At 53.3% G+C, this 60,799-nt stretch overlaps 2 protein-coding genes across 2 annotated transcripts; both read right to left on the bottom strand.

Moving 5' to 3' along the window:
- Positions 1-1,470: 1,470 nt before the first annotated feature.
- NAPA (NSF attachment protein alpha) lies at positions 1,471-23,054 on the bottom strand. The gene is made up of 11 exons (XM_044257010.1): positions 22,841-23,054; positions 14,256-14,335; positions 11,735-11,851; positions 7,067-7,113; positions 6,266-6,343; positions 5,969-6,024; positions 5,798-5,882; positions 4,907-5,011; positions 3,701-3,769; positions 3,163-3,213; positions 1,471-2,234 (listed from the first exon to the last, which is right to left on the bottom strand). The coding sequence occupies exons 1-11, from the start codon at positions 22,936-22,938 to the stop codon at positions 2,133-2,135; spliced, it is 888 nt and encodes a 295-aa protein (XP_044112945.1). The 5' UTR covers positions 22,939-23,054; the 3' UTR covers positions 1,471-2,132.
- A 5,000-nt stretch (positions 23,055-28,054) lies between these two features.
- ZNF541 (zinc finger protein 541) lies at positions 28,055-58,082 on the bottom strand. The gene is made up of 15 exons (XM_044260532.1): positions 57,782-58,082; positions 53,969-54,212; positions 50,612-52,448; positions 48,870-48,928; positions 48,435-48,594; positions 48,037-48,204; positions 46,813-47,137; positions 39,208-39,271; positions 38,434-38,576; positions 37,950-38,053; positions 36,827-36,902; positions 36,187-36,275; positions 28,715-28,855; positions 28,359-28,540; positions 28,055-28,223 (listed from the first exon to the last, which is right to left on the bottom strand). The coding sequence occupies exons 1-15, from the start codon at positions 58,080-58,082 to the stop codon at positions 28,055-28,057; spliced, it is 4,062 nt and encodes a 1,353-aa protein (XP_044116467.1).
- Between the last annotated feature and the right edge of the window lie 2,717 nt (positions 58,083-60,799).

Genomic DNA, 60,799 nt, shown 5'->3' with positions numbered 1-60,799 from the left:
GGAGGGTGGTGAAGGGGAGTTTGTGTCCCTTCTCGACTTTGGGATTTGGTGACCAAATCTTGGAGGGCAGGGTCTGGCTGTGTGGTTTCATGCTGTATTCCCAGGGCCTAGCCCAGGCATGGCATACAGTAGGGGCTTAGTAGATATTCGCTGTGTCAGTTGAACGTGGGGTCTAATTCCGCTTCTTAAGAATGTTTTCTTCAGGCTGCTTCTCCCTCACGTGGTAACCTCTGAACTATGTTCACTTAACATCTGTTAAGTGAATAAATCAAGTTATATGTTGGGAAGGAAAGAAGTGTTCTGCTCAGTGATTTCCACCTTTTGTGGCACATGTGACTCAGCTGTGGAATTTCCAGGAAAAAACCAAAACCCCCCAGAAGGGTGGGGAGCTTCACCCAAATCACAATTTATCACACTGTGACCCAAGCTTGTGTACTTTAAATGATTTTAAGCACAGCCAGGGTCAAGACTCATTACTGAGGTCAGGGTGGCAGAAAAATTCTGACCTACATATTCTTAAACCTGTGCCAGTGGCAGACATTGGTAATCGATCTCAGGTCTCAGGAGTCTTAACTGAGCCCTAGGCAGCCATCATCAATCAATCCATCTGAGCTGTGGGAGGAGCTGAAGGGGACAGGAGCAGGGCCTCCTACAGTAGTCCATAGAGAATGGACTTGACACTGAACCTGAACCTCTTGGACTTCTTCCAGGTTCTGGCCTGGAGCACCTCTTTTGAGGAGCCTGACCTGGTCTCCCAGGCAGCCCCTCCTCTGCATCTGCCCCACTCCCACCCCCCAGTTCACTTCCTGACATCCCAACCCATAGCAACTGTGCCTTTTGGGCAGAGCTTCCTCCAGCTCAGTGACCCCACAGCCCAGGGCCAGGCACAGCCCATGCACATCAGACTGCTCACCTCCACAGAGGCCTCCACTGTGGCATATGGTGGAGGCTGGTGGTTCTTGCCCACCTTCCCTGGGCAGAGGGCTCCTGCCATCTCCTCTTCCACTGCCATGCCCGCTTGGTCTTCATGCACTGCCCACCTAAGCTGTTTCCCCCCTTGTCCTGGGATGCCTGGAACAAATAGCAGTGGGGCTTTCAACCCTCCTTCCAGGCAGACTTGAGCACAAGGGGACTCTCTTTCAGCCTCCTTACCACCACTGTCCTTAACCTCCATTCTCCAGCCAGCTGAGGGCTGGGACTGCCACCCGCCATCCCAGCTGAGGAAACTGAGGCCCACAGAACTCAGAGGCCATAGGATTAAGCTGGGTACTCCTAGACTCCAGAGCCCACCCATCCCTAGGCTCCCTGGGGACCTCTGACCCCAGCCCTGTCTCCTGGTCACACCTGCCCTCTTTCCCACCCAGTGTGTCCAGAGCCCAAGCCGGGGACCAGGAGGGGTAGGGAGACAGGACACCAGCCCTGAAGGGAGAAGGGGGCAGCAGAGGTGAGGAGGAGGAAGGGAGACTCATGCAAAGTATTCTTTTTTATTTTCTTTCTTAGGCCAGCTGCAGCTTCTGACCATAAAACCTCAAAGCACTAGGGAAGGAGCAGACGTAGGGGTGAATGCAGGGATGATCCTGAGCTCCAGGGCCTGCGGTCTATCCTGAGAGGTCAGGGCTGCAGGAGGCTTAGTGGGGGGGTGGTTCCCGGCACTGGAGAGGGAGGGGCCCACCCCCGAGGTGAGAGCAAATCTCAGCAGCTACATGTGCTCAGAGCTCGGCTGGAGGACAAGTGGGAACAGCAGACACCAGCCTCGCGCCTCAGCTGGTCAGGAGATGGGGGACCAGACACTGACCCCCACCCCTGGCAGCACCCACAGCAAAAAGGTCTGTGTCAAAGAGTCTGTGTTTTGGGGCAGAGAAAGGGACCTTTGGGGGGCTTAAATAAATGGGCAGGAGGCAAGGGGTGCAGCGAGAACAGAGGGGGACTGTCCGGCCAGCAGGCCCCGCCTCAGGGGCTCCAAAGCAGGGCTGAACCCACACTCTGGCTTGGGGAGACTCCTCTGCGGGAAGGGAGGGAAGGTCTCACAGCCAAGGTCTCGGCCCCGCCTTTCTCTCTGGGCTTACGCACTGGAGGGGCGCGGGGGAGAGAAGATGGGGCAGGAAGACAGATGCCAGGGGGCAGGGTGGGGCTTAGCGCAGGTCCTCCTCATCCCCCTGGATCGTCTTCTTGATGCGGAGCAGCATGGTGGTGAGCCACTGGTCCAGCCGGGAGATGGCATCGTACTCCTTTACCTGGGACACACAGGGGGCGGGGGGGAGGGTGTCTGAGTGGCCGGTCCCACAGCTGGCCCTGGTCCTGATTCCCTCCTTGTCCCCAGTTCCAGAGTCTCTGGTCCCCAAATTCTCTATGTGTGTCCCAGCCTGCCTCCCAGAGAGGAGCAAAAGGAGGGGGTTCCCTCTAAGGCTGCCTTGGGAAGAGGAAAAGATGTCGCAGCATAAAAATGCTCCAGCTTCCTTGTTTTATGGGTGGGAAACAGGCCTGGAGGTGTGAAGGCCTGTTCACAGGGACGGAAGCCAGAGGGAGAACCAGTGCCCTGTTGCCTAGAGGCAGCCCCACTCCTCCCTTCTCCTCGCTGGAGCTTCCTGAAGTCCTGCCCATCGTCCCAGGCAGGAGGGAACGGAGGGACTTCAGTATCTGTCATCACTGATAGTGTAGGATTCCTGAGGAGCTCCCAGGAGACACCACTGGACAGACGCAGTCTACACAACTGCATTAGGACCGGAACTGGGCCCAACCGAGTCCCAAATTGTTCCAGAGAGTAAGAAAAGGGAGAAACACCTCTGTAGGGTGCTTCTACCAGGGAAGGTGGTGCTGGAAGGGGAGGCCCTTTCATGACTCGTCTCCCTCTCTCCCTGTTCCCACTGCTCATGGGGGGCACTCATTGGTGCAAAGACCTTGGCCCGGGGAACAGAGAGACAGATGTGGGTCTGCCTCCCCACTCTGCCCCCAAGAGGCCGAGGATAAGTCTCCTCACCTCACCCCGGTGTCATCATCTCTGGTATGCGGGGAAAACCTCCTGTACCTCTGGGGCTCCCCGTGAGAATTCTGGGGTGACTGGAGAAAGGAATTCACAGCCAGGGCCGGGCCCGGACCAAGGGTGGGATTCACAGGACAGCGTCTCTGAGAAGGGCGCCCCCTGCCCCTGCCCCAGCCACTCACCGCCTCAGTGTAGCTGTCAATATTCTGCTCCTCATGGGCATCTAATAGTTTCTGTAAGAAGACAGCAGACAGGCAGGGGTCAGGGGTCAAGACTGGCCTGAGGCCTGTCACCAGAGTCCTATCACTGAGGCCTGATAAGACACACACCTACTCCATCTGGGGGTTGTAGGTTGGGTGGGGGGGTGGTGGAGGAAGGAGCTAGTTCTACCTCTGCCTGGTGCATGTGTGCACGTGCGTGTACGTGTACATGTGCATGTGTGTACGTGTTCGTGCAAGAGATCACGCGGCCTCCTGGCTCTGCTCCCACCTCCACCACCACCTGAGCCTTACTTCTCGCATCGAGAAAATGGAGGCCCAGACAGGAGAAGAGGAAAAACAACACACAAACGAAAGATCCTGAAGAACCGCCGACAAACTTCGGTGACAGTGCCAGTAATACCCAGAGTCCCAGCCTCTGGATCCCGCCCCCCAACGGGGTCCTGGCTGAGACCTCCAGGCTCAGAGGCAGGGAGAGGGCGGCGGGGCACCCGGCACTCACTTTCATCAGCGTGCACTCCCGGGAACCAGAGAAGGCAGGGAACAGCTCCTCATACTTCTGGACAGCGAGCTGGACATCGCCAGGGTGGAAAGAAGGAAGGAAGGAAGGGGACAGGCTAATGAAGATGGGACATGGGAGCCACCGGCCTGGCAGCCAAGGGGATCTGAGCCACCTGGCCCCGAGTCAGCGCTCTGTGCCCTTCCGCCAGCCCCCAGTATCACCTGGCTCTGTGTCCCGCAGGCACCTCCGTGGGACTGTGCCCGGCCAAGCCTGGCCGCAGAGACAGCTTGTGGGGAAGAAAGCTGAGGTGGGGGTAGAGGGGAGGGAGAAGGTCTTCCAGGCTGGCGTGCAGGGTAGGGGGCAAATGCCAGGCCGGTGCACAGGGTAGGGCGTAAATGACCGCTGCCTCGTGTGAGTCCTTCCTACGTGCCAGGACTAGTGCTGGGTTCGTCTCACATTTAACCATCACGTGGACCCGGGGAGGGTTGAATGATAGTGACCCCCATTCTGAAAGTGGAAAACGCCCGATAACCTGCTCAGGGCACAGAGTTCATGGGGGCGGGGACGCGAGCTGGCCCGACACCAGAGCCTGGGCTCTTACCCCAGCGGGAGCAGAGAGCAGTGGTGCTCAGACACCCCGTGTGGCAAAAGGCAGGGCGGAGGGCAGGGCGGCTGGAGGCCCCTCGAGACTCCAGCTCCTCCCCCCGCCATTCCCTGCCCCCTCGCCCAGCACTGACCCCTCTATCGCCAAGAAGCCCTGCAGATGGATGACGAGGGCGCGCAAGCTGTGGTTCAGATCATGACACTGGGAGCCAGAAAGATCTGGACTCTGGCCATGAGGCCCTGAATAAGGGTCTCTGGTCTCAGCCTCAGCATCCTCATCTGTAGGACAGGGGACAGTGACGCTGACCTCAAAGGAGGCAGGAAGGACTCAAAATGTGCCCTCAGCTGAAGACAACACCAGGCACTGCGTGAGCCAGGAGCTGGATAAACTCAAAAGCAGCAGAGACTGGGCGGGGGATGCCAGGGGTGGCCACACAGCAGCGACAACACGCAGCTGACTGTTGGGGGGCCAGATGTGAGGGCGGGGCTCACCACCCATTAAGGGGGCAGGCAGCAACCTAGCTCGGTGACAGCCCTGATGCTCTGAGGTGGTCAAGGGGAGGCGGGGGAAGCCCTGGGCAGGCTGATGGGGCCCCTGCTCACCTTGGCATTGAGCATGTCGATGCAGAAGTGGCAGAGGGCTGCCTTGAAGAAGTAGTCCTTGGCGCTGTACTTGAGGAGGGGACTGTCCATGGCGTTGGTTCCCACCTGTGGGCATGTGGAGGTGGTGCCATGAGCTTGCAGCAGGCAGCCAGAGGGTCAGGGTCATGGCCAGGCATGCAGGGGCCAGAGGGGAGCAGCACCTGTATCCTAAGTGAGGCCCTTCTAACCCGCAACCCCAAGGGCAGGGAGGCCAAGGACCAGCCCCAGGGAAGTCAGCCAGTGGTGCACAAGCAGCCAAGGCCCAGGGTTTGACAGGGGCTGGGTGTTGCCACAGGGCTGAAGCCAGGTGTCCATGGGCCCCCCGAGGCGCCCAAGATGCTGGGGAGGAGGCAGCTCTGCTGTCAGGCCCCACGGGAAGCTGGCTGTCGGTGGGCAGAGGGGCGGCAGGCTGAGGGAACATGAGAGGTGGTACCCGCCCCCCTTCTCCTCCGAGGCCAGCTGCCTGCCATTCTCTTGGCCAAACCGAACCCACCAGGACAACCTGGCTCGTCCAGCCCTCCCCACACACCCCAGGGAGCCTGGGCACCCAAAGGACACTCCCTCCCCATCCCTCCCACCTGGCCACCTTCCTGGAGGCCCCTTGGCCACCTCTGGCCAACCCCCCCCGCTCCCCATGCCCCCCGCCCAGGCCTCAGTGATTCTGGCCACTCCCTCCAGGACCCTAGGCCTCCCAGAAAGCTCCCTGTGAGAAGCATACAGGGAGAGGACGATGACACCGTGTGGGTCGTGTGTGGAGAAAGGTTTAGCCAGTGAGCTGATTCAGGGAGATGGAGAGGAAGGCACGGGCACAGGGCCCCAGAGAGCAGGCCTCAGAGCCCCACCAGCCCCCACCTGCTCGTAGATGTCAATGGCCTTCTGATACTGCTCTAGCTGTGCCGCGTAACCAGCCACCTTCAGCAGACACTTGTTGGCTGAGCTGTGTGGGGTGGGCAGGGAAGACAGTGGTCAGTAGTGGCCTAGGGGCTTACTGGGGGCTGGGGAGGGGAGCCCGCTGCCCCATACCTGTTGGATTCCTCCCCTTTGTAGTAGTCTGCAGACTGCTCATAGTGGGCGATGGCCTGGGGAGACATGGGGCAGGCGCAGAGGGAAAGGGGGTAGCAGTGCAGCCCTTGCCCATCACAGGCCGGGCCCTAGGCCCATTACACAAGCTCGGCCCAAACCCCACGCCCTCTTCCAGTACTCAGACATCAGGGGACTCCCCAAGTGCACACAGCAGTGAGACGAGCCCCAGTCCAAGGGGACCGGCCGCCGTGGTCCTCCCCCACCACTGGCCAGGCATGGCCGCTGACCACCCCTCACCTTCTCGATGTCCACCAGCTCCGTCTCATAGATCTCGGCAATGGAAATGTGGTGCTTGGCCGCGATCGTGAATCGGCCCTGGGCAGGACACGGGAAGGAGCTCTCTGTGACGAGTGATAGCCCCAGTGCCTCACCTCAGACCCTCCTCACCCTTCCAGGTCACTAAAGCTGGTAGGTCCCTGCCCCTCAGCCACACCACTGAGCCAGAAGGGCACAAGCCTTCAAGAGGAGGCTTCGCCGAGGCGTGGGTCTGGGTGCTGCCCTGACGGGGGAGCCCTGTGCATGTCCCTCCACATTTAGCCTCCGTGTCCATCCTGTCCACAGGGACACGGGCAGACAAGGCGATGCCAGAGGTAATGGTGGCATGGGTACCCGGTAGAGGGCCTGGCCCGGGGAAGCATTTGACAGACAGCCCACAGAGGTGGAAGGACCAGCTTAGAACTGCCTGGTGAGAGCTCTGGAGAAACCAGGCTGATGGTCTGACCATTCCCACTGTGGACAGAACAGCCCCTCTTGGCCTCCCTGGGCCCCCAGTGTGGCCACGGAGGCCAGTGCCCATCTTCCCCCAAAGACACACATAACATGTCTAGGTCCTGGGTTCTGGGTCCCTGGCGGAGCCGCCTCTGGGCCTCACCTACCATGGGGGTGGCTCCCTGGGGCAGGGGCAGGGGCTGGCCCAGAGGACCACACTCCCCTCACTCCCACTGCCCCTCGAACCTGCTCTTGGTGCTGGGGTTGGGGACAGCAGGCTGGAGCAATAGGGCGGGACAGGAAGGGGACAGGACGGGCAGCGACCCTTACCATGTCTGTGTAGATCTCGATGGCTCTCATCAAACAGTTAATGGCCTCTGGGGAGAGAAGGTAAGTGAGGAGCAAAAATGAGAAAAAGAAGTCATCTAGGCAGAAGCCTGGAGAGGAGCAGGAGGCCAGGCGGGCGCTCAGGGGCCTGTGGAGAACATCGAGCTCATGCAGCTGCCAGGGCTGCATTCCTGTGGCTGGGCCAGGGGGCTGAAGGGATCCCTGAGCGGAATGTGCTCAGAACCATGGACGGTGCAGACCGTGACCTGCTGAGGGCTGTCATCTCGGCAACGCCAGGCACGGAACACAGGCCGGCAGCCAGCCTCCCACAGGGTTTGGGAGCCAGGCCAGTGAGGGCCCCACCTGCCAAGACAAGAGGGGCTGGCAAGGGGGACAAGAGGCAGCCAGGCCTGACATGTGAGGGACCCCTGGGTTCCACCAGGGCCCTGGAACCTTGACACTGCCCCACATCCCTTGCACTTGTCCAGCCTCTGTCAACAACATGAGGGGAGCCAGACGTCAGGACACCCAGGCCCCTGGGGCTGTGACCTCCGTCACTGTCTCATGCACACATGTCCGCATTCAGCAGAGCCCTCCACTCTCGTCCCTCCCCCTGCCATCCGCCCATCCTGAAACCACGCAGCAAACACCAGAAGGCCCACGAGGAGAGAAATTCGGCTACCTTTGTGGTACTACCTCTTCTAAGACCTGAAATTCGGGTATGGTTTTTTTTTGACATGTTATTTGGAGGAGAGTGAGCAGCATGAGTGGGAGGCATTTTCTAGCAGACAGAGATGAGCTCTCAGGGTGGCTTTTTTTTTAAAACGCATCTCCAAGGAAAAGGTGTTGGGGGAGGTGCAGGGGGAAGGACAGAGAGCCTGGACAGACCGAGGACACAGGCTCGAAGATGGGCTGGGGCTAGCGTCCTGACGTCCCAGGCACCCTGCAGGCTCCTGGTCTGCCTCCAGGGCTACCCTACCCCCCCACCCCAAGTCAGCCAGGTCCGCTGGGTGGAGAGGCCACGGAGAAGGGCCGAAGCTGGTGCCTGTTCTCACAAGGCCCAAGGTCTCACTACCTGGGCGGGGCGGGGTGGGGGGTATGTGAAGAGAGGCTCTTTGCCTCAGACCTGTGGCTGGGCCTTCAGGGAGTCCACAAGCCCCCCTAAATTTACATGCAAAAGGCGGGTGTCTGTGAGCACTGCTCTGGGGGAGGGAGGGCCTGTAGGTTTGGTCCCATTCTGAAACTGGATGCCAGAGATCTCCTGAGATGCCAGAAACATTCAGAGAACGAACAGCATTCGGTTGGGGTTCTGAGGCTGACTGTTGGAAGCCCGGGGCACCAGAGAAAAAGAAAATGAGATAAAGAGAAGGCAGAGAGAGAGAACACAGGGCCCAAGTTACCGCCAGAAACGGTCTCGCTTGAACATGCACACACGTTTTGCAACAGCTTTTCTGAGCCAGGTGACCGGCAAGGGGCTGCTTGCAACCCGGTGCTGAGGCCGGGGAGGAGCTGGCTGGTTGGCTACAGGAGAGTGCCTCTCACCGGCTCCCCCTTCTGGAAAAGCGTGGTGGGGGGGAGGCCCACCCCACACCTGTGCCTGCTCCTGCCACAAGGAGCTCGGAGACGGGGAGACAGGGAGAGGCTGCGAGTTCCTACGGAGGACAGGCTCTCTCAGTGGCTGTTCTGGTGCTACAGGGCTGTCAGCAAGGCACGGCCCCTGGAGCAGCAGCGGGGGGCAGAACATCAACCCCCCCACCCCCAGCAGCAACATGGATTCATGGGGTTAAGGCCCCCTCACTCCTGTTCCTGGCTCGGGGACAAGCGGCAAGCTGCCAGTGAACACCCCGGGTAGCGCTGGCACCCGGGACATAACCGGCTTATCTACAGGTACCAGGTCCCTGAGGAGCGGCTAGAGCACCCCTGGATGAGATCCAGCCCAGGGCAGGGGGTGCTGCAGTCCAGAGCAGGGAAGGTGCTTGCTTAGGCTCACCGGGAGTCGTGCAACCCAGGGCCCTCGCCCTACCTGCGGGGCTCCAGCAGCCTCTGGGTCTGGCTACTGGTTTCCACATCAAGCCTGGGACTCAGCCCTCCTGGGTACAATGGGGGCAGATGGCAAAGGCCCCCAGGGAAGTGGCCTGGGTTAAAGCAAGCTGTGGCCATGTCTGGTTCGCAGGAGACACCCAGTAGCGTGCGCACGCAGCCCCGGGCCTGGCTCTTGGGTGGCTGGGGTTAGAGACCTCCCTGGCTGAGTCCCTCCAGCGTAGCGGGCAGAGGCTGGGACTCCCGGGAAGCACCCACAGCCGGGGCATCGCAGCCCCACCCCTGGCCACCCAGGGGGCAGCAGGCAGCCCCGGTCCACCATTCCAGGCAGACTGGCAGACACAGGGTGTGCTGACAGCCGCCAAGTCCGCTCCCTCCATCCCGGCCAGCTCTAGCAGGCCTTCTGTGCGGGCCAGGCGCCAGCGGCCTCTTGCGGGGGCAGCGGGAGTGGGCCTCCAGGACTCCTAGAGGTGCTGACACAGGACAGAAGCCTTCAGGGTGGCCAAGAGGACCAGGAAGGCCCCAGGGAGCTGGCTACCTGCTTGGGGCAGTCCAGTGGGGATCTGAGTGGGCCCTCTGACTCTGTTTTATAAGCCACGTGGCCACAGGGAGGAGGCCGGGGGAGGCCAGGCCTCTGATGGGAGCCAAGGGCCACCCCACACCAGACATCTGTTACACACCAGGTGCTGGGCTGGCTGAGCCTGTGCTTCTCACACGTGGCCTCTGCCTTGCCAGACAAGGAAACGGAGGCCCAAAAGATGAGGTGACTGCCAGCCTGAGGTCACAGGGAAAGGGGCTGGGTCCAGACTGGGGAGCAAGCCGAGCCCCACGTCGCATGAGCCATTACTCAGGCGGGGAGTCAGCGAGGCTGCGGTGCAGGGTCACTACTCCGAGGCCCCTCCCTGCTCAGCACCAAGAACCTGGCGCTCTGGCCAAGGCACCCATTCCAGGCCATGCCCAGATGAGGCTCCCCTCCTCGTCACTGCTCCTCTTGCTGCCTGAAAGGTCCTTCCCACCCCAAACCCACCTCTGCCACACCACCGCACTCAGCTCCCAGGCAGCAAACTGCACTTGCTGATCCCTGGAGAAACCAAGTTGGCCTCTGGGCCTCACGATGGCCACGTCAGCATACCCAACGACTGCTGCCTTCCCACTGTTGTGGCACAGCTCCTGAGGCGGGGCGCCAACCCTGGCCTGAGCCCCAGCACCCAGCCCACCCCTTGCAGAGCCCTGCCTCTGGCTGGAAAAGCTCAGATCAAAAGCCACCTGAGGCCCAAGGACGCAACATCACAGACGCAACATCGCGGAGCCGGGTGGGGGCCTGTCCCAGGGAAGCGCTGGCCTTTGTTTGCACTTGACTCCTGCCCCAGAGACCTGTCCTTCCGGTCACTCTGGAGCAGCAGCTGACCATCACACAGGCCTAGGGTGGCAGCTCTAGGAAGACCAGTTCCTCAGGGAGCAGAGGGAAGGCTGACGGTGATGGCGAGGGGTGGGGCAGGGAATGGGACAGACGTCCCTGGGTGATTCAAGGCTGCCCTGGGTCCTCCTCACATCATCCACACGGCCTGCCGTGGCTCAACCCCGCCACAAGGCCTTCCCTCCAGTCCTTGCTGAGCCTGGGCCCACCGTGTGACCCCTCAGGCCAACCTCTGGGAGACCCCCAGGTACACAGCAGGGACTGATCAAGTCTGGGGACACAGAGACACTACTTGGTCTATCGAGACACCTGATCCCCGCCTGGAAACGACAGGTCCCTCGTGGCCGTAGTGGATCGGCCAGCAAGTCCCCTGCACTGGGGTAGGAACCAGCGCTCACTAAGCCTCGAAGGCACCTCGATGCCCGGCTGCAAACTGTTCTCTCCTGGGAAGGGCTGGTCTTTGTTCCAAGATGAGGCATCTTTTTTTATTTTCTTTCCCTTAAAACATTCACGTATTCCCTATTCTCTTCTGAGAGAACAGTAGCAATAGATGGTCACCCAAAAAAAGCATCTTGGCTCGCTTAAATTAAAAAGTTAGCAACCTGTGTCTGGCACTGAGATGAAAAACAGAAATTAAAATTCCAGCTTCCCAAGACCCAAAATTCTGGTCCCCACTGGGCTGTGCTCCTGCGTCGGGACGAACCCAGTGGGACAAGTGGTTTTCTTGCCGTGAGTCAGTCCCAAAGCGGGCTTCTCTCCCCAGCACGCCCTCATTTTAAGTAACTTGTTCTCTGGCAACTCCCATCTTGGGCTCTGCTCTGATTTCCCCCCCAGGGGGTAGGGAAGCCAGGTTAGGATAATTTCCGCTCCTTTTTCGGCAGCAACTCCTACCTGGCTGGTCTCAGAACCCCCTCCCACCCCCCTTCTGCATGTTAATTCTGACACCAGAACAGATTTTCCTCTCTCCTTGGCATGCGGTGGGTCTGCGGTGTAACTCCCACTCCCAAATGCTCCAGGCTCCAGGAGGGAAGCATCAGCTGCGCGCACAAAGCAGCAGGGGGAGGCGGAGGCTTGGAGCGGGATGCAAATGCCAGCCGGAAGGGAGCCAATCGTGAAGTTCAACCGCAAGTATCTCCCTGCCGGCCCTGGGCCGGACACCTGAAGACTTCTTGGGAGAGGGCTTCGCTGGGCCCCAGGGACCCACAGAGGCTCACCTTGGGGGTCGGCCTTCTTGAATGCGTTGCCGGCATCCACAAAGCAGGTGGCCGCATCGTGTTTGCTCTGGAGCTGCAGGTGCAGCTGGGCTGCCTGGCAGAAAGCATTTCCGGCAGCTGGAACAGGAGAGAGCATGCGCAGCCCGAGTGGGGCTCTGCCCGTCAGAAGCCGCCCTGACGATGCCCCCCACAACCCTGTCCCCCTGGGAGGAGGGGGACTCCAGATTGGCCCCGGGGGAGTGGAGGTGAAGGCCTTGACCTCAGGCTTCCTGACCCTGGCCAGGGCTGAGGCTCCTGAAGGCCCTGACGTGGACAAGGAGGGAGGAGGAAGCGGCCCCCTGGGGGCGGCCCCTGAGCCCTGTGTATAGAGAGAGAGAGCCAGGTGGGGGCCCACTATGATCCCACAGCCTGAATCCCAGCCTCTGGCAGTATTTCCAGGGCCACCTGGTTCTAAAGATCTGAGGAGAAGGCCAATGGGCCTGAGAGCTACGCAGGATACAAAAACTATCCCCAGCTGACCCCAGCAGTGGCCCCGGGGACAGTGGGAAATCAGGTGCAGGGGACAAGTGCTCTGGGGGCAGGGGCGGTGCAGACACCACCGGAGGCCCAGTCTGTCTTGTCCCTGGCTGCATGTGGTCTTCCTGCGCTGCTCCCAAGCCACTGCAGTCACCTGTGACTCCTAAGCTGCCTGGGGGCTTGCCTGAAACAATGGCATCACTTCTCCTATGGGGCTGGAGAGCAGGGGTGGGGGGTGGGAGTGTCCTGACCAGAAGCTCCAATGCCCACTGCTGTCTTCCTCTGGCCACATCGGAATCACAGACTTCCAAGAGGGAAGGGGACCGGAGGGCCTGACCCATCCTGGGACATCAGAGCAGCAAGAAAGACAAATGCAGCCCAGTTCCCATCGTGTAGGATGTATTATCTTTAAAGACTCAAACGTGAGTGCAAAATTTCCAGAAAAGCAGTATCATAGGGAGAAAAATGAAACAGAGCCCAGGATTTTTTTTGACTAGTTAGGGTGGGGAGGAAGCAACACGTTTTAGGGGCAAAGAGACACCTATGCGATTGAGAAGTAAATATTCCTTCTCTGATGGCACCTCTTTAGCTTGGGAACATGAAATTATACAGGGCGTGTGGCTCTGTGCACAATATATCTGGTGAAACCTCAGGAAAAACCCTTCTAGTTTCCAGGAAACCAAAGGTGTGCTCAGGAAATGAGGCGACTCCGTCTCACCCCAGGCCTCCACACTCTGCCTCCAGGGTCCCATGCCAGGCTGTGTCTCTTTCTGGTCAGAAAGTTCCTTCCAAGGTCCCAAACCTGTCTTTGCCCAATTTCTGGGATTCAGTCTTACTGGGGCTGGAGGCCACATCCCAGAACTGGCCCGAAGAGCTCCACGCCACGCCAGATTCTCCAAGCTCTCCTCCAGGCCCTCAGGCGGCTCCTGGCCACCTCTTCTGGTCTCTCCAACCTCTAGGAGCCCCTGCCTGCCTGCCTGCCCACCCCACCTTGGCTCTGGGGAACCCGCCAAGAGCCAGCCCTGCCGGAGCCGGACCACAGCCAAGTCAGAGGAGTCGTAACTCTGGGCTCGTTCTGCCTGCCAACACAGGTCGTGAGCATCCGCAGAGGTGTGGGAGCTGGGACACCCTCCCCCCAAGGATGGAGGCCCTTGCAGCAGTGTGCGACACTGTCACAGTGTGTCCTCCCCCAGTCGGAGTGAGAGCACATGGGAGGCTGTGCTGGGCACCTTGTGGCCACTCCGGAAGTTTGCTAGTCTGCGGACCAGAGTCCTGTGAGCACTTCAGCTTCCACCCCAAGGCGGGGCGGGGGCAGTGCTTGCAGCTGCAACAGATGGTGCCTGGGGTCACACGGCCGGCTCCAGCTGTGCCACAAACCTCAGTCCCTCTGGCTGCGGAGGTCCTGAAGCCGCAAAGAGGCCGGCCGAGCACCGCACTCCAGAATTGGAGCTCTGCCTTCTGAATTCTCGCTCTCAGTCCCTCACTAGGGGCGGCACCTGAGGCCCCGGGGCTGAGTCAAGCCTCGGTTTCCCACCACGGGGATGTTAGAGGCAGCGCCCCTCACAGAGCTGCCCTGCCAGTTCCATTCAACATGCATGCTCGGCACCTAGGGGCGCCCTCAATAAATGGCCGATGGTTAAGGTGACCACTGGACCGCTGGAACGTTCCCTCAGGCCTAGAACTCAGACCTGATGAAAGCACTAGGGAGGAGGTTCCGGGTTAAACTGGACATTCTGGGTTTAAGGAGAAAGCCCTCCAAGAGCTACCCGGATTCAATAATGTATTTATCCCTATAGTCCTCTTGCCAAGGCCCCGTGGCCCAAGTAAAAGAACCTGGGGGCTCAAAGTGACCCGAAGGTAGGCCGATGGGTTTCTGGTGCCACAGATGGCAGAGAGAGATGGGGAGGGGGTGGTGAGGGTTGAGCCCCGGAGCCAGGCCCTCAGGACTGGAAGCTGAGGGAAAGGAGAAGAAAGGAGCATGAAGGGTTCTGCAGAGATCACATACCACTCCAGTTTTTGGCCATTTTGAACATATTCGCTGCTCTGGTGTAGATCTCGCATGCTTCCTCTATTTTGGATGAGCCTCTGGGGAAAGAAGGAAAAGGAGAGGAGATGCACGAGTCAGGCAGTGAGCAGCAGCCCGCATTCTGTCCTGGGGACGGTGGGTACCTGAACTCCCTACCCCCATAAGGCCCCTGTGAAGCCCTCTGCAGCCCAGGCCTCTGCTGACGGCTTAGGGGAGACCGAGCCCGTGGTCCCCACTCCCCCTGCACAAAGGCACACTCACTGCAGGTGCCTGGGCAGCCAGGGGAGCCGAGGTTGTCATCACACGGCAGGGGTAGGCTGGGGAGGGGGAAGACTTCCCAGCCTTCCTATAAGCCCAGCCTCTGATGGCCTCTTCCACTTCTGTTCAGTGAACGCTGGTTCCCAGGCTCTATACAAACTACCCCCCACCCCCACCCCACCAACACATCGCAAAGCATTCTGGGGGAGGAGCCCACTCTGGACACCTTGTCTATCCCCCAATGCCTCAAGCCCATGCCTTGCTCGCTGCAGGTGTTCTGGGAAGACCTCCCAACCCTACGCGTGTGCCATTACTATTTCAGGTAGGAGCAGATAACACACAGAAAACCAGTCACTGCCTTTCCTCTCTTAAGGTGGGGTCTACAAGACTGGGGGGGCCAGGTGCGAGAGACAAGATTTCACACGCTCCTCCTTTGTACTCCTTGAATTTTCTTATCTTCTGCCCATTTTATCTGCTAAAACGTATTTATATAGAACATAGAAAAGATATATATAAATCGTTTTAAATATCAGGATTTACATTTGGTTCTGTGGTCCAGCAATGAGTTACATTTCTAGCACTCTACCCCAAAAAACTAATCAGAGAAGGTGCAAGGATGTTCAGTGCAGAATTAATTAAAATGACAAAACCACCTTCAAAGACCTTCTCGTGCCAGAGCAGGGGTCTGAGAGATATACAGAGGTACATCTGAAAAAAAAATCAAATAAAGAGCACTCCGCTGGGGCAGCTTTACTCCGCCTTCCCAATCTCCAAGCCGTGCACCAGAAGTTTGTCTGGAATTGGGGGCGCCCTTCATGTGTACCCTGTGAGTCCCCGCCATATTTCTGTCCACTCCAAGAATGCAACCCCGCCTCAGCTCATGAGGTCTGTGGTCTCTGCAACTGTCCAAATTCCCATGCCCACATCCACCAGTAGAAAACACCCCACACACCGAGTTCCACCAAACGGATTTCAGATTCTCTCTTCGCTGACATCAATGTTTTGTGTTAAATGAAGAAAAAAGAGAGGTATTTTCTAACAGAAAGCCACACAAATCAGCCTTCCTGTCCTTCCCCCAACACCCGTGTTCACTGGCCCTGGAAACTAGCCAGCCCCCCGCTATGGTTATGGAGACCTCTGGGGTAATTCTGGAAGTTGTGTTCATAGGGCTCCTTCCTTTGGTCCCCTCCTTTGCATCACAGGAGTGGATGGTTACCATGATCACACCAGACCCCCCTAGCCACCTTCTGGGAAGATTTCACTCAGTGGGTCTGGGTGGGGCCTGGAGTCAGGCTTTTTTACACAATGGGCCCAGGGGATTCGGAGAGCTCAGGTGAGTTCGGGAGGAAAAAGCTGATCTATACCCATGGCTCACTCTTCTCTCTGGGAGTCAGGCTGTTTCCGTTGGTAATACGCCCCACCCCCCCTCCAGCGCAGGCTAGCTGGCTGGCGAGGACTGGAATCCTGGCCTCCAGGATCTACATCCCAGAAGGTAAAGTTCTTCTTTGGATGAAGTCTCTACCTTCCAGAGCTATGCTGATGCCGTCTTCCCTAGCCTCTGCTGTTCCACAGGAAGCGGCCCCGCGGGGTAATGCACGCCTGTGCTCACTCTGCTGGGTCTCACGGTCTTCCCAGGCCAGCTTCACCCCAGATGGGCCGACACACTTTGGGCTCGGGGCTCCTGCTTGGAGTGACTTCTGTAGAACCCACTACTGGCCTTGGAGAGAAGAGGAACTTGCACTGGCAGTATGGGACCTTTGGGGCCTGGCTACAAAATTCTCTGGAGGACCTTCTCTAGAACGTTCTCTGACTTAAAGGAGATGGATGCACTCACAGACCAAAATCGGGTCTCCCCATGCCGAGCTCCTCCTTCCCTTCTTTGTGAGAACAATGAAGCCCTATCCAGATTCAGCCAGTCTCTGAAAAAAACTCAGGTTCCATGAGCACAAACAGCTCAACCCACTGAGGGGCCCAAAGAGGGGTGACCAACAATGGATAGGGTCAGCCCCAGCTGGTGTGCTTCAGCTCAGTGGGACAGAGAGAACACAGCACACAAAGGCCGGCAGCTGCCAGGCTGAAATTTCTGTGATCACAGGCCAGCCCTGCACCAGGTCAATGATTCTAACTGCGGAGTGGGAAAACCAGAGGGATTAATGTCTGCTCAGGCCTGCCTCCTCCCTCCTCTCAGGACCTGGGTCCTGGCCATTTCCATGCCACACGATGACAGGGGAATCTCTGGGATTCCATCATCTTCTTTAAGAGATGGAAGTGGAATTCCCAGAGGGGACAAATGACTTGCCTCGGGTCACTGGCAGATCCTGAAACAGAAGCCCTTCCCATAGCCACTGACTCACCTGAGGAACAAATCTGAGCATTCACTATGTGCCAGACACTCGCAGGTATTAGCAGTAAACCAAGGAGAAGGACCTGGCCCTCGGTAAACAGGAAATCAGCAAGACGATTTCAGACTGAGTAAGCCCTGGAGGGACTGGGGGAGGAGGGGGCCTCTATGCAGATCATGGCCACTGCTATAAGGACTGGAAGTTCAAGCTCAGTCCCCATAGATGACTAAGGAGCTACCGAAAGAAAGAGGGAAGACCATTCCAGAGAGCGGTCACAGCATGTGCAAAGGCCCTAGGACAGAAATAGGCGCAGCCAAGTTCCAGGAACAGCAGTGGGCCAGGCTGGCCATGGTGCAGGGAGGGCGGAGAGGCAGGTGGGGAACCCCCATACAGGAGGCCGGGGGGAAGGGGTGAGGCCCTATTTATATAACACGACAGGGAGGTTTCTGGCAGGGAGAGTGACCAGAAGGAAGAAGTCTGCGCAAGCACTCTACCAAGGGGCCGCCCTACAGGATGAAGCTACAGCTGACTACAGGACTTCTCCCCCAGGTCAGGGTAGCTCTTGGAGCACCCATGAAGCGCGGCGAACTCCCTTCTGGGAAGAAACCAGCCCTCCTCCAGTGCCTCCTGCAGGAGATCCAGAAAAGCTAGTTGGGCCTGCCCCTCCTGAAGAGCCCAGTGGCCGCACCAGTGACAGCTGACAGTCCCTCCCCCACAGACCTCCTCCGAGCTGCCTCTGCTTGGCTCTCCCTATCCCGCAGCTCAGGCTCCGAGTCACGCCGGGAATAGAGGGAACTGGTTTGGGCCGGCCTGCTGCAGGGCTGTCTATAATTACCCACTCAGCTCTGCTTTCTGCCCCCTCCCCGGGTGGAGGAAGCAGCCTCAGGGCTCCCAGGCACAGCCACCAACCTCCGGCGACTGCCATATGGAGAGGCGCGTGCGATGCCAGCGATGCACAGACGGTCCGGTGGGCCCCAGGCCTGGTGGAGGGGGGTCTGCAGGGCAGAGCCACAGCCTCCCTCGCTCCTTCCTCCACCCCCTGGGCACTTCCTGGCTCCCAGAAACATGCCACCCGGCCCACCAGCACTCTCCCAAGGGCTGCAAAGGGCAGGCCAGATGGAGTAACTCCCACTGCAGGTCCTCAGGCAGCCCTGGGCCTCCTGTGCGTCCAGAGGGCCACAGCCACCACCCCTCGGTCCTGTCTTGTCCTCAATTGGCTCTGCTTCTCTGGGCAGTGTCCTGGGTGGGCAAGAAGGGACCCCAGGGCCCATCCCACCCTTTTTGTGTCTCACGGTTTATACACCCCTATCACGTGACTAGAACTGCTTGCTAGGAGTGCCGAGTTCCTGACAGCGAAGCCCTGGCTGTCACCTCTGCTCCACCAAGGAGGAAGCTGGGTCTTGGAGGAGTTAGGGGGCCAGCTCACGCTCACACTGCCAGAAAGTGGCAAGACCCAGAACTAGGACCCAGGCCTGGAGATCAAGTCCTGCCTTGCTTCTCACTCAGTGATCTGGAGGCTTCCTTCCCCACGTCCAAGGGTCTTCTGGAAAATGAGAAGGGGACCACGGTCCCCACCTGCTCCAGAGTAAACAGCCAACACTGGGCCAATCTCCCTCACCCGATGGGCAGACGCTGCTCTCTGCTGGAGCCACACAGAGCTGTCTCTAGGCAAGGGAGGGAGGCGGTAACCAGTCCCCCCACATGGGCCCCCATCAGGGCTGCAAGTGGAAGGAACAGCAGAGAACACGAAGGACCACCTGGCACAGCGAGTGGGCAGCCACCAGCCCTGTTCCTCTGCTGATGACACTGAGCTGTCACAGCCGAGCCGCGGAATCCCTGGGCATCTCCTCCCGCCCCGCTTTGTGAGGCTAAGCCCTTCACAGCCACAGCTCCCACCCCCTACTGGGCTCTGCAGTGTGTACCCCCCGCCTACCCCATGGGTATGAGCTCCTGCGGGGCAGGGCCTGGGCCCCCAGAGTGCACACACAGGCACCGGCAACAATGAGAAGATAAAGTTACGTGCTAATTGCTGCACTACGCAACCACCTCAGGTCGCTCTTGTGACACGTCTGTAATGGGCAACAAGCAGAAACAGAATGGACTTGGGGGCCGAGGGACCTGGCTGAGCCCAGTTTCAGGCACTGTGATAGCGGTGTGACCTTGGGTTAGCAACAGCGGAGCCTCAGTTGCTTTATCTGTAGAACAGAGGCAAGGAACCCGATCTGAGAAGCGGCCCTGTGGGGATCAGAGAGAACAGAAGCACCCAGCCTGGCACAAAGGGCAGAGCTAGGGCAGGTGCTCAAACGGCTGCTATTCTGTGAAAGAGGAGAAAAGCGCTCCGAGGGCTGCCAGCCACCTGGCAAGGGGAATTCTAGAGTCACGAGGGGGTGGTAGAAAAAATCGGGGACTGCAGCAAAGCCTGGACTCAAACACAGGACCTTCTGTGACCCTGGTGGGGGGGTGGGGGTGGGAGACACTGTACCTGACGGGGCTGCTGGAGGCTCTTGCAATCTCGCGGGCAGTACCTGGGAGAGTGCCCGCCGCATGGCAGGTGCTCAGCCTGGCTCTTATCGGCGCTGGCAGAGAGGGCACGTTCTAGAAATGTTTACCTATTTCCAATCTCAGCGTGAGCTTAACCTCCTCTGCCCCCCAGGTTGGCAAAGGGGCACCCACCTCTGATTTCCACAGAGCCCCGAGGCCTCCAACCTCCCCACCCCTCCTTCCTACATCCTGCTGACCAAGCTTGTTTCTGGGCCACCGCCTTCCTGACCGTAAGCTCGGTGGCAGGGGTCAAGCCTGTGCATAATGGGATGGGTACTCCTCTAGCTCTGCTACGGATGCCTCTGCACCCCAACAAGGTAACTTCACCATGGCCCAGACTGAATGTATTTCCTTGCCTTAACAGACGTTTCCGAAAGACCTTGGCTTCTCAGCTGTCCCATCCCAAACAGGAGCACTGAAGTTCTGTATAGCCAGGTGGCAAGGTCCCCTCCGTCTTGACAGGCAGAACCCTGGGACCACCGCAAAATGACGGCCGGGGTACCCTAGACACTGCATCCCTTAGGGAAGGACTCCACTCTGAGCCTGGACGAGGGACCCCCAAGTTTTCGGCCGTGGAGCCCAGCAGCTGGCAGGGAGCTCTGTCACCGCAGTGCCCGCTGGACACAGGCAGGCCGGGCTGTGGGCAGGCTCTACAGGCAGAAAGGCTGTCCAAGGCATGGCCAGAAGCTGAGGTTCCTACACCGGGCTGGGCTAAGGGCCCACCCACCTGACCTGGGCACCCACTCTTCCTCTACACAAGCCAGCCTCCAGGGCTCCTGGGGAGTGCTGGTGCCTACAGGCAGTTTAAACAGGAACTGATTGGTCCACACTCTATCTTCAGGAACCTGCTCTCAGTCTGCGCAACCTGCTACCATTCCTATTTCCCTGGCGCCTCCTGCCCAACTTGCAGTAACAGTATTAATAACAGTGAGTACTTAAACACTCACCAGGGCCAGGTGCTGTGTGCTCACCATGTCAGAGCATGTTCCCAGTTACTATTTAGGACCATCCCGTGAAGTAGGTATTACTATGATTTTCCATTCACAGACAGAGAAACTTCCTATCAACATTGGTATCCCAGTGGAAAAGAAGTTTTTGTCTTGGATTTCAGTCGGTTGGAGATGGGGGACGAGTGTGGAGGTGTCAGGGATGAGGACAAGCCCCAGGGAACACAACCACCATTTAGAGCTTGTACCATTCCCGAGGGGGCACAGTGGTGAAGTTTCTGGACCCATCTGAAGCCTCGGGGTGGGAAGGAGGAGAGAGCGTGCTTCTCCTCCCCTTTCCGGTGGTTTCACTGTGCTTTACTCAGGAATTCTCCATCTTTTTGCTTCCAGAGAGCCGTCTGGGTTGCCCCCTCCTCATTCCCCACAGCTCCCTATCCCAGGTGCCCCTCAGGTGCCCGTGCTCTGGCTGGGGGCCTGAGGGAGGAGGGAGCCAGAGGGAAGGGACACAAGGAGCTCCGATCTGCTAACTGGATCTGCTAACTGGCTGGTACCGCCTCCCTCCTCTCTCGCGGGCTGCTGGTGCCCCAAAGCCCTCTAGTGTCCAGGAGCCCAGGAACAGGGAAGAACACAGAAGGCCTTGACATCCAAGGATACGGGGCTGGCCCTGAATCCCGGGTGGATGCTATCCCACTTGGCCCTCTGATGTGACCAGAGGCCTCTCAGTCTGGAATGGTACCGCTGAGGTTTCTGAAAGAGGAGGGAAAAGCACGAGGGACAAGCTGAGCCCCAGTACGCCTCCCGTGGTCCCTGAAGCCACAAGAAAAGGCAGCTGTGAAATGCTGAACACACGAAATCCCAGCTCCAGAGGGAAGGAGGTGCCAAGAGTGGCTGCTGGCCGAGAGGAGTGTCTGGGCTGACCTGTCACTCTCAGACAGGCTCTGGTCAGTCCCTCTGCTCCCGCCTTGCCCACTCCCCTCTCAGCACCATCTCAACCGCTTTTGGAGCTGGAAGGGACTGGGAGGAATACACCGGCTCTCTCGAACGTTTGGAGAAAACTGCCATGTGAGGCAGGGAAGGAGGGAGAGTTACAGGGGTGAGAGCCCCCTCAGACACTGGAAAGTCTGTCAACATCCTCCCTAAGCGTAGGGTCCAGAAATGGGCATAACCCTCGGGGAGAAATGCATGTGGCAGCAAGATAGCTCTGGGATCAGACAGGCCCAGGTCTCCCACTTACTGAGGTCCAAGGCAAGTAAGTCTGTCCACCTCCACAGGGATGTTGTGAGGATGCAATACAAGAACACAGGTGAAGTGCCTGACCCAGGTCTGACTCAGAATCAGAGAACTTAATAAATCTAATCCAGTATTATGACCGTCACGGCCTTCGCTCTCCCCCACACCAGCTGCTGCAGTCCTTTCTAAAAGGCCAATGAGAGCCCTCCCAGAGTGGCCCTGTTCTGGACTGAATGGGTCCTCTCAAGACTCATGTGTCAAGAACCCAACCTCCAAAATGATGGTATTAGGAGATGGGTGCCCTTGGGAAGTGATTAGGTCATGAGACAAAGCCCTCCTGACTGGGATGAACGCCTTTATGGGAGACTCCAGGACGCTAGCTCATCCCTTCCGTCACCCCTTCCACAATGAGAAAGTGCAGTGACAAGTTCCCTGTCTATGAGAAAGCAGGCTCTCATCAGACACGAAATCTGCCAGCACCCAGATCCTGGACTTCCGGCCTCCAGACTGTCAGAAATAAATTTCTGCCAGAGATAAATTACCCCTTCTAGGGTACTTTGTCTTAGAGGCCCAGACAGAGTAAGACGACCCCCATTAAAATCCTCAATGTTCTCCAGCACCTCGAGTCCACGCCCTTTCTCCAGTTCAGGCGGCTTTCTCTCAGGCGCCTCAACACACCTCAGACTTGGGCTCATCGCTCCCAGGATCACCTTAGCCCTGACCCCCCTGACCCCCACCGTCCAGAGTTCACTGAAACCCACTGCGATGCGCCTTGGGAAGGTCAATCCGCCGGCCAGGTGTCAGTCCCGGCCCCACCCCCCGCCCCGTGCCCATCAGGGAGCCTTCAGACAGGTTCTCCTAGAACTCCAAAAGTCTCCTTGACCTGGGGGCTCTCCCAGGCCGGTCCCCTTGAGGGCCTCAGACCGTGTTGGCTCCGCGCAGGTTCTCCTCCCGCCCCTTGGCCCATCTTCAGCCCGGGTCCCCTTACCGCCTCCAGACGGTGTGGCCTCGGTTTGGGTGCCCTCAGCCCGGGGCCCTCCCAACACCGCAGACTGTCTCTCCTCCAACCGTGTTGCCACTGCCGGGGTCAGCTGTCCTTAGCCTGTGTCGCCTCTGTTACTACCTCCTCCCGGAATGCCCTCCGCTCTCTAGGCTCGAGCCGTGCGACTCTACCCCGCCGCTTCAGGCCCTGACTCCTTCGTCCTCTCAGCGCAGGTCCCAGCCGACCCCTCCGCGCGGTTCTCACCCAAAGAGGCCCGAGAAGAAGGACTGCGAGTTCTTCACTTTGCGCTCCGCCTCGGCCAGCAGCGCCATCGCCTCCGCTTCTTTCCCGGAGTTGTCCATGGCGGCCCTAAAGGTACTCAGCAAACGGCCCGACCCGGGCCCACGGGGGACTCAGCCGAGGCCCCGCCGCGGTAGACAAGTCGGGGAAGCTTAGACGGCTGCGTTGACGTCGCACCGGTGCGCGCCGCCCGCAGCTCGAAACCACGTGACGTGCGCCGGCCAACCAGCGGACAGCTAGGGAGGTGCGAGCCCCACCGGCCACGCCCCCGCCCGCAGCCGCACACCTCCCCGTGACTCAAGGCGGCCAATGAGCGACGCGATACTTCAACGCTTGCGCGTACTTCCGCGTAAGACTCTCCACTCTTCCTGGTGCGCTCCACGAAATCCCACGTGACTCGTCTAAGCCAGTCGTAGTCCCCACCGTCCAAGACCCTGTCCGAGGTGCTTTTTTCTAGCTCCTGCTTCACCAATCACCAGCATTCCCCGGGTCGGTCCGTCCCTCCCCGCGGAACTTGCGCCCCCGTCAGCTGACCACTGACCCTCACGTGACAGCTCCCGGCCCCGGCCGGAAGATACGCCCCGCCTTCCTCCGGGTTTGACTGGTGCCCAGCGCGCTGCTCAGTCCCCGCCTTCGCCTCTTTTCTCGCGGGGCTCTTCACTAGGAGAAGAGTCAGCGGTCAGGAAAGAGCTCTGCCTTTTCTTGCGCCCTCTGCTGACGGATACTGGAACTGGTTTGGGAAGGCCAGTAAAGTAACCAGACGGGGAAACAAAACTGAGCGAGGGCTCCCTGCATTCATAAAAAAAAAAAAAAAAAGGGCTGGAGAGAGCGTGTCAAAAATTCAGACACTTCAGACACTCAGAGACCAGATCTTTAATACCATTCCCCAATAAAAGGAACCAGGACTCCTTGATAAGTGGCTGCTTTGAGTCTTGGGCAGGAAATTACACAGGATGAGCCTGGAGCATCTTGTAGTGCCAAAAAGGAAGTATCTGTGTGTGTGAGAGAGACACACACAAGTGGTAGGATATGTCAGAGACACAGGAGCCAACTGGAAGAGCTCCCAATGGCCAAAGCTGGAAGAATTTCAGCAACACATTAAACTAGTCCGGGATTGTCGTCCACTGTATAAAACGTCCCTGAACCCACGCGGTATAAATGAACGAACGAACGAATAGACGGGGAGAATCGACAAACATTTCATGCAGAAGAGCTCTGCCTAGTTCGTGTGGACTCCTACCTCCAGAACGTGGAGCTTGGCTCCTCACTCTTGCTTGTGGAGGTCCAGAGTGTGGTATGGGACAGGGATGGCAGGACTGTTTCCAGTGCAGAAACCCGAGAAACCTGGTCAGCCAGGTGGCTGGGGTTACCATCGACGGTGGTGAATCACACTGATAGAATGTGCTCTCAATACTGTGACATGAGTGGCACATCACTTCGGTGAAGGATGGCTCCTGACACGACCCTCTCCCCATCGAATCACAAACATCAGACAAACCCCAGCTGAGGCACATTCTTTGAAACACTTCACCAGGATGTCTCAACACTGACAAATTATTTAAAAACAAGGAAAGTCAGAGATATTGTCGTCGCTAAGGGGAGTCTATGGAGACGGGTCCACTGTATGTAATCTGGTGTCCTGGGTGGGAACCTGAAACCAAAGATGAATGTTAGATAAAGACTAAGGAAATGTGAATAAAGTATGGGGTTTAGTTATTAAAATCATATTAGTGTTGGTTTGGTAATTGTAACTGACTGGGTGGCTCAGTCAGTTAAGCGTCTGGCTCTTGATTTCAGCTCAGGTCATGATCTCAGGGTTCTGTGATCCAGCCCCAGTTGGGCTCTGCACTCAGCAAGGAGTCTTCATGAAGAGTTTTCTCCCTCTCCCTCTGCCTCTCCCCCTGCTCAAGTTCACTCTCTCTCACATAAATAAATATTTAAAAAAATAATGGGGGGGTCACCTGGGGGACTCCGTCTTTAAGCATCTGCCTTCAGCTCAGGTCACGATCCCTGCGTCCTGGGATAGAGCCCCATATTGGGCTCCCTGCTGGGTGGGGAGCCTGCTTTTTCCTCTCCAGCTCCCCTGTGCTTGTATTTCCTCTCTCGCTCTTTCTGTCATTAAAAAAAAAAAAATAGGGGGACCTGGGTGTGGGGCATATGAGAATTCTCGGTACCATTTTCACAATCTTTCTGAAGAATCTAAAAATGATTCTACTATGAAATCTTTAAAAAAAATTCAAGTTCCAGAGCCCTACCCCCTATCCAGAGCAATTCCAATTGTGAAAGTTGGTGGCAGGATCCAGGAATATGCATTTTCTTACAGGGCTCCCAGATGACTCAGACAACGCTGTTATTTGGGGGGTGAGGGTGGGGTTTAGCTGAGGGGGAGTAGTTCACAAGAAACCTTGGCTCTGACATTCAGAGACTCTCTTGGAACACCTTCTTGCGGTGGCGGCTGTATTCTGACCACAGATCAGGCGGGGGTGGTGGGGGGGGGGTCTGGATTGCCACAGGCATTTTTGGTTCCTTGTCAGTCTGAGCCGGGCTATTATAAAAGCTCCAGTTTGTTTAACACTGTTTTTTTTTTTTTTTAAAGATTTTTTTTTAAAATTTTATTTATTTGAGAGAGAGAGACAGTGAGAGAGAGAATGAGCGAGGAGAAGGTCAGAGAGCGAAGCAGACTCCCCATGGAGCTGGGAGCCTGATGTGGGACTCGATCCCGGGACTCCAGGATCACGCCCTGAGCCGGAGGCAGTCGTTCAACCAACTGCGCCACCCAGGCGTCCCTTGTTTAACACTGTTAATTTCAGGGCGATTTGTTATGTAGCACCAGAGAACTAACAGACCATCACCCACCCGTTAGGTCAGGGTCTTTCATTTCCAGCAGCTGAGCTTGTCCTCCTGGGCAGGATGTAAACAGTGAGAGCAGGAGGGCGCTTTTAACAGCCGCTGCCCAGTTCCCGTGGTGCACCCTGCAGAAAGCATCGTTTACCTCTTTTCATTGAACCAGGACGTGGGGGAAGTACTTTCCATCCCATTGTACAGACTGAGAACACGGAGGCTGAAACAGGGAAAGTGACTTGTCCAAGGTCACAAAAAAAGACAAGTCAGGCTGTAAATTCTGACGCCAAGGAATTCCAGCGCCTGAGCCTGAGCCCTGTCCCTTAACCACAAGGGTCCTCAGTGCTTTAAACTCAACTTGCTCCTCTGCTCCTACTCCTGTCCTGGCTTTAAGATTTATTTAGCCACAATGTGGCCCCCTGGGATGGCTCCTGATACCGCCCTCTGCCCACATCCCCCCAACCCCATCCCTCAGTCCCTCTGAATGCAGAAACCGCTCTGCTCTGACAGACACAATCACACCTCGAGGCAATCAGTCCTCTGAGGAATCCCTGCTCTTCCCTGTCTGACTTAATGACATCCACTCAGGCACCAAACCCCAGAGCTGCCATGTTGGCCCTGACCTCTCCCTTACTACCTCTCCCTGGGAGGGGACCCGCCAGCAAGGTGGAGTCTACCCCCAAGATGCTTCCCTACTCCCCAAATTTCTGTCTCTCTTCAGCCCAGGCCACCATCGCACCTTCTCACCACCGTGTCTACTGTCTATGCTTGCCCTCTTGCCTCCTACAAGTTCCACAAAGCGGCCAGGGGCCCTTAGACCATCCTCCACTCACCCCTGCGCCAGGGCGCTCAGCTGTGCTACAGCCTGGAACCCAGACCATGGCCCCAGCAGCCTCCTCGGTGTAGCCTTCCCTGGCTGGCCACTGTCTGCCACTTCCCAGACACGGCCTAGGACTTGCTCCCCACCTCCCGCTTTATTTTCTTCATGTCACCCTGTGGTAGACACACTGTCTCCCTGCCCAGTAGCCCTCTCTGTGTCCCCTTCTTTTTCTGGCAAACCAAATTCCAGTTTTGACCTGGTGGTAACAAACTTGAGGGATAACACTGGGTTCCGCCGGTTCCTGGAGACACAGCTGGAGTGTTCGGGAAAACCGTGGCTATCTTCCTTCCAGCTGTCAGGGATCCGTGGAGAAAGGGCAGGGGCTACAGTTAGCCAGCAGTACAAAAGGGGCATCCTGCTGGGGGCTGCTACCAGCTCTCCTGGCTCTTCCAAAGGGACAGGAGGAAGGGACGGAGAGGGCCATGTTCTTTTACCCCGCAGCCTCCAGAGGTCTGGGTGTTGGAGTAGAAAGAGGTGATTGCTGTGGCTGTGGCAGGCCCCCTGCGGGTGCTCCTGACCTCACAGCTGAGCCCCAGGGGGGCCACCACCCAACCCTGCACCAGAGCCTGCGCGTCCCTCCACATCCCATATCCCCTTTCCATTCCTTTATCACCGCGACTCTCCCACTCTGACGAAGGAAGCTCTGCGAGGAGAGGGGCTCTGTTTCTCCTGCATCCCTGTAGCCCCACTGCACAGATTGGGCTCCCTGGGGCTTACACTCTATGGTGGGCGCTTGCTAAATGCTGACTGAGCGCATGGGGCCCCTGGCTTCTCTCCTTCGGGATGGGGGTTCCCCTGACTCATCTCTGTGGCTCCAGCGAGTAGCAGGGGCTCAAACGCCTTTGTCGGATCAACAGGCCAGGGAAGCCAGAAGACAGCTGCTCAAGAACCCAATTTAATAAGATTTACAAGTCGACACGTACAAAAAAAACCTAACAATGTACAAGTCATTGCAAGACTAGGGACTGAATCTGGAACGCAGAGAGACTCCCCCAGTGAGGAGGCCCCACATGTTGGAGATCTGAAGGTATCTTCCCACTGATTCTCTACGTCTTGGCCTTATCGAACAAATGTAACCAAACCCCAAAACTGAGGCGAAGATTTAAGAGCTACCCAGATCTACCTCATTCCCTCCCCGAGCCTCCCTGCTCTCCAAGGAGTGGAACTGAAAGAAAGGGAGAGACTAATTAAAACCTAAAGAGAACAGAGCCTCTGGCATCAGCCGACAGTGGTCTGACGACCGGGAGCTCCTCCTGCCGACTTCTAGCCAAATCCCCGCCATGTTTCCGAGCAGGGCTGGCCAGGGAGGGACAGTAAGGATGGGGGGGAGGCAGAGGATGGGGGGGGAGGCAGAGGGGTGCCCCAAACACCCTGGAGAGGCCGAGGGCATAGTTGACGAGGCTGGAGGCCCCCATCCAGACTTGTGGCCTCGCCCTAGCCCCTGCCCCCCGCCCCAATCACCACTGCAGGGGGCCGATGTCAGCCCCTATTTCCTCTTCCTCCTCCTCTTCCTCCTTCAGCTGGAAGGGCTTCACGGGCCACTTCACCCTGACGATGGGCTCCACATGGTCCTGAAGCCGGTGGCGCTTCATGTGGGCATTTCGACTCTTGATTTTGTCGAACACCCTGAGAAGTCACCAGAACGACACAGGTCAGAGCGGGGTTGGGGGGGCAGGTGGCCCAAGGGCAGCTGCCGTTGGGGGGGGGGCGCGGTGGGGAGAAAGGAGGTGGTGTGGGCGCATCCAGGGACAGGAGTAGCACCTCTCACATTCTCTGCAGGGAAAGACACCCTGGCCCTCCACACTCCCCGGCGGCTCTGGGGTCCGCTTGGGGCCGGCATTCGGACTGGAGTTGAGAATGGACTCCCTCCTGTAACTCTTGGTCTTTATCTTGAACTCAGGAGTAGGACGGTGGCTGGGTCTCTCCCGAGGGCTGCAAGTGACCTGCAGAGGGGCAGAAACGACGATGGAAGGGTGCCAACCCTCCACGCTTCTCAGCGCTTGGCCTGGCAGGGAAGCCCTTCTCAGCGGGCACCCTTCCCCCTTCCCTGACTTGGACGGGCAGCGGCATCCCAATCTGGGCCAAACTCCAGCCCCACCTCCCCCCGGACCGTCTACCTTTGCTTCTGTTCTTTCTGCCTCATCTGGCTCTCTCTTGACCCTCTTTTCCAGTCCTGGGGCTCGACCACAATCAAACTTGATCATTTTTTTCCAGATGTAATAATACTCCACACACTGGGCCACAGTCTTTGTCTGGATCTAGCAAGGGAAAACAGAAGGCCACTGTGGACAACACCCCATGAGCAGCCTCGAGTGTTGCCATGATGCCCTGAATACCTTCCCCATGAGGCCACTTTTGGAAAGCTTTCCTGAAATGTCCCTCTGCATGGCCTGGCATGCCCCTTTGGAGCAAGGAGCAGAGAATCACAAGTCCGCGCAGGTGGCAAGCGGCTCAGACTGCAGTCACCGCCGCTAGCACCGGTCAGCATTGCACACACCAGGGGGCAGGTCCATCCCAGGGATCCTCCCCTGTGGGAAGGTGCACTGGAAGGCGTACCACTAGGGTGTTCACAGCGAAATCATACCTAGGAGCCTCGCGTTTGCCAGCTGGGACCAATGACAGCAGAATGCCCTGAGGCAGTGGGGGCCACACAGCCTTTGGGACAGTGATGCAGGGCCGTGGAGTCCAGAGGAAGTGGCCCATGAGAGAAGGAAGGGGCTCTGAAGGCACGGCTGGATCCTGGCCATGCAGACCCCACCATGTGCTCCTCCCTCCACTAAGAAGTGATCCCGTTAACAATACCTTCTGTGAAAACAAAACAGGATGGAAAAGTTTCATTGCCCCAGAGACAACATTTCTCAGGTAAATGCAACTGGCCATTTAGTATCTGGAGCTCACTTCAGAACATTCCTTCTCTGTGTGAGTTTTTTTGAGCTGTGTGGGCCTTTACAAAGTAAGAGTCAAATTTCCTAGGACACCCCCTGTCCATTTCCTAGGACATCCCCTGTCCTAGGAAATGGCACTAAGTTAAAAAAAAAAAAAAAAGCCAAGAAGCTGAACTTGTGCTTCCAAACAAGACAGGGTAACAGGAGGAGCTGGGTCTCCCTCCCAGCTGAAACGAGAAGACACAGGAAACAGTGGTTGGTAAGACACCAGGCATCGGTCCGAAAACAGCTTTCCGAGAGGCAGAAAATACACCACTACCTTGGGATGGTTTCCAGGCCACAGCCAAGGGGGAGGGACCCAGGCAGAGCCCAGCAGACTCCTGAGCTGAAAGCGAGCTGAGTGCCTGGGGAGACTGAGGTGGCAAGAGTCCACAGGACAAAGGACAGTAGAGGAGACAGCAGCATGGAGAAAAATGCCAGGGATCTGGACAGGGTTCCCCTCAGGGATTCAGGGACATGCGTGTGAAGAGAACCCAATGCTAGGTAAAGACCCATCATAAAGGATCAGAGGGAAAGCCGCCTGTGGCTCTCAGGGGCCAGATACAGTGCCTGTCCCCACCAGCTGGGGGTGGAAAACCTCCTAATTCGTGTGGCATTGGTAGAGGAATGAGAAGGATTTTGCTCGGAAATGAGAAATAATTAGCCCTAGACAAAAAGCTGTTCCAGGTGCCTGGGTGGCTCATTGGGTTAGGTCTCTACCTTCGGCTCAGGTCATGATCTTGGGGTCCTGGGATTGAGCGCCACATCAGGCTCCCTGCTTAGCGGGGAGCCTGCGTCCCCCTTTCTCTGCCTGCTGCTCTGTCTACTTGCGATCTCTCTCTCTCTGTCAAATAGTTAAATTAAAAAATCTTAAAAAAAAAAAAAAAAGCTGTTCTGGTACCGCCATTAAAAACCTAAAAGCAATATCCAAAAGGATCAAGTTGTTCTCACTGGTCTACACGCAGTGATGTAAGGCAGTAAAAATGGTAGCTATGTGGGTAAAAATATAAGGCTTCGTATCTTAAATCTCTCTAAACATAGTTGACTGTTCAAACAAAAACAGTAACAAGGTATTGCACAGTTAGTAACATATAGAAAAGGCATAGCAGTAAGAGTATAAAGGCCAGGAGGAGAGACCAAGCCACTACTCTGTGGTTCTCATGCTGCACATGGAGTTCTATCAAATCACTTGCAGGTTCTAGCCTGATAAGTTAACAACGCACAGTATAAACCCTAACGCAACCACCAAACTAATAGTTGTAGTCAATAAGCCAGCAAAGGAGATAAAAATTTACTACATTAATCCAAGAGGCGGCAGAAAAACTGCAGAAAGGGGAAACGAAGAACAGATGAGTCAAACAGCAAACACACAGCAAGGTGACGGACTTAAAGCTCACCAGCCCAGTAATCACGTTAGACGTGAATGGTCTAAACACCCTCATTAAAAGAATGGATTATTTTTTTAAAGATTTGATGTATTTATTTGAGAGAGTGTGAAAGTGAGAGATATCATAGAGGGAGAGGGAGAAGCAGGATCTCCATGGAGCAGGGAGCCCGATGTGGGACTCGATCCCAGAACCCTGGGATCATGACCTGAGCGGAAGGCAGAAGGTTAACCGACTGAGCCACTCAGGCGCCCCAAGGCTGGATTTTTTTTTTTTAAGCGTATAACAGAATATTACTCAACTCTAAAAAGGAATGAAATCTTGCCATTTATGACAACATGGATGGATCTGGAGAGTATAATGCCAAGCGAAATAAGTCAGAGAAAGACAAACACCATATGAGTTCACTCATGTGTGGAATTTAAGAAACCAAAACAAACAAAAAAGAAAAAAGACAATTAAGACAGATTCTTTTTTTTAAAGATTTTTAAAATTTTATTTATTTGACAGACAGAGATCACAAGTAGGCAGAGAGAGAAAGGAGGAAGCAGGCTCCCCACCGAGCGGAGAGCCCGAGGCAGGGCTCGATCCCAGGACCCTGGATCATGAACTGAGCCGAAGGCAGAGGCTTTAACCCTCTGAGCCACCCAGGCACCCCAAAGACAGATTCTTAAACACAGAGAACAAACTGATGGTTCTCAGATGGAGGGTGAGTGGAGGGACGGGGGAAATAGGTGACAGGAATAAGAGCACACTTATTTTGATGAGCTCTGAGCAATGTACAGAAGTACTGAATTACTATATTGTGCACCTGAAATCAATATAACACTGTATATTAATTATACTTTAATTAAAACAAATTAAAAAGCACCATCCAACACATGCTACTTATAAGAACACACTTTCCATATAAAAACACAAATAGGTTAAGAGTAAGAAGATGAAAAAAGATATACCAGGCAAACACCCATTATAAGAAAGCTGGAATAGTTGGCTTTCTTATATAATATAATATATATAATAATGTAATAGCAGAAAAATAGGCTTCAGAGCAATGAATAATACCAGGCATAGAGGAAATCATTTTATAATGATAAAAAGGACAACTGATCAAGAGGACATAAGAGTCCTAAATGTTTATGCACTTAACTCAGAGCCTCAAATACACGAAGAAAAAACTTGAGAGAACTACAGGGAAAAATAGATCCACAGTTACAGCCAAATATTTTAATAACTCCTTCCCAATAATGGCTAGAACAGGAGATGGTAAAGGTATGGGAGATCCAAACCACATTATCGATCATCTTGAACTGGTATTTCTAGAGCTCCAGCCAACAGCGGCAGAATGCACCTTCTTTAAGAGTACTCGGGACCCATACTAAGATATAGACCATATTCTGGGCACTAAACAAGGATCAAAAAATTTAAAAGGATTCGAGTCACATGAAGTATTTCTCTGACCACAGTGACATTAAATTAAAAGTCAGTAACAGAAGAACTCCAGAAAATCCTAAAATATCTGGAGACTCAATAACAATAACATACTTCTAAATAACTCATAGATCAGGGGTGCCTGGGTGGCTCAGTGGGTTAGGCCTCTGCCTTCGGCTCACGTCACGATCTCAGGGTCCTGGGATGGAGCCCTGTGTCAGGCCCTCTGCTTGGCGGGGAGCCTGCTTCTCCGTGCCGCCCGCCCCCCGCCTACCTGCCTCTCTGCCTACTTGTGATCTCTCTCTCTCTGTGCCAAATAAATAAATAAATAAATAAATAAAAAACAAATAAATAAATAAATAGCTTACTCAAAAAAGAAATCAAAAGGGAAGTGAAAGCTTTGAACTAAGTAAAAATGAAAACCCAACATACCAAGATGTATCAAAGCAGTACTCTGAGGAGAATTTATAGCACCAAATACCTATATGAGGGAAGAAGAAAGGTTTCATAACAATGATCTCATTTTCCACCTTCTGAAACTAGAAAAGAACAAGTTAAACTCAAAGCAGGCAGAAAAAATGAAATAATAAACAGCAGAGCAGAAATCAATTAAACAGAAAAAAAAATCAACAAGCCAAAGCTGCTTTTTGAGGAAAAAAATCAATAAAATCAATAAATTTGATAGATCTCTAGCCAAACTGGTCAGGAAAAAGTTAAAAAAAAAAAAAAAGACAAATTACCAGTATCGAGAATGAGAGAGGTGACATCCCTATAGTCAATGAATATAAAAAGAACAATATGAGACTATTACAAGCAATTTTTGCTAGTATATCAGACAACTTAGAAGAAATGAACGAATTTCTCAAAAGAAAAACTATGAAAGCTCACTCAGGAAGATGCGACAATGCAATTCACCCTACATGTATAAAACACCTGAATTTGCATTAAAGAACCTTCCTGCAAAGAAAACTCCAGGCTGAGGTGACTTCACCACCAAATATTTAAGGAATAAATAAGCTGATTCTAAACAAGCTCTTCCAAAAAATTGAAGAGTAGGGAATACTTCCCAACTCGTTCAGTAAGGGCCATGTTGCCCTGATACAAAAGCCAAAGACGCTGCAAGTAAAAAAGGCTACAAACCAATATCCCTCCTGAACACAGACGAAAACTTCTAAACAGAGTTTTAATAAATAGAATCCAACAATATATATACAAAGGACAAGACATCGGGACCAAGTGGAGCTCATCCCAGAAATGTGAGGCCGATTTAACAATCTAAAATCGGTGTAGCTGGTCATGCTAAAATGAAAAACAATAACCATATGAGCATCTCAACAGATGCCGAGGAAGCACTATCGATACAACCTCATATCCTTCACCGAAACAAACTCTTAGCAAACTGGGAATAAAAGTAACTTCTTCAACCTGATAAGCAACATCTGGAAAGACCCCACAGCTAATATCATACTTAGGAGGGAAAAATAGGGGCTGGTTTCCCGCTAAGATCATGAACAAGTCCAGAAGGTCCACTCACCATTTCTACTCAACAAGTTACTGGAGGTTCCATAGTGCAGTGAGGCAAGAAAAGATGAAAGGCAAGGAAGAATTAAAAGTGTTTTTATTTGCAGATGATATGATTGTCTATGTAGAAAATCCAACAGAATCTTCAAAAAAGCTACGAAAACAAATAAATGAGTTTAGCAAGACTGCAGAACAGAAGATCAATATTATTTCAATTTTATTTCTATATATACCAGCAAGAAACCATTGGAAAACAAAATGAAAAAGAGCCTTCCATAATAGCATAAAAAGTAGAAATACTTAGGAATAAATAGGATGTAACACCTATACACCCAAACCTTCAAAACATCATGGAGAGAGATTGAAGACTTAAATAAACAGATACACTTTGTTCGTTGGTCGGAAGACTAAATAACTGTTAAGATATCCATTGTCTGCAATTGACCTGGAGAGTCAACGCCGTACCAGACAAGAGCCTATCAAAATTTTCTTAAAGAAATTGACAAGTTAATTCTAAAATTCACATGGAAATGCAAAGGACCCAGGATAGAAAACACTTTGAAAAAGAATAACAGGGCTAAAGAACAAATCAACAGCAATAAAGAGCATGGTAACAGCTTAACAGTTCGCAAATACACTAACTGAACAAAATGGTCAGTCCAGAAACAAACACGTATGTATACGGCCAACTGATGTTTGACCGAGGTACCAAGGCCGTTGGCTGCAGAAAATGCATTCTTTTCAACAAAAGGTACTAGAAGGATTAAACGTGCGTGTGCAGAAAATGAATCCAATCTGTACCTTGCACGGCAGGTCAACCCAGAACAGATCATAAATCTAAACGTAAAACTGAAAACCATAAAGCTTATAAAGAAAACATAGGGGAAATTCTTGGTGACTTTGGGTAGGCAAAGCTTTCTTAGAGACGCCACCAGAACCATGGTCCCTAAGAGAAAAATTAATGAACTGAGCTTACTCAGCATCTGAAACTTTTTCTGAAAAGACACTGTTGAACCAACACTGAGAAGTCAGACACCGGGAGCAAATATGTGCAGGGCAGGAATCTAGAAGAAGAGCTTTGGTTTGGAACGAAGAACTCCCACAGTTTAATAAAAACACAAACACCCACCCCCCCAAAAAAAACATAAGCAAAAGATTGGGAGTAGACAGTTCAGCACGTGAGGGTGCGGGGATGGCACACAGGCCGGGGGAAAGATGCCCGGCATTGTCAGTCCCTCGGAAGCGCAGGGAGCGAAGGCTGTGTCGTGTGCTCAGAAAGGCGACGAGAGGAGGCCTGGCCGTGGGGTGCGCTGGGGAAGGTGAGGGGCCTCTAGAAGTCTCCTGAGCTGCCCGTGGGCATGCGACGTGCCACGATGGCTTTGGATGACCATTCGACAGCTTCTTCAAAGTGAAACATGACCCTCACCCCACAATGCTCTCCTCCCCCTGCTAGGCATTCACCCCACAGGGAAACAGTGCTACAGAAGTCTGCCACACGCCTCAGGGCTCACAGCGGCTTCATCTCTAAGTGCCGGTGTCTGGAAACCACCCAGATATCCACAGGCAACAGAGCGAATAGCCGGTGGTTCACCCACACAGCGACACGGTCCCTGGCAATGAACGGGGGTGAGTGACTGCTACTCTGCCACCCAGATGGAGCTCGGGGATGCTGAGCAGGAGGAGCCAAAGCAGAGCACGTGTTGTACGATGATTCCACTCAAAGAAAAAACTCTGGAAAATGCAAACCAATTTACAGGGATACAAAGGAGACAAGGAGTTGACTAGGGACAGGGGTGGCATGAAAGAGGACCAAGGGGTGTGGGAAATGGGGGGGGGCGGATGTGATCTTGACCGTGGTGATGGTCTTATGTGGGCGTAAGTACACGAAAACATCCAAGGTTACACTTGGATCATGGGTCAGTCGGTGGTCATCAGGTTAACGGAAGAACAACCCTGCAGGACATCTGGTGTAGAAGGATCTCGGCCTTCTTAAGGATGTGCACGGACGAGCAAGAGAGGCATACAGACCGTGCCAAGCCTGAGGCTCACAAGCAGACAGGCCAAGGTTAGCCACCAGGAGGAGGCTCTGCGGAGGACATGGAGGCCTTTACTGGAGCATTCCTCAAGCTGAGAATGGGAGCATTCATTTATTTGAGCACTGACACATTTCTGTACTGTTTGGAGGTATTCACAACAATGTCCTTTTAAAAATGATGAACTGTGGTTGAGACCAGCAGAGGGTCTCCTTGGCAGGGCCTTCTGCTCTAGCTGGGCTCAGTTGCGCAAGGCGAGGCCCTGTCTATGCCAGCGCACCCGTGTTCACCTTACCGTCTTGTGTATCAAGTAGAAGTCCTTCTTGTGGGCACAGAATGCCTTCTTAAAAAGCCTCTTCTCCATGGGGGTCCAGATGTCAGAACCTATCAGAGAAAGAGCCAAGCATGGGGACAGGACGGGGCTGACGTGCAGACCACCGTCCTTCCCAAAGCTGCCATCACTAAGCATGATCATGTGTCAAACATTCTGCTAAGCCCCTTACTTGCTTCATCAGCTACAGCCCTCACAAAACCTCAGCGGGTGGGGCCCTCATGATCTGTGCTTTACCGAGGCAGCCATGGAGGCCTGCACTGGGTGAAGCTCCAGACTGCCTGACTCCAGGGCTGGCGCATCCACTCTCACCCCTGAAGCTCCGCCTGCCTCCTCCCCTTCCTGGCCCGGGGGCATCCCCTTCCAGGCTGGGCATGGCCCCCCGAGGGAATCAATGGAAAAGGGGGAAGGCAGGATGTAACTAGCAGAAAACATGCCCACGGAGTCCTGTCCTCCCACCCGGGGGAGTGAGAAGGCCTTTCTGGAAAGGCAGGAGAAGGCCCCAAGAGAACTCCCAAAAGGCACAGGTGAAGTTTGCTGTCAGGACTGTTTCCACGAGGTCTCAGCCGGGCAGAAACCATGCCCACACCCCCTGCCCAGTCACCTGCATAGCGGTAGTCGGCCAGCGGGTGAGTGCGTGGCTTCTGGGGCCCGCGCAGTAAGAGGGTCTCCAGGGCGACCTGGAACAAGAGGGGCCACAAGATACTTTACACAGAGAGGGGAGGAAGAGTCTCGCCTCCGTTCCTTCCTTCCTTCCGAAGCCACCGCCGGCTCTCCCGAAGATTCTCCCCAACCCTACACTCAGTGTGGTGGGTCCTCGGACCAGCCCACACCTGTGACCGCTGAGCGCAGCTGCCGTGGACGCTCCTGGGAAGGTGCTCCTGACCAGGAGACAGTGGCTGTGTGGATTTGCTCCTGTGGTGCACGTTTCTTGCCATCAAGGACCAGCATTTGAAACAGCCCTGCCCTTGCCCACCGCCCCCTTTGTTTCCTTCATGGCGCTAATCGCTATCCAGCCACCTTCCTGAACGTATTTGCTGTTTTGGCTCTTCTCAAATGTAAGCCCATAAAGAAAGGGACTTTGTCCTGCTCCCGCTGTGGCATCTGTGGGACCCAGCGCAAAATGAAAACCCTTGTCCAAAACTTACTAAGGATTTCAAGATGACAACATGAGCATGAAAGCAATACTGGGGCCCCCAAGCTGGCCCCGGCCCCCACATTACAACATTCATTACCAAGCCTTCAGCGGAACCCCAGGAAGGTGGGTTGCCCGCTCTGTTGAGCACCTACTATGTGCCAGCCGCTGCCTCTCAGCTCAAGAAAGAGCAGGACCGTGGCACTGGCTCGGTGATGGGCCTCTTCCTCTCCCACTACTCAGCAAACTGAGGAGGGTCCTCGGAGGAGACACAGGCAATTCTAATGCACTAGCAGTTTTCATACACGGGTTTTTAGTCGAAAAGAGAAAGCTCAGTAAGAAACCTAATGAGCACAGGACCCGAGTTGGGTGTGCTGGGCACCGGCTCCCCAGCACCCCAGAGATGGGGTGGAGCCTGGCACTGCTGTCATACCGGAGCCCACCCCTGCAGCTCATGAGGTCCATACCGACCCCAAAGCCACCGGGAAGAAGGACGGTGGCCTGCCCAAGCAGACCGCACAGGGCATGCGCCTGCCGCTCCGGCTCCCCCAGGCACCCCTGGCCGCTGCCCCTGGCCCTGCCTCCACTTCACCTGAACACTGCCCCGGGCCTCGTGCAGGCAGTGCAGAGCGAGCTCCAGGTTGGTGCCCCCTCCCGGCATCACGCTGGAGCAGGCCACGTTGCAGAGCTCGGTGACTGTGTCCGGCAGCCATCCCAGCAGAGTGTGAGAGAGGAGACAGGGAGTCACCAAGTGCCGGGGAGACTTCCCCGACAGCACAGAGGGCGGGCTCCTTGTCACTGGCCCCCTTACATCTCAGCTGAAAGTGGGATGAGGGAGGGGAGGGACAAGAAGGACAGGCACAAACCCTGCCCCGAACAGCCAAACAGCCGACCGGGCTTGTGGGCGGGAGACTGCAGCTGCGGAGAAGCCATGCAGCACCAAGGGGAACCCTCCCGCCTCCTCACCCCGGGTACTGCTTCGGGGCCGAGGGGAGAACTGGGAGGAGATGTCCTCAGACATGGGGTGGGGGCTAGGAGCAGGGCCCGCTGGAATTTGGCCCCAAAGCCTCAGCCACCTCTGTCCTGCGTTTCTGGGTTGGTCGTCACATCTCCCCACGGCTTCCAGACCAGAGAAGCAACGTGCTCGTCAGCAGCCACCAGCGCTCTCTCCTGGAGCTCTGGGATCTCAGCCTGAAACCGGCTTCCTATGTTGATGTGTCTGAAACAAGGCCGCACACACAGACACGCGGGAAAGACACCCGTGACTAAGACGGGAAATGAAACAGATACGGGCGGTATTCCCTTTTCTCAGGCCACAGCCTTGCCTGATGCAAACCCTGTGCCATCTGCCAGACGTGTTCAGTGTCCATCATCCCTGACAGATACGTACAGGCATTCCAGAAACCCCTCAAAGGGGTACTACCTTCCCTCCTCTCATTTTCCTTATTGCCATATCTCTGGCCTCAGGTGTCGCTGTGGGTCCAGGACAGGGGAGTACATGCTGATAGCTCTTGTGCTTCTACACCCACGGCCATACCATCCAGCCACACCCCATGGACACTTGAAAGTCTGGACCATACCACTACCAATCCTACCTAGAACCCCAGGGTCCTGGGCATTCTGTCCCCGGGACCCCAGCTATGGTATGTCTAGGCAGAAAGAATACTAGGGGAGCTTCCCACCTACACCCACAGAAGTGCACCACTTCTCTCTTAGGGAGGCTCCATAGTGAGACCTGATCTCCTGTGACGAAGGAGCCCCGGGAAAACTGACACAGGCCCGCAAGGCAGGTAGAAGCACCCCCACTTTGGAAGGATGCACCCTCAAGTGCTAAGTCTATTCCAACTTACGGTTCAATGCTGATCTTGGTGTCATCCTTTACCATGCAAATGCCGAAAGAGCTGTCCACTTGATCTAGAAAACACGCGACAAGAACAAAAGCCTCAGGAAGACTGACCATAAGGCCCTTCTGCCTGCCTTCGTGGCACAGCTAAAAACCAGCTCTTTACAGCTGTGTGGTAGGGAGAGTCTTCGAAAAATTAAAAGGAGAACTACTGTAAGATCCAGCAATCCCACTTCTGGGTATTTTTTCTGAGATTTTATTTATTTATTTGACAGAGAGAGGGAGCCAGAGAGCACAAGCAGGGGAAATGGCAGAGGGAGAGGGAGAAGCTGACTCCCCACTGAGCAGGGCACCCGATATGCGGCTCAATCCCAGGACCCTGGGATCATGACCTGAGCCAGAAGCAGATGCTCAACTGACTGAGCCACCCCCACCCTGGGTATTTATCCAAAGAACTCGAACCAGTATCTTAGCGATAACCGCACTTCCACATTTACTCAGCACTATTCACAACAGCCGAGTGGGAACAATCTGATGTCCTTCGACAGAGGAGTGGGTAAAGAGAATGTGGTATTTACATAGGATGGAATACAAGTCAACCTTTTTTTTTTTTGAGTGGAACCTCCAAAAGGCAACAACACGAATAAACCTTGAGAACATCATGCCAGGCACAGAGAAGGAAATACTGCATGACTTTGCTTATGTAAGTACCCAGAATAGTCCAATTCAGGGGCATCTGGGTAGCTCAGTTGGCTGAGTGTCCAACTCTGGGGTTTGGCTTGGGTCATGATCTCGGGATCCTGGGGTTGAGCCCCACATCAGGCTCTGCCCTTGGCATGGGGCCTGCTGGAGATTCTCTCCTTCTCCTTCTCTCTCTGCCCCTCCCCCCACCCGCATGCATGCTCACGCTCTTTCTAAATAAATAAGAAAATCTTTTAAAAATAGTCCAGTTCATATAATCAAAGGTGGGATGGTGGTTGCCAGGGGCTAGGAGAGTGGGAAGTGGGTATTTACTGATCAATGAGCATAAAGTGTTGGGGAAGCCAGATGAGTAAGCTCTAGAGGTCCACAGTGCAATGTGGTCCCTGTAATCAACAATGATGTTCTGAGCACTTACTCACTTAAGGGAGACTCATGTTAACTTCTTATCATCATAAAACACAATTTTTAAAGAAAGATTTATTTACGTGAGAGAGAAGGCAGACGAGAGGGGCAGATGGAGAGGGAGAGAGTAACCTAAGCAGACTTGGGGCTGAGCACAAACCTGACACGGAGCCCAATCTCACAACTCTGAGATCATGACCTGAGTGAAACCAAGAGGTGGTGACTCAACCGACCATGCCACCCAGGTGCCCTGATAACACACAATTTAAAGAAAAAACTGCATGGAAGAGGCAGAGGAACTCAGCAAGATGACAAATTAACTGATTAAAAATTATTTTATAGAACAGGAAGCTAAGGTCTCTGGAAGCTGTCCTAAAGGCATACAGCATTTTAGGAAATACTCATTTAAGAAAATGACCAAATATTGGTAAGAACAGTGAAAGTCTATGGCATCTGCCCATTACTTCTGTTAATGGCCAAGCTCCATTAACAGAAGCTCTACCTGGAGTGCCTCACCCTAGGCAGGTGCACCCAAGGAGAGGGACCTCTTCTCCCAGCAACATCCACGCTTAAAGAATTAAAGGGAGGTAGGATGATTTCTTATCAAAGAGAGAGTACTGTAAAGAGACAGAAGATTTTTAAAAGTACAATAAAATAAAATAAAAAGTACAATAACCAGGGTGCTTGAGTGGCTCAGTCACTTAAGTGTCTGACTCTTGGTTTTGGCTCAGGTCGTGATCTCAAGGTCATGAGATTGAGCCCCGCATGGGGCTCTGAGCTCAGTGGGGAGTCTACTTGAGATGCCTTCTCTCCCTCTGCCCTTCCCCCAACTCTCAAAAAGAAATAAATCTTCAGGAAAAAAAGAAGCACAATAACCAAGATTAGGCTCAACAGCAGATTTCAGCTGGTAGGAGAAATGATCAGCAAATCTGAAGATAGATCACTGGAGATTATGTAATCTGAAGAAGGGAAGAAAGAATGGAGAAAAATGGAGTGAGTCTCAGAGAAATGGGGGTCATCATTAAGTGCTGCAAAATACGTGTAATCAGAGTACTGGAGAAAGACAAGGAAGGGATGACAAAACATCATGGCATTGATACAACAGCTGAAATCTGCCCAAATTTGGTAAACAACAAAAACAAAAACCTAATATATACAGTCAGGAAACTATAAACACCAAGGAGAATAAACACAAAGGTCTCTATGTCTAGACACATGCATCACAGACAAAATGCTGAAGGCCAAAGATAGAGATCTTGAAAGTAAAAGGAGAAAAACAACTTGCTTCACACAAGAGCACCCCAGTAAGGTTGACAGCTGACTTCTTGTCAGAAGCAACGGAGGTCCGAAGGCAGAAGGATAACATATTCAAGTCATTGAAAATAAAAAACTATCAACCAGGAATTATATCCAGCAAATTACTTTTCAAAAATAACTGTGAAATAAAGTCATTCTCAGATAAATAAAAACAGATTTGTTGCTATCAGATCTGTCTTATAAGAAATAGTAAAGGGGAGGGATGCCTGGGGGGCTCAGTCGGTTCAGTGTCTTGAGTCTTGGTTTCAGCTCAGGTCATGATCTCAGGGTCATGGGACTGAGCCCCGTAGTTGGGCTCCATGATCAATGGGGAGTCTGCTTGAGAGTCCCTCTCTCCCTCTCCCTTTGCCCTGCCCCCCACCCTCTATAAATCTTTAAAAAAAAAAAAAAAAGAAAGAAAGGTGGAATATCATTCAGTCATAAAAGGGAATGGAATACTGACACACCTGGCAACACAGGTGGAACCTGAAAACATTATGCTAGGAAACAGTCAGAGAACACCACATACTGCAGGATTCCAAGTATATGGAATGTCCAGATTAGCCAAATCTACAGAGACAGAGAGTAAACTAGAGGTTACCTGTGGCTGGGGGTGGGGGGCAGGGACAGGAGTGGCTGCTAAAGAGTGTGGGGCTTCTTTTGGAAGTGCTGACAATCTCTGAAACCTGACGGTAGCAATGGTTGCACAGGTCTGCTGTGACTGTAATAAAACCCACTGTATTACATGCTTTAAAGGAGTAAATTTTATGTAAATTGTATCTCCATACTGATAATAGACACCTAAGAAAGTTGCTTAGACTGAAAGCAAAAAACACGAGATAGTAGGTGAATCAAAACAAAAAACAAAGGGTGCTGATAAAGGTAATTATATGGGTAATTTTAAGATTATAATGACATATTTTTTAATTGACTCGAAAAGCAATCGCATAAGACAGTATGTATTGTGGGCCTATAAGATATAGAAATACACTATGTGTGGCAATAAGAAGGAATTGCACTACAGTAAAGGAAGGATACCCCAGACAGTGACTTGAGTCCACAGGAATAAATGAAGTTATCAGTAATGGTAAATGAGAAGGGCAATAAAACAAACTCTATAAATAATGCCTGCTTTCCTTTTTCTCCCTCCTCTTTAAAGACTCCATTTATTTATTTGACTGAGAGCAAGAGAGCACAAGCAGGGGGGACAGTGGGGGGAGAGAGGGAGAAGCAAACCCCACGCTGAGCAGGGAGCCCGAATTGGGGCTCAATCCCAGGACCCAGGATCACGAGCAGAGCTGAAGGCAGATGCCCAACCATCTGAGCCACCCAGGCACCCCTATAAATAATGTCTGTTTTCCTTTATTGTCTTCTTTATTATAACACAAAATTATATAAAGTAATAATTACAACAATGTATTTCTGGGTTTCTAATATATATGTGTATATACATATATAACATAATATTATATATATCCATACAACAATAATAGCAGAAGGGTTAGAAGAAATGGAATTAGATAGCTATGTTTCTATATTTGATTAAATTAATATACAACTGAGCATACTCTGATAAATTAAGATGTATCTTTTTAAGTTCTACAGCAACTCCTAAGAAATGACTAAGAGAAAGTGAAAAATTAAAGGAAATGATGTGTTATACAAGAAAATATTCACTGAAAACAAAAGAAAGCAGAAAGGGGGGAACAGAAGGAGAAAATTACATGAGACCTATAGAAAATAAAAAGCAGAATGGCAGATATAAATCTAACTGCATCACTGGCTCATAAAAGAGAATGCTTAAACAAACCAATCAAAAGGCAGTTTCTCAGACTGATATAAAAATATGATCCAACTGACGCTGTCTGTGGGAGACACGTGTTATTTTCAAAGACACAGGGTGAAGGTAAAAGAACAGGAAAAATCAGACCAAGTGAAAAACAATCATAAAAGCCCTGGAATGGCTATACTAATGTCAGGAAAATTAGACTTTATTATTTTTTAAGATTTATTTGCAAGACAGAGAAAGAGGGAGCTGAGGGAGCAGAAGGGAAGGGGGAGAGGGAAAGTCTCCGGCAGATTCCTTGTTGAGTGTGGAGCCAACGCAGGGTGACCTCATCACCCAGAGTTCACAACCTCAGCCGAAATCCAGAGTTGGATGCTTAACTGACTGTACCACCCAGGTGCCCCTGCAAACTGGGACTTTAAAACAAAAAATATTACTCAAGAAAATGACAAAATTCTTGTAAAAATGATAAATGATATCCTATCATAATGATAAAAGGTCAAGCCATCAGGAAAATATGGCAATTATATAAAAATAATGCACCTAAAACAGATTCCATAAATACATAAAGCAACAATTGACAGAACTAAAGAATAAAATGAACAATTAAAAGATAATAGTTGGGGGCGCCTGGGTGGCTCAGTGGGTTAAGCCGCTGCCTTCAGCTCAGGTCATGATCTCAGGGTCCTGGGATCGAGTCCCGCATCGGGCTCTCTGCTCAGCAGGGAGCCTGCTTCCTCCTCTCTCTCTCTGCCTGCCTCTCTGCCTACTTGTAATCTCTCTCTGTCAAATAAATAAATAAAATCTTTAAAAAAAAACAAAGATAATAGTTGGAGGGGCGCTTGGGTGGTGCAGTCGGTTGACTGACTGACTCTTGGTTTTGGCTTGGGGGGTGATCTCGAGGTTGTGGAATCGAGTCCCAATTCAGCCTCTGTGCCTGATGTGGAGTGTGCTTGGGACTCTCTGTCCCACTCCTTCTGCCCCTTCCCTTCATGTGCGCAGATGTGTTTTCTCTCTCTCTCAAATAAATAAATCTTTTAAAAAATAGCTTAAATACATAAATACTTTCAATGATGCACAGGACAACCAGGCAGAAGGCCAACAGGAAGTAGAATACTTGGACTAACGGCACATAACGGACATCTACAGTGTTTTCTGCCCATGATTGGGAGAATATATTCTTCTGCAGTACACACGGAACATTCTCCATGACAGAATGTATTCTAGCCCATAAAAATGCCTTGAAAAAAGTAAAAGCACTGAAATAATACAAAGTATATTCTCTGACCACAACAGAATTAAAAATCAATTTTAAAAAGGCAACATGGAAAATTCACAAAGAGGCAGAAATTAAACAACATACTCGTAATAATAACTGTATCAAAAAAACCAGTGACGGCTGGGTGGCTCAGTCAGTTAAGTGTCTGCCTTTGGCTTAGGTCATGATTCTGGGGTCCTGGGATGGAGCCCCGCATCGGGCTCCCTGCTCAGCAGGGAGTCTACTTTCCCCTCTTTCTCTGCCACACCCCACCCCCACTCGAATAATAAATAAATAAATAAATAAATCTTTCTCAAATAAAATTTTTTAAAAAGACATAAAAAATCAGAACATGCTTTGAGATACATGAAAATAAGAATACAACATGCTGAAACTTGTAAAATGCAGCTAAAGCAGCGCTATGAGAGAAATTCATAGCTGTAAATGTCTGCATTAAAACAGAAAAAGAATCTCAAGTCATTTATGGTTAATCGGCTTTCCACAAGGTGCAGAGCCAATTCAAGAAGAAACGAACAGCATTTTCTTTTTCTTTTCTTTTAATTTTACTTACTTATTTGACAGAGAGAGAGATCACATGTAGGCAGACAGGCAGGCAGAGAGAAAGAGATGGAAGCAGGTTCCCTGCTGAGCAGAGAGCCCGATGTGGGACTTGATCCCAGGACCCTAAGATCATGACCTGAGCTGAAGGCAGAGGCTTAACCCACTGAGCCCCCAAGGCGCCCCGGGAGCAGCATTGTCAGTAAGTGGCGCTGGAACAATGGACAGCCACATGCAAAAGAATGAGTTGAGACTCCCACCTTACACAATACATAAAAGTCAAAATGGATCAGACATAAATTTAAGACTTAAAATGATACAACTCTTACAAGAAGACAGAGAGACAAATCTTTGCAATCTTTGCTCAGGCAAAACTTTAGATACAACGAGGAAAGCACAAGTGACAAAAAATAAATTGGACTTCATTGAAATTAAAAACTTTAGTGCTACAAACAAGACCACAAATAAAATGAAAAGGCAATGACCCAAATGGGGGAGAGTCTGCAAACTCATGTACCTGATAAAGGCCTTCATTCCAGAATAGAGAAGAAGCTTTTACAACTGAGTAATAAAAAGATAACAACGCAATTCAAAATCCGGGCAAAGGATCTGAAAAGATTACAGACAGACGGTAAGCACGCAGAATGACCCTCAGTCTCAGGAACCATCAGGGAAATGCAGCTGGAAACCACCTTATACATAGCAGGATGGTCACATGAGAAGAAAGACCACGACAGATGACAAAGATGTGGAGAAGCTGGAACTTTCATACGACGCTGGAGAGAATTTAAAACATGTCCGTCATTTTGGAAAACGGTCTGGTGGTGACAGAAGTGGTTAAACTCAGAGCTACCCTATGACCCAGCAACTGCCCTCCTGGGAACATATGCGGGAGAAAAGGAAACATGTCCCACAAACACCTGCACACAGTGTTCAGGAGCACATAACTCACAGCAGCCGGAGGACAGAAATGCCCCAAATGCCCATCAAGTAAGGGACAGGTACGGAGAACATGCCATGTCCAGACCGTGGGATGTCATCGGGCCCTAAAGAGGTGTGCGGCCGTGGCATACACTGTCACACGGATGCCTGTGGAGGCTGAGGCAGGAAGCTAGACAAAATGTCCCCCACGGTATGAGCCCAGTTATACACAATGTCCAGAATGGGCAGCTCCATAGAGAGAAAGAGTAGAGGAGTGTTTGCTCAGGGCGGGGGGGTTGCCCAGGGTGTGTGTGACTGCGCGGATCTGGTGCTTCTTTTGGGAGCGACAAAACTGCCCTAGGATTAGACAGCTGTGAGAATACTAAAGAAACACTGTCTGCTTCCAGTGGGTGATTTGTATGGTGTATGAGTTCTGTTCTGGCCCAAACTGGTAAAATTACTCAAAGGGCGGGCAGGACGGTGGTCAGGGTCAACAGGCCCTGCGTTTTCTTTCTGGCTGTAAAATTCTTGCACTTAGAAGGCTGCCGGTCCCAGAGGGTGCTGGGCTTCTCCCGAACAGCCATGGGGCTCACATAGCAGGCCCGGCGCTGTGGGAGGGAAGGGACCTGGCCCCCCGCAGGCCCGCCCCACCTGGAGCAGAGACCACAGTCGTGCCCGGCGTCACTCACCACGCATGTGGCTGATGAGTTTGTCGGGCCCGGCGTGAGCAGAGGTGGAACAGAGGGTGTTGAAGTACAGCCCTGAGCCCTCCCGGATGGGGCTGAGCATGGGGGGTGGCGTGTAAGGGGAGCACTGGAACAGTCCCTTGAGGAGGCGGTCCACCAGGAACACGGGAGACCGCAGACAGCTCTGGTGGCATCCCCCCAGGCCTGGCTCCCCAAAGGACGAGGGTGGAGGAGGGATGAACAATGCCTTGGACTGGGGGCGCTTCTTCCGCTTCCGGTGTTGGCTGCCATCCTTGTTGTCTCTCTCTTCCCCATCTTTCTCTGGTCCCTGCGGAGGAAGAGAGTTCAGAACTCAGGGGATCTCCTGAGGCACCCCTCCACACAGATGTCTTCAGGATAGCGGGCGAGAGGGAACGGACTCCCACGACAGAGGGACACAGGACCTGCAGCCTAGCACGTCCATGCCTGGGGCCCTCAGAATAGGGAGCAGAACAAGGCCTCTGCACCTGAGCCAGACCCGAGACCCTAACTAAGCCACAGGATTCCTCCCCGCACCCGTGCCCTCAAGGAGAGGCCTTGACTCAGGGGAATCTGAAAATAGGTGAGGCCACTATCAGTTGTCAAAATGCCTGGCCCTAGATAGTGGGGGACAGAAAGGGCCACAGCTTGAGCAAATGAAAAATAGCAATAGGTCCTGCAAGACGAGCAAATATATCCATGCGACCCGTCCCCGTGCCCCCGGGCTTGTCCAGTGGGATCCTCCAGTATGGGCTGAAGAGACCGGGCTTGTGAACTTGCAATGCTCTCTGTCACCTCCATGCGATCTCCGCTCCTCTCTGCCAGTCCCACTCCTTCTTTCCTCCAGGTCTCTGCTCCCACACCTCATCTGGGAAGACCCCCTGACCTCCTTAGTTTGAATCCCTGGTGCCCCCTCAGGATGCTCTCTGCTCCCTCCCATCCCCCTCACAGCCTGGCCCACGCTGGGGCACCCCTGTCTGGGGACAGGTCTACTCACTACCGGACCAACAGGCCCCGGGGAGGCGCAGTCACCAGAGTCTGCAGCGCTGCTCCCATAGGCGGACACCGCGGAGCAGAGGATGTTAGTGACTGAACGAGCTCGCTCCGAGACTCAGAGAGTTTTTGGATGTTTGGCCGGGCTTTCCCTCGGCCACTTCGGCCAGCAGGCAGGGGAAGCAGCAGGAAGAGAGCGGCCTGACCGGCACCCACCTTGGCGGTGCTCCCGACAGGTCGGTTCCCTGGAGCTGCGGGCACAGGGATCCCCGGAGGGGCCGCAGCCGTGTTGTCCAAGGACTTCTTAGCTCCTGGAGGACTCTGCCCATCCCCCTCTCGCCTCGGCACCTGTTGCAGTGGCTTGCAAAACTCCGTGCCAAACACCTGAATGCAGAGAATCGACAGCTCTGTAAGCTTCACTGGTGGGCAGGACAGGAAGAAGAGCGGCTCCAGCTAGGCCGCTCCAGAGCAGCCCAGCCCTGACTCCTGGCCCCCTGCCCAGGCTCCCCCAAGGGGCACGCCTCCATCCTGAGATAAGTGACGTCCAGTCGCCTGCCCCCCCGAAAACCTCCCAGAAGCCCCAGCAGCACAGAGCCAACTGCGCAACCCTTCACCTGCTGCTCCTGCTTCCCTCGAGGTGATGGCCACTGGTCGCTGTGAAAACACATGTGGCTGCTCAGCCCTTTGTCTGTATAAAACATCTGGCTGCAATTCTTGCAGACATAAGTGCTCCTTGGCTCTGCCCAGTCTGCAGGGCCCCCATTTTGCTGGTTACTGTGGGGAAACACGGCAGGAGGGAAGAACGGGAGAAAGAGACTCGGCCCCCATCACTAATTTCTCTTTGTTTATTTAAGTCTGATCCCCTGCTAACGCTTGATAAACCCTGAGAAGTGGAGAGGGGGCGCCCCGATCTTCATGGCCGGATGCATACCTCTTCAGGACTGAAGCATCCAGAACTTGGTGACTCAGGCCCAGCACACAAGAGCCACCAGAGGAATCAGAGGGTCTGAGCTCCCCCAGGCTGGGCGGGGTGTGTCCTCTGAACTTACCATCCACCTGCCGCGTTCTCCTCCTTCAGCGGATGGGGGAGCCGGTAGATATTTCCACCCTGAAGATGAAAACACATCTGAGCCATCATGTTGGAAAGGAGGCCTACAAGACCTCCAACGGTCAGACTCTGAGACGAAAGCCCAGGTACAATCCTCCGTGACCTTGGAGGAGGACCGAGTGCCCCGGGGGTGGGGGGCACTGAACCAGAAAGACAGAACTGACAATTCAACTTCATCAAAAGTCCGAACTGCCGTGTGTCAAAGGACCCATCAAGAGAGGGAAAAGACGGCCCCAGAATGGGAGAAAATCGCTGCAGGTCATGACCTGACAAGGGACTTGTATTCATAACATATAAAGAACTCCTACACAGCTCAGCAATGAAAAGTCCAACACCACAACTTAAAAATGAGCAAAAGATCTGGAAGACATGTAACCCAAGAGGCTTTCCAAATGGCCACTAAGCACATGAAAAGGTGCTAGGCAGTTTCAGTCGCCGGGGCAAGTGGCACCGAGGTGCCAAGTCACAGCCGCAAGCACGGCTGGGCGAACAAGCCTGGAGCACAAGCGGGGCTGATGAGGCCGTGAGGCTGGTGCCCTCCTGTGTTGTGGGTGGGGACGCTGAGTGGTGTGGCCCCTCTGGAAAAGTCCCACAGTCCCTCAGACTGAGTCACCATATGACCCAGCAATGCCCCGCTTTGGTATTTCCCGAGAGAGGGAAACCTACGTGCATGCGGACCTTGTACAGGAACGTTCACAGCAGTCACACAGACTGAGCTGCGGGAACAATGCCTGACAGCTGACAGACACATTCACAAAACATGACCCAGCCGTACGGGGAGCGTCACTCTGCCGCAAAAAGGAGCAAAGCACCAAGAGGTGCCACAGCGTGACAAGCCTTGAAAACACCAGCCTAAGCGTGAGAAGCAGGCACAGAAGGCCACGCGGTGTGTGATTCCAACTACTCCAACTACACGAAATGCCCAGAAGGGGCAAATCTGCAGACACAGAAGGTAGGTTCATAGTTGCCAGGGGCCAGGAGGGATGGAGAGATTGGGCAGGACAACGAAGGGTCCAGGGCCTCTTTTGGGGGTGATGAAAACGTTCTGGCAAAGAGCCGTAACAGACACCCAACCTTGTGAATATACTGAACGCCACTGGAGGATACACTTTAAACGGTGAGTTAAATAATACAGGCTGTTTAAAAAAAAAAGGCAGCTGTTGGGAGTGGCGGGAAGGGTGCTGCACCTCGGGCTGGGGTAAGACAGAGCGGCCCCCCTCTCTGTGCCCAGACCCCGTGCCATCCGCAAGGACCAGCAAGAACCAGGCTACTACTCGGCAGGGCCAGCCGGGGTCGTGACCGTGACTCCCATCAGGAGAGAGACGGTATTGCACGCAGAAATATTTACGGGGGCAGGATCTCTACCTTTATATCCTTTGAAGAACTGAAGGAGGCCAATCCAAAAGGAAGTGAAAGGCAAACAGCAAGCAAGCAGGAAAAGCTTTGGGGAGAAGGCATCTGACAACTCGAAAGACCTCGTTCTCAGCTCTTTGGGGGGCAGGGGGCAGGAGGGACCACAGTCTCCATGAACGTTCCTTTCCGCCTCTCTAAACCTGCCCTGGAGGAACCCCCGAGATGAAACATGATGCCTGACCAACCAGTAAATGCGGGAGCAAGTCAGGAATGAGACTCTGGCCTGGAGAACAGGCAGGTGTTGGGTCTCGTGAGGGAGAGCCCAGGTACCTGGATTCTGTTGAATATGGTCAGCTTGGACTTGGAGTCCTGGGGTGGCTCTGCTGGGGGCCCGGCCGAGGAGAAGGAGGCCATGGCTACCTGGCTTGGGGAGGCTGTGCAGCACATATCCATTTTCACCTTCTCCTTCCGGAAGCCCGAGAAGCGCTGGGACCTGGGGTTGCCGGAGAAGAGCCTGTAGCCTCCGCCCCGGGCACAGGCCTGGCTCTTTTCCCCTTTTGTGGCCCCTAATGCCGTGCTGTTCTCCGCCTGGGCCTGCTTCCCTGGGAGCGGGGCTCCGAGGGGCTCCTCCCCACCTAACTGGGTCTGCCGTGTGCCCCCAGGGGAGAAGATGTCCCCCAGGTCCAAGGTCCCTTTTGTGGATCTCAGCTGCTTGGCCAGAGAGGAGATGTCTGGATTGCCGGGGGTGTCCAACGATGAGGCCGTGAGGGACTGTGGAGCGGTGGCCCCTTTGGGTCCTCCCTTTGAGTCCCGTCTGGTGCTGGCCGGGGAGGCCTCCCTGGGGAACACAGGCGTGGTTTTCCTCCTGCGGGCTGGGGACCCCTCTGGCTCCAGGTTTCCGGGGCCAGCATGGAGAGAGTCGACGGGGGGTGCCAGCGGCGTTGGCTGCTGCGGCCAGGGCCCCGGCAGGGGCTTTAGGGCGGCCTGCTTGCCCTCGGACCCAGGGAGCTGGGAGAAGATCCGCTGGGACTTGGCAATCATCTGGAACACCTGCATCTGCTCGTGGCTCACCAGAGACTCCTGGGACTTCAGGAACAGCTGCCGGAAGAGAGGCGTGCCGTCCGACGGGAGCCCGCTCGGCTTCTGGGCATCCTGAAGGCCTGGCTCCCCGGGGTTTTGCCACGAGAAGGAGTCACAGTCAAACTTGTTCTTCTTGGAAACCCAGGTGTCGTCTTCCCCGCCGGTGTATCTGGGGTCACCGGAGGCCTCCCCAGGTGCTTTCAAGAGTGTGGCAGGGAAGGGCAATGTGTCCTCCAGATTGACGGTCCCTGGGCTGGGCGAGGGTTCCCCTGTGGGGGAGATGCTGCTGGGCCCTGGGCCTGACTCGCCACCCTCCCGGGACGGCATTGACGGGGTCTTGTGGACCATGAACACGTTGTTCCCTTTGCTCTTGGCGCAGCCAGGCAGGTTCCGGAGCCACTGGAAGTTGTGGCCGGCTGGCTGGGAACTGGCAGGGACAGTCTGGCCTCGGAAAAGAGGTAGGCAGGCAGGCAGGGGGCCACCCTCAGGCCAGCCCTCCAGGCTGGGCGGCAGCGGGAGCACCGGATCGGACTCAGCGGAGTTGGAGCCGCCGTTTTCCACGCCTCTCGAGTGCACAGCCGTGAACATGGCAGCGGCAGGCTCCTTCCGCAGGGGGTGAGGCTCCTCCGGAACATCCGTGCCCAGGTTCCCAGGAGCCGCAGGGATGCCTGCTGAGGTGCAGGAGGAGGGCCCGGAAGAGGGTGCACAGAGACAGGCCACAGTCCTGCCCTCTCCGCCGTCTGCGGGCCCTGCGGCGGCCGGGACCGGCGAGGGAATCTTCTGGTGGACGATGCTGCTGACGATGCAGCGTAGGAGGTCTCGGTTGGGCAAGAGGGAGCCGGGGGACCGGGCTTCCGGGGGTGCTGGGGCGCGCAGGCTGGCGGGCGCAGGCTGGCTGGCTGCCTCGTGGGCGTGCGGGGAGTCCCCGCAGGCCTCCTCTTCCGGGGGGGCCTCCTTCAGGATGCACAGGCCGTGCTGCACCTCGTAGTGGCGGCGCAGGGAGCGGTAGTCACAGTAGCTCTTGCTGCAGCCCTGCTCCATGCACACGAATGGCTTGGTCTTCTGGTGGGTGAGCATGTGCCCGGTCCTGCAGCCACACGGGGTGGGGGTAGGGGAGTGAGTCAGCGGCTGCCTTGGCTGCCGCTCCCTGGGGGCCCCAAGGGTGTCCCCAGGGGGCAGTGGTGCGGCCATATCAGAAGCTATACATGCTCTGCACCCCCCCCCATGAGGAGAGACCCAAGCGGCCACTGATGGCCAAATGCAAGGGGCACTCCTGTCCCTCACCTTTAAGCAGACCCCTCGTCGGAGGGAAAAAAAAAATCAATGAAAGGCAGACTGGCGTTCCCCAAAGTGAGTTCCCAAGGAACACCAGTCCTCCCGAGTGGCTCCCTGAGGACGTGGGCTCAGCTGGCAAGCAAGTTTTGAACAAACACTATTTGCTCCTTGGAGGATCAGAGCAGCAAATTTAAAAGCCACGCAGTAGGGAGACAAACCCCTCTTTCAGCTCCTATGTCTCTCGGACTTATTTGTCCACAGAAGCGTTTATTCAAATAGCCTCTTGTAGCCTCCCTGAGGACTAAGGTTCTGCAGGATACGCTCAAGGAGATGCTTACTTCCCTACAACCCTTCCTTTAGTCCCAGGAGTCTTTGCTTTCTCCTAGCACTCCTCCAAGGAGACTGCTACCTGGAGCCTACCCCCCAGGGAAAAAAGATTACAGATGCCCCATTGGTAAAAACTTTCTAGCAATGTGCCTCCTGTAATTTCTACATTTACATCCTACTTCTGGCTATGTTAGCATATTACAAGCATAAACAAGTAAGTCAGTCAGTCCTGCCCTAGGTTCCCAACAGCCCTAACCTGGACAGTAACCGCATGGCACATGGGGTTATCTCTAGAAGCCCTCCCCCCGAAACCCTTCTGAGGGAAGCTGAAGAGAAGGAGTTTAGGAGCCTCCTAAAAATGCAAGGGCTTGCCATCTCCCACTGTCAAGTCTCTGGGTTTGAAAAAAGTCTGTCCTGTCTCCTAGCAAGAAAGGCTCATCATTTCCAAGATACTGAGAACAAAGGGAATTCTGGCTCCTAACTCTTACAAGAGGCTTTATTTTTTTTAAATCAAGAGTTTTTTTTTTTTTAAAGGAGTAAGAAAAAAAAATGCTCCATTGCCATATTCTAGAAACAGGCATTTCGGAATCTCTCATGCCCCTGAATTATTCCCACACACATTCCTCATGAGATGCAGATCTGTCCTCCTTGGACACCTGCTGGGGACTCCGAGCATTTCTCTATATAGTTCGCCCAATTCCCTACATGACAAAATTGCCTTGGAGCGAACCCGTATATGTCTTGAAACCCACAAGGGTCCTGCCTGCAATCAAGGCAGAGGTTTCCATCCCGGTGGGAACATGCCGGCTGGGCGGAGGGACCTGTCCCAGGCTGTGTGGGCCCCGCGCTCCACAGCGGGCAGTGTAAGAACAGAGGGGCATCCGTGCACAGCTCCCAGCCATCCGGGGAGCTGGACGGCTGGCTGGGGGGCCTGGGATGGGGTAAGGGAGACCCAGGAGCAGCTCGCCCATTCCCCGCCAGCCCCCTGACCACACTCCGACATACAGGTGGTCCTGGCGCTTGAAGGCCTTGCCGCAGATCTTGCAGACGTGCTTCCTCTCCTGGCTGTGCGTCAGGTAGTGCTTGCTCAGGGAGCTGGCGCTGCTGAAAACCTTCCCACAGAGGCTGCAGTCCAGGAGCGGGTTCTGGGGGGAAGCGTGCTGCCGCTTGCCTTTCCTGGCGCTCCCACAGGTGGCCCTGCCTCCTTCATCAGCCTCCTTAGGTACCTTGAGGGCGCCAAGCCCAAGGTCTAAACAGAGGGAGAGAGCACAGGTTATGGACATGTAGGGAAGTCAGAGGGCACGGCTAAGGCACTCAGTGAGTCTCGGGGCTGCAGCCTGCTGGGGCAGAGGGACCACGTCTGTGTCGTCCAACTCCAGCAGCTTTGTGCACAGAGAGAAGAGGGAGGGGGAGAAGGGACCCCCGGGATGGCACTTGGAGGGATGGTGACGGCGGAATCTGAAGCACTTCTGGGACAAGGTGACCACCGTGGGCTAGGATTTATGGCTAGACCACCCGTGGTGCTCTCAGAAGGCCAAGCCAGAAAAATAGAGTCCAAGACCTCAGCAAAGCACAGATCCTTCCTGGCAGCCAATTCCACTTCTGGGATGTTAAGGGAACAAACATGGATTTGTACGAAAACGTAGCTGGCAAAGCAGTTAACAGTAGCACTGCCTTTCCTGTTAGAAACCTCCTAGCATCTGATGAAAGGGCAGGCAGGACGCTTTCAATGGTCTAGGACACAGCATTTAAGATAAAACTGGGGGAAAGTATCTAACGACATGAACGGATATTCAAACCGTGCTACTCAGTGAGAGAAGAGCAACCCGTTACAAAACAGAAGGAGACAAAACAATTTGAATAGAAAACAAGCTGAAAGAATGGCATTGACTGGGAGGACTCTGGGACACTTCTGTTTTCCTTTTCTCATGTATCTGACTACATTTCTGTGTTTTCTGTATCCCTTTGGGTAAAATGTTTACAAACCATTCACCTGAGGACCCAGGAAGGGACAGGGAATACTCAGGCGAGAGAGGGGTGGGACAGCATCTCAAGGGGCAGCATGTGGGGAGGAAAGAGCCTGCTCTGTCCTGCTCCAAGGGACAGAGATTAGGTTTGGTTGTGCCCAACTGAAGAGAAGCAGATTTCAAATCACCAGAAATACAGGTGTGATGGATGCAAGGACGCTGTGGGCTCCTGCCGTCTCCAGTGCCTGGAATTCCCTCCCGGCACACTCACGGGCACTTCCACAGTCATCTGGTGGACGGACCAACCGTGGGAGAAATCCCTGCTCTTTAGACTGGTCTTCAAGACGGATCGGACTGCCTCGTGAGATGGCAAGTTTAGAAACAATCTGAGGGGTTTGAAGAGGCAGGGGGTGGGTGGGAGGTTGGGGTACCAGGTGGTGGGTATTATAGAGGGCATGGATTGCATGGAGCACTGGGTGTGGTGAAAAAATAATGAATACTGTTATGCTGAAAATAAATTAAAAAAAAAAAAAAAAAAAGAAACCGCCACTTCTCCTGAGTGCTGTTGGGGGCAAGAGTGAGCACAGCAGGTGCAACCTGAGAGACACGGCAGGAAGGAGCCTGGATGGCAGTCCCCCAGCTCTGTCCAGGCTGTGGGCTGTTTGTCCCGCAACATGCCTGCTCTCCTCCTCGTTGAGTAAGAAATTACTGCGGCAAGTGTTTGACTAATCCCAGCAGGTTAAATGCGGAAGAAAAGGACTCCTGTCAGAGAAGTCCTCAGCTCTGCCAAACTACTGTAAAAATGCTCGTTACAGCAACTACAAACCCGGAAAACAAAACATCGTTTCAAAAAGTTGGCTAAGTTTGGGGAAAAAAAAAAAAAAGTTGGCTAAGACACGGACAATCTGGTAGGGTCACTGGCCTGGGAAACGGCCGGATCTTCACAGAAGGCAGTGTTAGGAGAATATTGGAAAACGGTGGACGTACGTTCTCTGATGGGCAGACCTACTTGGAGGAGTGGGCTCAGAGAACTCATCCAAAAGGAAGCGCAACATGTGAAAAGTTGTTCACAGAAACACAAGCGGTCTGATGAGCAGGAGTGCGGTCAAGTACGATGGAGTAGTGTGTGATGACAAGGGAATACCTCACGTAAGAAAGCGAATATGGTCGGTTTGAAAAAACCTCTAATCGCATCACACACTTGATGCCCCCATGCAAAGCTAGGCTTTTTCTGAGCTCCTTCACTTGTGTTTCCCAAAATCTACATGTGGGGGCCTGGCTAGGGAGTTATCCTGATGGGACTTTTCTCTGTTTCCTAAGTTTTCTTTAATAACTGTGTGTTACTTTCCTGATTAAGACGACAAACGCAAGTGTATGCATTTATATCGTCCTGAATGTAAGCTGGAGAAGTATAAGGAGATAGAACGTAATGATGGGCAGTGGACTCCTCTTTAAATGCATCAGGAAAAGCTGAACTAGGTTAATGATTGGTAACACACTTTGCAGGGAGGGATGCGGAACCCCCTGAAAACCTGGCGAAGACTGCCAGTTCTCTGCCCAGCAAAATGCTCACATATTCACACTACAAGCATTCTTTAGGTGGTTTCTGTGGCCGGAGTCGAGAACCCTAATTCCTGCAGCACCCCCAGGCCTGGCCCCGTGCTTACAACACTGCACCTGTCCCATGATTCTAGGAGTCCACCTTGGCCATCGTTCCAACAAGGGAACAAGGCTGAGCCCTTGTCTACTGTGTCTTGTGTGGAGAGGGGCTTTGGGACATTCTCACTTTGGCAAGTCCCCAGGACCTTCCCAGAGCTCCTGGAGCAGATGTTCACTGAATCCCTACTCAGCAGAGCCACCACAGACGTGGCCTTCCATGCATGTGGTGTGAATGGAACCACCAAAGGGCTCTAGCTCAGTCAACCCATCTGAGAAACTGACCCACGAGCCTGTGGAAGAGTTAGCAGAAACTGAATTTGGGGCACCTGGGTGGCTCAGTCACTTGAGCACCCGACTCCTGGTCTGAGCTCGGGTCTGGAACTCGGGGTTGTGAGATCGAGCCTCCCAGGTGGGCTTTGTGCTCAGCGGGGAGTCGCCTGAGATTCTCTCTCTCCATGCCCCTCCCCACGCATGCCCTCTCTCAAAGAAACAAATATATCGTTTTAAAAATTTTTAAAAATTGGATTTATCTTGTTGGGGAAGACTGAAAGCAAACCAAAAAACCCAACAGAAATTGCACCAAGCCATTTAACTATTGCATCTGTTCTCTTTGTGCTCCTCTGCTGTTGGAGAGAAAGACTTGTCTGAGTCTGAGATGAGCTCTACCAACACTGATGGAAATGACTGCTATCTGTCTTGTGCTCTACAGGCTGTGCAGTGATTTTCCAGTCCTTTCTTCTCTTGCTTCTGACTGCTGATACTCTGCAGGGAAGCAGAGGGGACACTATCATCCCCCCACTTCACAGATGAGACACTGAGGCTGGGGAAGCTTAGCCAACCAAGTGACAGACGGGATCCCAGGTCACACTGTAAACGTGAAAAGGGCCTCTGAGATGTAATCGGGGGAAAATCTCCTGTGAACTCAAATGTCTGCCCACACAACACACAAGATCAGGACATCCACGAATGGCCCAGTTTCGCAACATTATTCCTCCAGATCAGTGTTGGTTTCCTTGACTAGGAAGTTGGAAACAATTCCCAAGTTAAAAAAGAAACTGACTGTCCCCTGTTTCCTAGTCATCTGTGGAGGATACAAATTTTCCTATCCAATCCATGCAGAAGCAACCCCGAGCTGGCCACAGGAGCTTTCGCACAACCCTCGAGGCCCTTGGACCCAGGTAGACAGCCTCACCTTGTAAGGAAGCCTGAGATTCCGGGTCTGCGAACTCCTCCAGCAGCTTCACAGAGTCACTGTCCTTCCCTGAGTAGAGGGACAGGGTGTCTAAGTTGTCCTCCAGCACCTCACTGGTCATGTCGGGCGTTGGGAGGCTGGGGTCCAGGTCCAAACCACTCAGGCCAGCATAGAGCAGGTCTCGTGTGCTGGGACCCAGATCCCGGTTGAGGGTGTCGCTGCAATTGAGGCTCTCGGAAAACGAAGGGAGATGCATCTCTGGAGGGAGGGCACCCTCATCCCCGAGGCTGTACTGGTCCATGGCTCTCCACTGCCAGGTCTTTGCCAAGAGCTACTCTCCAGACAAGCAAGGCTGTGTAAGGAGTCAGGGAGTAAAAGCTCTTGGTGCTGTCTAATTCCTGAAAATGAATGAGGAGGAATCAAAATTATGAGATGGCAATGTAGCATGGTGGATGGAGCATGGACTTGGGAGTTCAAACAGACCTGTGTTTGGGTCTGTTCTCTGCCACTTAACAGCCATGGGAACTTGGGCAATTCACTTAAGCTCCATGAGCCCCAGTTTCCTCATCTGTAAACTGGGCATAAGAGAAACTCCATCATAAGGTTATTGTAAGGAATAAATGGAAGGATTTCTGGCAACATGGTGGACAGAACTGACCTCTTTCTCCAGCTATAAACACAGAGAAATATGACAAAAGAAAAATTTTAATACGTAGCCAAGCTCAAGAGAGAGGCAAAACCCCATGTGCCAGCAACAAGGAGAAAATGCAAAGGAAACTCAGAGGTGTAGGCTCAAGTCAGCCAGAGGGCAAAGTCAGACTCTGATACTAAGCCTCTTGTCCAATATGGCGGCAACTGGTCATACAGGGTTGTGAAGTACGTGACATGGGACTGGCCCAAACTGAGACATGCCATGAGTCTAACCTACACACTGGATTTGGAAGACTTAGTATTTTTTTTAAAGATTTTATTCATTTGACAGAGATCCCAAGTAGGCAGAAAGGCAGGCAGAGAGAGAGGGGAAGCAGGCTCCCCGCTGAGCAGAGAGCCCGATGCAGGGCTAGATCCCAGGACCCTAAGACCATGACCCAAGCCAAAGGCAGAGGCCCAACCCTCTGAGCCACCCAGGCACCCAAGACTTAGTATTTAAAAAAAATAAGTTTAGTATATTTTTATATTACTACATGTTAAAATGATAATATCTTGGATACAGTGGGTGAGATATGTTATAAGATGAATCTTATCTTCCTCTATTTAGTTTTTCAATGTGGCTCCTAAAAACAACTTTATATATACGATTCATATTATATCCCTATTAAAGAGCATTATCCAGGAAGCTGGAACCCAGGGCCATAACTGACACAGGAGAAAAGGAAACAGGGTCCTGAGCTTGCAGGAAGTAGAGATCTGGGACCTTGGAAGAGCCCAGCCATGCACGGGAAAACTACACAATCAAAAAGAAAAACTCTGCACATGGGGCACCTGGGTAGCTCAGTTGGTTAAGCATCTGCTTTTGGCTTAGGCCATGATCCCAGGGTTCTGGGATCAAGTCCCATGTCAGGTATTCTGCTCAGCATGCTTCTCCCTCTCAAATAAATAAATAAAATCTTAAAAAAATAAAATAAAAGAAGAAAAATCTGCACACAAGCCAGAGTGTACCCCCAAGAGTCAGGAAGAAAACGGGCAATGAGAGACAATAAAACCCAGCATGAGAAAAGAGTAAGTCAGTACAGGGTAAGACCAAACATTTTTTAAAAGAAACAAGTGAAACACTCATGAAGACATTTAAACCAAGAGCTCACTTAGAAGGGCTAAGCAGCAGAAGAAACAGGGCTGAAGAGAGAAATAATGAATCGACAGAGCAATCTGAGGAAGTACCCCCAGGATCCAGCAGAGAGAGAGAAAGAAATGGAAAACACAAATTGGAAGCTGAGAGAGTACAAACAGAGAAGCAAATGCAAAAGACTAACAGTGTCTGATAGGCGTCCCTCCCACAAAGAGGAGAGAACACAGAACACATGACATATATTTTTTAAAGATTTTATATTTAAGTGATCTTTATACCCAGTGTGGGGCTTGAACTCACAACGAACATCTCCAGAATGAAGAGTGGCAGGCTCCACTGACTGAGCCAGCCAGGCGCCCCAGGAGAAATGACATCTTAAAGAGATATTGGTGGAGAAGTTTCCAGAATTGCAGAGACACCAGAATTAAGCTCATAATTCCTGAAGATAATTGGTTAATACCAAGTGGGGCAAAGCCAAGCAGGATAAGTAAAAGTGAATTCGCTCCTCAACCCACAACAGTAGAACTGCTGACCACTAAAGACAGAGAGAAAACGCTACAAAGGACCAGAAAGAAGAGGCAGACAGTCTACAAAGGGATGATGACTAGCCTCCTGGCAAACATCTCAAAAGAGCAAAGTCTAGGAGACCAGGAATAGCACTTCCAGCAGATGAAGGCAGGGTGAGAGCCAGCTCAGAACTCAACATGCAGGGAAACTAGTATTAAGAGTGTGCAACAAAGACGTTTTCAGACAAGGCATAAGAGGTTGCACATAGACCTTGGCTCAAAGGCTAATACAGGTTTTGAACCATTTGGGAAAGAAAAGACAAGGTTTAACTTTGTACTTTACCCATGCTAAAAAAAAATCCAAATTTAACTACCAAAAGAAAAGGAATAAACTATGTAACATCTGAACTAGTAGAATTTAACCCACACCCAAAAAGAGAAAAAAGACTCAAATGACTAAAATTTGCAATTAAAGCAGAAACAAAACCAGAAAAGACTATAAAAGATTACTATGAACAACTGCATGCCAACAAAGAAGGTAAGTTGGAGAAAAATGGACAGATTCTAAAAAGACACAAATTACCAAACTGACCCAAGAGGAAAGAGACTATCTGTGTAGCCCTGTAAGAAGGAAAAAGATTAAGTTAGTAACTTAAAAACTTCCTACCCATGCCACTGCAGAAACAATGAAAAAAGTCAGCTTTATTGGAACTCTGGAAAATAGCC

This window comes from Neovison vison, chromosome 7 (genome assembly GCF_020171115.1).
Source record: "Neovison vison isolate M4711 chromosome 7, ASM_NN_V1, whole genome shotgun sequence".
NCBI lineage: Eukaryota > Metazoa > Chordata > Mammalia > Carnivora > Mustelidae > Neogale > Neogale vison.
Note: the sequence above shows the minus strand (reverse complement) of the source record. Positions and strands in the feature narration are given on the sequence as shown.

Coding starts and splice junctions, on each gene's coding strand:
- NAPA (XM_044257010.1), bottom strand. CDS start 22,938: ATGGACAACTCCGGGAAAGAAGCGGAGGCGATGGCGCTGCTGGCCGAG. Junction 14,336..22,840: donor TTCTTCTCGGGCCTCTTTGG/GTGAGAACCGCG, acceptor TTCTTTCCCCAG/AGGCTCATCCAAAATAGAGG. Junction 3,770..4,906: donor TCGACATGCTCAATGCCAAG/GTGAGCAGGGGC, acceptor GGCGATGTCCAG/CTCGCTGTCCAGAAGTATGA.
- ZNF541 (XM_044260532.1), bottom strand. CDS start 58,082: ATGGACCAGTACAGCCTCGGGGATGAGGGTGCCCTCCCTCCAGAGATG. Junction 48,205..48,434: donor GAGGGAAGCAGGAGCAGCAG/GTGAAGGGTTGC, acceptor CTCTGCATTCAG/GTGTTTGGCACGGAGTTTTG. Junction 36,903..37,949: donor AGGCCCGGGGCAGTGTTCAG/GTGAAGTGGAGG, acceptor CTCTTGTTCCAG/GTCGCCCTGGAGACCCTCTT.